Raw genomic sequence first — 54,683 nt, forward strand, 5'->3', positions numbered from 1 at the left:
TATAAAATATTTACAATGACAGGTAACTTGGTAGTCAATATTTAATGTCCTGTCATAATTAATGCTCTTAATGGAAGTTACTCCTCTGAGCTCATTGTCCCCAGGTTCTGCTGGTCTTTGGAAACTTCTGGTAATACTTGTATAACAAATTTGTTTAATTTGATATTGTCATTACTCAGGGCTTTTGCTTGCAAACAAGAAAAACTGATGTTGTCTAATTTACACAAAGGAGAGGGAATTAGTTGAAAGAATTGAAGGGAGGCCAGAGAATTAAGTTCAGGAATCAAGCAGGAACCACAGGAGGGCAGAAATGTCCCCCACTCAGCTACTCACGTGTCCCCGCCATACACAGGGCCAGGTGACGGCGTCCACGCTCTCCCTAAAACTCTGTGCCACTTGCTCAGGATTCAAAAGCTCAGACAAGAACACCCGAGCTGAGGTTGTGAATTGGTGCCCTGTGCCCCAGGGAGACTGCCCCCCCACCCCCCAGGCTCCACACTGGGGGTTCTGTCTCCCTCCTCTACTTGGACAATCTGGGTGCTGTGGTTCCATTGTGTCCTCCAAAAACAGATGGTTCAAGTCCTTCCCGCCCAGACCCGTGAATGGGACCTTCCTTGGAAATAGAGTCTTTGCATTTAACTGAATCAGGATGAGGTATGAGGTATACAAGGGAGAGAAAATTGTAACTGTGAGTGGTGATGGATGTTAATTATACTTACTGAGATGATCATTTCACAACATAGACACACACTCAATCATTGTGTTGCACTCCTCAAACTAATAAAATGTTATACACTGCTCACAAAAATTAGGGGATATTTTATAGCTTCATATTCATTTTGAATATCCCCTAATTTTTGTGAGCAATCTATATCATTATATCTTGATGAAGATGAAATTAAGATGAGATCATATTGCATTTGGGTGAGCCCTACATCCAAGATGGCTGGTGTCATTATAAGAAAATGGGAAATTGTGCACAAAGGCTCAGACACGAGGAGGACGTGGGGATGACCGTGGAGGCAGAGACTGGAATCATTCGTCTACAAACTGAGGGACACCTAGGGTTCCAGGCAACCACCAGAAACTAGGAGGAGAGGCAAGAGAGAGTCCCCCCCCAACCCGCCCCTAGAGCCTTCAGAGGGAGCATAGCCTTCCAACACTTTGGACTGGGGACTTACAGCCTCCAGGACTGTGGGAGAATACATTTCTGCTGCTTGACAGGTCTGTGAGGCTTGGTTACAGCAACCCCGGGAAACTACAACCCTGGAGATGCCCTAAACAAGAAACGGTGGTTTGGGAGCTGGCCCACCAAATACCCCAGACACAATCTACCTCTTTCTGTGCTGATACATTTGACAAGATTTCTTTCAAATGACCTTTTGCATACTCTTTCAATCTATCACATAAATACTTCAGAAATAACAAAGCATTAGAAACCATACAGTTTGACTACATTTGGTTTTTTGTTTTGTTTTGTTTTTCTTTCTTTTTATACATTTGGTTTTATTCACATAAATGTGTGAATTACTATGTGAATAAATTCTTACATAAAATCCATGAACCATAGAGATAAACAGGACCCCATCCCACCTGTCATATGTACACGGAGCAGATGGAGAGGTGGCAGATCACATTTCTCAATGGGCTGCTCCCTCCCAATAACATGGGTTCCAACTGTCAAACACAGTAACTCTCGAGATTGGTGGTAACTGGACTTAACGTGGCCACGTGGTCTCGCCAAGTTCTTGCATCCAGTAGGAGATGCACAGCAGAGATAAGCTTATGAACCGATTGGGAAGTAAGAACGGTCTGTGAAAGCTCTCCGCAGAGACTTCACGGAGCACGAGGTGGGCAGCACGCCGCCCCCGCCTCTCCTTCCACCAGCTCGGCTGCCCTTGCCCTTAGCGGCCAGCGCAGTGAACAGCAATGCCTTCTCCCACAGCATCTGCTGCACACTCATCTCACACGTGTCTACCAATCACCAGGAGCATCTACCGATCCTCTCGGCTCCTCTCTCCAAACAGGAATGGGTTGTCCACTCTCTGAGGTTGGGGATCGCACCTTATCCAGGCAGCGGCCAGCCAAACGGTCAAAGCACTTTTGGGCTTAAAGCCGCAAGAGCTATGAGAGGTGGCCTCGCTCGTCCCCACCCTAGACATGCAAACTCAAGACAAGAGCAGCTAGTGACCTTCCCAGGGTCAAAAAGCAAGGCAGCTAACTGCACAGCGAGTGTAGGACTGGGGTCTCCTGACTCAGTCACACAGTGTCCTATCGGAACCCCTCTCTGAACTCTCTGAGGGAGGCCAGCAGCCTGACACAGTGCAGCTCAATGCACACCTGTGAGCGCACAAAAGGAGTCCCAGGTCCCAGGGCAGTGGACGGGATAAACAGATGAATTCGAAGTTGATCCCAGAATCAAGCATGGAAGTGTACAATGTCAAGGGTTTCTAACTTGGCACTATCTGGTGGTCACTGTTGGTGCCAACCAAGAAGGGAAGGAAGTGGCCACAGGGGGCAGAACCCTGCATGCTGGTCTGCACTCTGCTGAGAGAAAGAGGAAGCGCCCAGCAGCCTCTAAGTGTGGCAGAAAATGCAGAAGCGTGGGACAGTGGGGACAGGCCGTGCCAGGGATGGTGGGGATAAGGGGGATCCCGCAAGGGACGGTCGAGGACAATGCCACACTGAGAAGATGCTTTCTTCAGTGTGTACTGCTGCCCCTCCAGTGGGCACAGGGTCTGCAGAGCTGGCCTGACTACCTGGGCAAGCCCATGGGCTCAGTGTCAGACTTAACTCTAAGATCGGAGAACAAGGCATTACAAAGGGAACAGCCAATACCTGTGTGAAGTAATGGACTCCCACTGGAGTCCATGAGTAAGTCTCCCTAAAATTTCAGACCTGATCACTATCTACCTGACAAAAGGTAGCATTACGCGGTGCCTGCCCTGGTGACGCCTTAGAAACTGTAGATTGTTATGAAGTCTCTCTTATTCTCCCAAAGGAATAATGCTACGCCTCGGCATCAGGTCGTCCACAGAGGGAAAAATAAAAAAGCACCACCGTTTATTGAATGCCCACTATGGGCCAGACATCAGTTCCCTATCTCTCATCTTTGGGGTCAGGTTGTAAAGTAGGAAATTATCCGTCCAGTTTTAAAGATAAAACTAAGTTTCAGAGCAGGTAAGTGCCTGTCCTTGTATCTCATTTCAACGTCTCTAATAAGTTCTGCTCTACAGTGGAGCCTCGACAACCTGGCAGGAAAACAGAAATGTAGCGGAAGTATCCACAGTCAATTTAAGTAATATAATTATGCTTTTCTGCAAGGCATTGGTTTGAAGCAGCAAGAGATGTCAGAGATGACCTAGCTCATTCCCTTCCCAACAGGCAACCTACAGACTAGAGCATCTAGTGACCTTCCTAGGGTTGAAAAGCAAGGCAGCTGCATAGCTTGAGTATAGAACGAGGGTCTCCTGATTACATCACTCAGCACTTTATCAAAATTCCTCCCTTAACTCTCAAAAGGAAGCCAGTGAGTGAGACAGTCAGGACTGGAACCTAGGACGTCAAGACGCCAAGCCCAAAGAGAGCCCTCTCTACCTCACTACAACATGCAGACACAGCACTGTTGGCACTTCTAAAATACATTTTGTTTGTAATACCCTTCAGTTAGACAATCAATGCACAATGCTGGCCTTTCTCATTCGGGAAATTTAGAAGGAGCTTGGAGGGTAGATGTCTTTCGCATAATAGTTAATTCAATTTAGATTTGTTAATTGACACATTGTCCACTTGGATCGCTTACATGATACTTTATAGTCTGGGATCTTTGAAGAGAGCCAACTTCTAAATAAGTTAATGTCTCTGTCTCTCTCCAAGGTATATATTTCCCTGACCTAAATCCACCCCTTAGGGGCTTTTATAATATCTTTTTCCTGGAATTTCTCCTTGGCACAATAAAACCACTTTCTTTGGGGGTATTCCTTCCCTTGATAGGGGTACTATACTTTCTCTTTTAAGAGGGAACCTGAATCTTTCGCATCTACCAAGTTCCACCATTTAAAAAAAAAAAAAACAGGCCTTAAAACATGAAGAAGGAAAGCTAAGCATTTCAGTCTGTGCACGTCTTTATTTATAATTTCCCCAAGCATGACATCTCTTATTATAGTGTTTTAACAACCAGTGAACCCCCTGATCATGATACATGGAAGGTTCTTGTCATTTATACCATAATTTGCTGCCTCCTCCAACATGATTTTTATAGACTCAAGTTGCCTCTTTATAAAATTTATTACAGACTTGCTTTTGAAACTGCTACTAGTTGTCATCCACAGGTTACTAAGTGCCTTACATGGTGAGTGTTTGGCCCGCTGCTTGGTTGCACTGAGTTAGGTAAAGCCAAGGAACTCTCCAAGAGTACCAGGGGTGGATGATGGAATTTTCCAATGAAAAACACAGCTATTTTGCAACTTCAAAAATATCATTGGCCAGGAGTTGCCCTTGGGAGTAGTCTGTCTGGCATAGAATGGCCTATTTTCTCAGCATGACCTTAGGATACAATTTGGTAATGAGATCATTTGGCAACTTTGAGCTTTAATACAGTGAAATTAAATAATTGAATTGGCTGTGGAGTTTAACCTATCCTTCATCTTCCAAGGTGGACTTTGGCCAAGATTATGAATACACACTTGAGCTTTCAGGACTTTCATTTTGTAATTATAATTCAAATAATATGAAAGGACGACTCTCCTCAGTAGCACAGAGTGTCCTTACACAAACATATGGGAGTTCCTTTGGTGTATGTAAAGTTTCCTCTCTAAGTACAATGCAGCCCCAACCTTTTCCATGATCACTGTAGCCAACATTTCTCACCACTTGCTTCTTATTTTTTTTTATTGAGTTTATTGGGGTGATACTGGCTAAAAAAATCATAGAGGTTCCAGGTGTAGCTTTCTGTTTGTACCTGCTTGATTTCTCCAACTGTGATAGTTCTTGGAGAAAGGGCCATGTCTGACTTCTCATATGGATACTTTTAAACATCAGAGTCAGGGGCTACATACCTAACCGGAGCTCAAGCAGCACCAGGAGGCTTCAGAGATATTGCGGGATCCATTCCAGACCACTGCAATACAGTGAGGGTCACAATAAAGCAAGTAGAATCTTTTGGCTGGTGGAGGATCTTGCCTTCAATATGTAAAATAAGTAAATAAATAAAATAAAAATAAAACAGTAAAGCAAGCCATGTCTGTATTGATTAATTCCAGCAGAAATGTGTCACCAATTCTATTGTCTCTGCTTAGAATCCCAGGGTTCGTATCTATTTACACATATAAATAGGAATTCCATCCCACTTGCTTTGATTCCAAAGTCCAACAAAGAGAGTAGGGATGAGAGTATTAAGTGCTTCATTTGGTTTGGCGATTTGTGTTTTTTCATTTCACCATGGAAATGTATTATTTTCTAATCTGTTTCTAAATACTAAATAGGGAAGCCGATAAGTGTACATGAGAAAGTTGCCAGCTGAAATTCAATCTGAAGGTGGTCCCCTCGCCCTTTAACTCAGGGCTCCCAGGTCCTGTCTCCACAACGCTCTCTTCCCAGACTCTGAGCCTCTTCTGTAACTTAGAAATTCAACATAGAGCCAATTCGCTAAATGTATAGCTAGTCATTAAATTATGTGTACTACATAAAACCACAACCAACTTTTTTTTTCTGACATGATAACTTTTTGAAAATGTTTGTAGACATAAGTCCATGCGGCTAAAAGGAAAAGACTTGGGTTGGGCAGGAGTTGAGAAAGACGTTTGAAATTGACTGGTATTAAGTGCCTTCTCCAGTTTCTGGTGTTCACAGTCTCAGGGGTGGATGCTGGAGTTAGACTGCGCACGTCTCAAGGGCAGGGACCTCACCTTTTCCTCCACACTAATGACATACATCATATTTGCTCAGAGGGCATCAACAGTGGGCGATGGCTGCTTCAGTCAGTATGCTGTTGTGGACCATAAATGGCAAAAAAGCCATTTTAGATTCGAGGCTTAGCAAAAGGCTAAGTTCTCCCCCCTCCACCTCCATATTGGTTATGATGCTGAGTATTTGCACCCACTCTACTTGCTTCCTTGGGTTGCTGGAAGCAATATACATGCCCTTCCTCTGACTCTTTGTTTGTTTCAGATGTTTGTGAATTTCACTAATGTATCCTGTTTTTGCCTTGGGAGAGTTCCTGTCTTAGCCTTGGATGTGCAACTTTGTATCAAGGTCCTTGATTTGCATATGGCTATATAATAAAGCAAACTGGGGCTATGAGGCACTCGGATACTGCCAGGCATTTTGAAGAGTCCTCCCAGTCCTGGCGTTTTTGTTTTGATAAGTGTGTTTCCTTAATTCCGCACCATTTTTAGGAGCTGTGCTGGTCCTCAGCAAGTGGTGCCTGAACAGACGACCTGAGTACGAAGAAACTAAAACTGAAGGAAGGTGACGGAACTCCCCAAAGTGAAGTGTGCACAGTGAGTAAAGAAAGTTTTTGGGGAAAGTGTAGTCGGGAGTAAAAGATTATGGGACAGATAGGGTCAGTGATAAGGGACCTTTATGTAGAAATGTTTCTGTATGAAGACAAATCGTTGTCTGAAGAGTATCAGGGTGAGCTGAAAACAGAAGGATGTGAATACAAGGATAACTTGGAGTCTGAGGATGACAGGGGGGATGAAAATTCTGTGGCTATGGCTGCCTTAGCCGCGGGGCCTCCACTGCCCTCAGCTCCTTCCTACATTCAACCCTCTGCTCCTCCGTTCCCTTCCTGGGCTGATTGCGGAGTCTATAGCTCAAAATCTGGGAAATCCCCTCTCCAACAATCTATAGACCAGGCTCGAAATGTAGGGGAAACAATAAATGATAGCTTTACTCATTTTCCTGTTGTAGAAAGACAGGATGATACAGGGAAACTGTAAGGACCAAGAGAAGATCAGAAAATAAGCAGGGCACTAATGGAACAGGGAACTTAAGGGTTACAGGCAGGTCCTGCTCCTGTTCTGTTAGGAGTAACATGCCCAAGGTCGTTCAAGAAGCAGAGACAGATAGGGACTCTGGGAAGCTGAGAGAGAGAAGAAAAAAAAAAAAGAAAAAGAGACAAACGTTTGCATTCTATTGGTTAAAAGACCCTTATCAGAAGTTTAGGTTTGGAATTCGCCTATGAGCTAGACCCCAGCCCCTGTTGCTATGCTATGTGCAGCCCCCTTAGCAAATAGGTTACCGCCACATCTGCTTCTGTATTAGGCTTGCTTGCTTAGCTTATAAAAAGATTTAGCTGTGAGCGCTAGGTGCGATTCCTATCTGTAGCTCCTTGTGAGCACGGTGTCTCTGGACACCTCGGGAATTTGCCCCTGCGCAGGTAAAACTGGCCAATAAAGTTACATCTATACTCCTGAAAGTCTCCGACGTTTGTTCTTGTACCCGGTGGATGCTACAGAAACTAGTGTGAGAACATGAACCTGAACCTTTTTGAACTCTGAAAGAGCTTAAACTTGCTTGTGTTCAGTATGGGCCTACTGCCCCTTTTTCACTTGGGTTATCAGATACTATTAGTGCAAAGGCTCTTCCCCCAAATGACTGGGAGGTAATTGCTTGTGCTTGTCTCTCCGGGGGTGATTATTTGCTGTGGAAGTTGGATTTTCATGATGGGGCTGTTAAGGTAGGAGAAAAATCTCAGCATAGTCAACCTGAGCCGCCGGTTACAGCAACTATAGAATTTGAGAATGGATAGGAGATTCAGGTATTAGGAAAGTTACAGCTTTTCCTGTCATGATCTGATTTTCTTTAATATTTTAACTACAATCTTCTGAACTATCATTTTGTTTCTTTCTTATTCTTTGCCTGGAAATTGAGGCAGGAGACCTGTGTTGGATCTGGCTATAGAAAATATCCCAGCAGCTGCTGAGAGCAAATTTTCTCAGGGAGATTTTTAGTCACATCCTTCAGTCCCTCTGTCAGAAAATGCCCTGACTAATATCAGGCAGGCATCTTTCTAACCTGGATGTGCTCTGAAATCCCGGGTTTCTCTCTGGTTTGTCTGGTTCATCTAATTCTTGTTTCTGTTTAGTCTTTGTTTAATGTTGTCAAAATGTGTCTGTTTTTAAGGCCTGAATTAAGGGGTTTTTTGCATGCAAAAATTGGAAATGCTGGCTCTAATATTTAGAAAAAATAAAATGTTTTTAGAACTTGTAAGGAGCGCTCATTTAAATTTAAATAGAATAGAATGTAGATCCTTAAGACTTACTGATTTGGTCAGTGCATTGTGAGGTGTGTTCAGAGTTAGGAGCCAAATAGCAATTCAAGTTTTAGGATTAATCAAAGTTATATGTTATACTTGTGTTTTTTGTGCATAAATTGTCTTGTTTATGTGTAAGGTTATACTCAGTCAGGCAAAACAAAGGAATTGAGCAAAATTAAGCAGGCCCTAATAAGTCATTTCAAGAATTTGTCTCACGGCTAATTCAGGCAGTTAGAAGAATAGTATAAGGGTCCTAATTCTGCTTCTCAGGCTACATCCTGCAAAAGGGGCCCCAAGGAAATTGGTGATTTGGCTCCTCTGATTTTGCCAATTGGATTCAAAAAATAGGTCAGGACCGCCCTGAAATGGAACTAACAATACAAGGGCATAAATTTAAAGGACTTTTAGATACTGGGGCTGATATATCTGTTATTGCTAATCTACGTTGGCCTCCTTCCTGGCCCACTCATGCAGCAGCCACAGAATTATAAATCCACTCAATCAAAAAGCTCTGGGTTTTTTTGGGTTTTTGTTTTTTTTTTCTGAAGCTGAAAACGGGGAGGCAGTCAGACAGACTCCCACATGCACCCGACCGGGATCCACCTGGCATGCCCACCAGGGGGCGATGCTCTCCCCATCCGGGGCATCGCTCTGTTGCGACCAGAGCTAGTCTAGTGCCTGAGGCAAAGGCCGTGGAGCCATCCCTAGCGCCCAGGCCATCTTTGCTCCAATGGAGCCTTGGCTGCGAGAGGGGAAGAGAGAGACAGAGAGGAAGGAGAGGGGGAGGGGTGGAGAAGCAGATGGGCGCCTCTCCTGTGTGCCCTGGCCAGGAATCAAACCCGGGACTTCCACACACCAGGCCGACGCTCTACCACTGAGCTAACCAGTCAGGGCCAAAAAGCTCTAGTTTTTATAATGGGAAGATAAAGAAGGTCATTCTGGATTCTTTTAAGCCTTAAGTGCTCCCTGGATTGCCAGTTAATTTGTGGGGAAGAGATGTTTTGAAAAATACGGGAGCATTACTTGTCAGTCCTAATAGTTTAGTCAGCACTCAAATGCTTGATCAGGGATTTTTTCCCACTAAGGGGTTAGGGAAAGAACAGCGGGGAATTCTCACCCCCATAGAAGTGGCACCCAATACCAGAAGGTGTGGATTAGGATATCAAAATTTGGCATGGAGGCCTTGGTGGCTCCTGCTACCCCAGTGGTGCATTGTGCAGACCCAATTGCTTGGAAATCAGATAATCCTGTATGGGTAGACCAATGGCCCCTTTCTCAGGAGAAACTTAGGGCAGCTGCTCAATTGGTACAAGAGCAGTTACAGCTTGGGCACATTGAACCATCTAATAGTCCATGGAATACACCTATATTTGTCATTAAAAAGAAATCAGGAAACTGGAGACTATTAAATAAGACTATGGAAATTATGGGTCCTCTTCTGCTAGAACTTCCTTCTACTGCCATTCCATGGAATTATCACCTTGTAATTATTGATTTGAAGGATTGCTTTTTTTTACTATTCTTTAAGCCCTCATGATTGCAAGCGTTTTCCATTCAGTGTTCCTTCACTTAATATCCAGGCTCCAATGGAGCGATACCAGTGGAGAGTTTTGCCTCAAGGTATGGCTAACAGTCCTACCTTGTGCCAAAAATATGTTGCTCAAGCCATCTCTCCAGTATGAAGGCAGCACCCTAAGGCGTACATAATTCATTATATGGATGATATTTTTATTGCTCATCCAGATAAAGACACTATGTTGACCATTTTACAACAACTAGAATATTCTTTGAAAGAATCAGGACTCTATATAGCTCCTGAAAAAGTACAGCAATCTTTACCTTTTTCTTATTTAGGACAAATTATTGAGGGACAACAAATTTGTCCACAGAAATTAGGAATACAGATCATTTGCAAACTTTAAACGATTTTCATAAATTATTAGGAGACACTAATTGGCTTAGACCTATTACATCCCAGGAGACAGACCACAGCAAACCCAAAGTGAATTTTATAAGTTTTATTGCAAACCTGCACAGGGACTGTAGGTAACCCATGCAAGAGAACACTGCAGCCCCGAGCTTCTAAAATGGCTCCTTTTTATAGGGTGGCTATCTAGGCTGAGCAAGCAAGTAGCGCTTACAAGGGCGGGAGGGATGCGGTTAGCTGACCTCATTCTTGGCTAAGTCTCTAGGGTAGGGGCTTCCTTGATCTGGGTACATAGAGTTCAGTGGAAAATATTGCTACATTTCTAACGGTTGTTTATCTTTTTTCCTCCAGCCATATACTGGATGTACTCAGTTTTCATGGCTGGTGGCCTGCACCGCTTGTCCTAAGATGTCACATTCCCCCGTTTTCTTCTTACTAGTTCAAATCATTGAACTTTGGTATTGCTCATCCGAACTTGGTATAATCTGGTAGGGCTGAGCTAAGACCATAAGTCTTACAGTATCCATTCTTTCTCGAACAAAGGCTGTGGTGCAACTGCAACAAACGAACTGGACCCTAAATTGATGCAATCAATTTGGGTTTTACACACTGGCTAGTGATCAGCCTACTATGCCTCTCACAATGGTCAGTGATGAGCTCAAGGGGAGAGGGGTATTTATAGGTGAAACCTACAAGGTTACAATGTTTTCAGCAGGTTTGTACAATATCTTTGCAAAAGCACACAAGTACACACTGTTCTAAGATAATAAACTACTTTCCTGCAATATCTGCAGGGCTGATACACAAGGAACGTATTCTGCCTTTGCTAGCAAGATTAGATTTGCTGAGGCTCATGAGAATTTTCTACTTTAGCTGTAGCTATAAGCTAATTGGGTCAAGGGTCCTCCCTAGTATGTGCTGACACACTGATAGTGTGCCCTTAGTACTACAAGCTTTACGGCTTGAATTCTCTTTTGTACATACTGCGTGAGGCAGTTGATAATACACGAACCAATGGTGACCCCCCTACTATAAGCAAAATGAGGGGTCCGGTAAGAGCAGTAAGTAACATAGTGAGCTAAGGGGATGAAGAGAATAAATTCTCATACTAATTTCTTTCTGCCTTGCATTTTTCTTCTCTGTACTAACTTCTTACAACTTGCACAAACTTTCTGCAACTTACATAAACCTTTAATTTTTATGAACTTTCTTACCTATTCAGAAATAACTGGCTTTATAATAACTTACTTTCTCCCTTTTTCATTCTAAAGTATTTCTATACCTTATACCTTTTATTACCGAAACTACAATTTCCTTTTAGTCGGAACTCTTAATTTTAAAAATCTTAACCTTTACCTTTAGTGACAACTAAGCTGGTAATAAGTAATTTTCTTTAAAGTATACTTCCTCTTGGAGGTGTCCTCCCTCTAAGTAGCTAGTATTTATAGGTTAAGTGTAAGTACACATATATTTTTTATTACCTTGTAGCTTCCCTTCTACCTAAGGGACTTATAGTAGTACATGTATTAACTTTTAAGACAACTTGTTCTGGCTTTCCTTTGACCTTAGTTCCCCTCCCTTCCCAAAGTCTAATTAAAAGGAGGTCCTTAGTGAGTTTCTCTAGGCATTAGCCATGCGTGGACCAGTCAACTTCTGGTTTGTGGCTGAAGCAGGGCATGCTGTCCTTCTCAGGGTCAGCTTACAAGGGTTGGCGGGGTCAGTCTCCACTGTCTACAAGGGTGTCTCTGCTGGGACTGCAAGCTTCAGCCGGCTGTGGTGGACCCAGGCGGATGTGCCTCCTACCTTGGCAGTAGTGGGAGTGGTCAGGATCATGGTGTGTGGACCCGTCCACGTGGGAGTCAGTCCTTGAGTGGTGTACTTCTTTACCTAGACTGAGTCTGCCGGCTGGAAGGGATGTATTAGGTCTTCTGGCAGTGCTGGAATCACCTCTCGGACAGTCTTTTGGACAGCCTGCTGAGTAATCTGTAGACCCTGTAAGACTCAGGGGTCCCTAAACTTTTTACACAGGGGGCCAGTTCACTGTCCCTCAGACCATTGGAGGGCCACTACATACAGTACTCTAGTACACTGACTACAAATGAAAGAGGTGCCCCTTCCGGAAGTGCAGCAGGGGCCAGATGAATGGCCTCAGGGGGCCATAGTTTGGGAACACCTGCTGTAAGTACTTAAGGAAGGAGTGGTTATTTAATTTAGTTGTTTTATTTCCTCTCTGAGCTTCGGTAGGAAGGGAGGGAGTCTCCTAAACATTATCTCAAAAGGAGTGAATTCTTCCCTGTAGGGGGTGAACCTCGCCCCAAGGAGGGCTAAGGGGAGTAAGGTGGGCTACTTTCTACCGGTTTAAAACAAGTCTAAAGTTTCCTTTAAGATTCGATTCATGTTTCCTACCTGTCAATTACTTTAGTAAAATCTATTTCTAAACATTTACCTGGGAAAGTTCTCTCTCTGTTTCTCTTTATAATTTCTTTACTTTGCTTAATATTTATTTGGGTACAGACTGAACACTTAGAAATTATGCTTTCTCTATTAGATTCTAAGTGTGACTTTTCTAATTGGTTGTAAAAAAAAAAAAAAAAAAACCTTTGGCAACCTGGGTTCTAGAAAAGTTACTAAAATTTCCTAAAACTCTACTGGTTTTAGGGCTACCTTATTGGTAGCATCATCAGCTGCTTGCTTGGTTTTTCTTGAGAGTTTCTATGGAGTCCTTCTCTCTAGATGGCCTGGACAGTGGATGATGACCACTACTTCAGGAGAGCAGTCTCCTGCATTCTCCGGGGTGAGGGTTTGAGCCTCACCTTTGCTGGTTTTTAAGCCTTCTCCTGATGGCCCCTCTTCGACTGTGCCTGTCTTAGGTTGTTCCTGCCTTTAGGAATCTTACCCGTCTTTGGCTAACCAGCCAGCTTAGGGGCCAGAGTTATTTATGGCCATGAGAGTGAGGGAGGAGCAACGTCCCTTCTAAAATGCTAGTTTTAGCAGCTGATGTTTCTACCAAATGAAAAACTTATATTTCTTTTCTAATTCCTAGAGCTGAATGCTATGTAAAGGCTAAGTTGACTGCCTTAGTATCTTCTGGCTCCTCTAAGTCTAGGAATGTATAGACTCTGTAAGCTTTCTAAGTCTAAGAAAGCTGTGGGGGTCTTCTGAGGATCCTGAATAACTTCTGACACCTTAGATAAACTTACGGTTGTTTTTCTGAGTATCTTCTCTGATCCAGGCTAACAGAAACTGGTGGAAAGTGTCTAAAAATTTCTTCACTTGCTTGGGTGGTGGGGTCCCGCTTAGGCTAGGCAATTAGAAACATTTTCTCAAGGCGGTCTCAGTTGTTGTAAGTGGGGCAGCCTATGTACAGTACAGATTTCTAACAGTCCTGTTCAGGCTTGAGTCTCCTCTGAGAAAAGGGGGTTCTGAGCTTTCTAATTCTGTAGGCTACTTGGAAAAAAGAATTTAAACTATTTCTTATTTTCTCTTTCCTTGACTATCAGCTGTAATTGAACTATTGTTCTTATGCTACCTTAAATCAGCACCCTGCCCTTTAACTCGTTTGGAACTATGAGGGCTCTAATCTATGACATTTCTATAGGAAATACTAAGTAAAACCCGAGCAGTTTCACCTCTGCACTTTTCCTAATGTACTTATTTACTTAGCTGATTAACAATTGCTATTTGATAGGGTGGTAAATCAGGTGGAGGTTCAGGATTATGTCTCTAGAGTTCTCTTTTCTACTTATTATGTTAAGAATTCTTCTATTAAGCTAATCAATAGTAATATTTGTCACTCTGGATTTTGTGACCTAACATTGAACAATTAACAATTACTGAATTATTACATATCCCCTAATATTTAAACTAAAAATTTAACATTACAGGCTATGAAATAGCAAATGAAAAGGAGAATTAACAAAAGACTGTTGAAATAACATACACATTTCTAACATAGAAAATGTTTGTTTGTTTTTACAACAATAGATCCTTGGTACAAAAAGGAAGTCTTTGTATTTGACAGACTATATAATTCTATATGCTTTATTAGTAGTACAAATTTAGTACGATTCACAATAAGAGATTATAAACTACTATCCCTAATGAACTACTGATTTTCAGAGAAAAATAAGGAATGGTCAAAATGTAGTTACTATTTTGTGGCTTCCCAGCTGGCAAATAGATGCTAACCCTCTTTTTGACCTATAGAGCTTTACAACATTAAGTCATTATAAGGGTCGGGGTAGCAAACTAAAAAAACACACAATTTTATAAACTTATTTTCTTAACAGTGGGGTATTCTAGTTTACTTAAGGTCCTCAATTTCCTCAGGGATATAGTAACCCTATAATTCCCTGAGGACCCTTTTCTTATAATTCTTGACTATTATGGCTAAAGTAGTGGGTTTAGAGGGGGCCGTATTCCCTAAATCTTCTCCTCGGGTCTGGCTCCAGGTAGGAGGTGGGGATTCCCCGGAGCCAAAGCAGAGGAGGGCAGGGGGCTGTAGCAAGGTGATGATAGCCTCTAGCTTACTGCGCTGTTATCTTTTGCCTGACCAAGCAGTGGCTCAGCCCTTGAGCTAAGAAAGAGGTTTTTTTGTTATATACACTATAACTGTGAGGGGAGCCTGCCGCTTCTTTTTTTCTCTGCCACTTCTCCTGCAGCCAGCTGCAGCCTGGCTGCCTTTTCTTTCTCTACCTCTGCTGCTGTACTGGGCTGCATACTGACCGTGCCACCTGCCTGCGGGTGGGTGCTGGTGATAGTATGCTAGACTCTCTATGTTTTTTATGGGTCTAGCAATCCTTGGTTTGACCAGTCTGCTCTTAAGTTGGCTATTTTAATTTACAGAGAGTTCTCAATATATCTTCTTTTTTTAATTTTTATTTATTTATTTATTTTTATTTTTTTCCCTGAAGTTGGAAACGGGGAGGCAGTCAGACAGATTCCCGCATGCGCCCGACCGGGATCCACCCGGCATACCCACCAGGGGGCGATGCTCTGCCCATCTGGGGCGTTGCTCTGTCACAACCAGAGCCACTCTAGCGCCCGAGGCAGAGGCCACAGAGCCATCCTCAGTGCCCGGGCCAACTCTGCTCCAATGGAGCCCCGGCTGCGGGAGGGGAAAAGAGAGACAGAAAGGAAGGAGAGGGGGAGGGGTGGAGAAGCAGATGGGCGCTTCCCCTGTGTGCCCTGGCCAGGAATCAAACCCGGGACTCCCACACTCCAGGCCAATGCTCCACCACTGAGCCAACCGGCCAGGGCCTCAATGTATCTTCTTAATATTAATTCTTACCCTTTATTTTCTAAATGGGTAAAATTTCTTTGAATCAGTAGGTGAATATCTGAATATCTGAAACTAGTTTCTACTCTATATTTCCTCTAGTACTCTCTTAGGTCTTTAGTTAGTTCCTGTAATTTGTGGGCTTCCTATCAATGGACAGTGTTACTATGGGTTCCTGGGGGTCTAACGGTATGGAACCCCGGCCCCTTCAGTCTTGATCCTCGAAGAGGACCTCTCCTTTCTTCTCCTTTAGCTTAGGACACTCATTTTTCCAATGCCCGGTCTCCTTGCAATAAACACATTGATTCTTGTCTAGAGCGGTCTACTATTCTGCCCTTTCCTTTGTGGCTTTCCTTTAGCAGGTTTCTTTTGTTGGGCTGTAATTAGTATTTTTGCCACCTTTTCCGCACCTTGTATTTCTGGATCCTCCCTGTTCATATAAACTTTCTGACTAACTTCTAAAAGCTTGCTTCTATTTTCTCCTTTAAATCCTTCTAACTTTTGTAACTTCTTTCTAATGTCTGGGGCCGCTTGGGAGACAAAGGCTACGTTTATGAGCCTCCTATTCTCTGGGGCATCCGGGTCTAATGGAGTATATGTTCTATAGGCTTCTAAAAGCCTTCCAAGGAAAGCCGAAGGAGATTCATCCTTTCCCTGGATGATTTTTCTGACTTTACTAAAATTAGTTGGCTTCCTTGCTGCTGCCCGGAGACCCCTGAGCAGGAAATCATAATACTTGTGTAAAGCCTCCTATCCCCTAGAAGTGTTGGGGTCCCATTCAGGGGGGGTCGAAGGGAGAACTTCCTCTAATTCTTGCCTTCGACTAAGGCTATGTAGATCTCTATCCCCTAATGCTGCTTTAGCAGCCTCTTGGTAGATTCTTTCCCTTTCCTCAGAAGTGAAGAGAGTATAAAGAACCTGTTGACAACCATCCCAAGTAGGACGATGAGTACGGAAAATGGTTTCAAGAAGAGAAATTAGACTCTGGGGTTTCTCTGAAAATGGGGGGTTCTGATGTTTCTAATTATATAAATCACTAATAGAGAAGGGGACATAAATTAATCTAGCCAGGTCCCTAGAATCCCCCACCTGCAGCTTCTCGGAAGGGAAGCAAAGGTGCCGGCTTTGGAGCTGGAGGCATACTAGAATGACTATAATTGGCCCCTGTACGGGTATGGGGTGGGCTTTCCCAGGAGGGAGCCAATCCAGGTTGTGGGTTTGCTGCGGGGGGGGGGGTAGCCCCACTGCTTTAGGCGGGTCCTCAGCTTGCTCTGGATATGGAGGAGGAATGGGATCTAGTAAGGACTCAGCGGCCCCTGGATCTTCTTGTATTACTGGATAAAGTCTGTGGGCAGGCTGTGGCTGTTCTCTCAAAGTTTCTCGTTTTGGGGAGGGAAGCCTCCCTTTGCCTTCATTTGGGGTTGCCAATAGGACAGCTTTTCCTCCTGCCCAGACTTTATCTCCCTTAATTTAGTTCTTTAAAAATTTCTTAATATAACCTGGTCTTCCCGTGGCTATGTCAATCTACACATCTATATATGGCATCTGATCAGGGTGCGGGACCCGATAGACATTTGCCCTGACAGCAAAGAGTGTGGGTAAATTGAAAGTGCCCTCCGAGGGCCACCCTACACCAAAGGTTGGCCATTCTAGTTCACAAAGAGTCCGCAACGTGGCAGAATCAACAGGAGTCCCATAGTCCCGTGCCCTGTGAGAGAAATCAGAAAAGTTATCAAGCAAGCACTGAAGAGGCATGAGGGCAGTAGATTGCTCCTGATACATGGCCCTTGACTCTCGAAAAAATCCTGTGAGGAAGCAATGGGCGAAGCAGACAAACAAACCAAATATGCACACAAAACAAACAAAACTTCTAAACTAAAACCAAAGGGAGAAGGCAGCGTCCTACATTCCCCCACTGACCGAATGGGGAGAAATCAGGTGGCGTCCTGCCTGCTCCACATCACCCTTTTCTAACCAGAGCTTTGTTTCCAAATATTCAAAAAGGAAGCTTCCTTACCAAACAGTCTCGAGACTCCAAATGTTTCGAATCAGCCAAATTCAGTTTCCAAATGGCAACTGCCGGAGACTGGCCAGCTACCAACATCTGCTGCAGTCCACTCCGTGAGGCGGGGTCTTACACGGCCAATCTCACTGGGGCCTCCATATGTTACATCCCAGGAGACAGACCACAGCAAACCCAAAGTGAATTTTATAAGTTTTATTGCAAACCTGCGCAGGGACTGCAGGTAACCCATGCAAGAGAACACTGCAGCCCTGAGCTTCTAAAATGGCTCTTTTTATAGGGTGGCTATCTAGGCTGAAGCAAGCAAGCAATGCTTACAAGGGCGGGAGGGGTGCGGTTTTCTGACCTCATTCTTGGCTAAGTCTCTAGGGTAGGGGCTTCCTTGATCTGGGTACATAGAGTTCAGTGGAAAATATTGCTACATTTCTAATGGTTGTTTATCTTTTTTCCTCCAACCATGTACTGGATGTACTCAGTTTTCATGGCTGGTGGCCTGCACCACTTGTCCTAAGATATCACAAGACCTTCCTTGAAATTAACTACTGGGGAACTGAAGCCACTTTTTGATAGTCTTAGAGGCTCGGCTAAACCAGCTTCTCCTTGGCTACTTACAGCTGCAGGACAGCAAGCTTTAAAGCTTGTAGAAAAAGCCTTGCAACAAGCACAACTAAAATGCATAAATCCTGAAGAATCAATTGCCTTACTAATTTGTCCCTCGAGTTACACTCCAACAGGACTATTGTGGCAAGCTTCAGGTCCTATTGAATGGATTCATCTAGCTGTTACTCCAAAGAAAGTTTTGTCTCCATATTTTGATCTTGTCGCCTCCTTGATTTCAAGGGATGTAGGCGACTCTTACAGTTTATAGGTTTTGAGCCTCAAATTATTGTTCCTTTTTTCAAAGGATTAACAACAATGGCTCTGGGAAACTTCCACTGAATGGCAAATTGCTTTTGCAAATTTTACAGGCCAAATTGATTCTCACTACCCAGCTGATAAAATAGTTCAATTTTCATTAATTACTACATTTGTTTTTCCTAAAACAATTGTTAATGAGCTCATTCCTGAAGCACCTACAGTCTTTATTAATGGGTCTAGCTCAGGAATAGCAGGCTTAATAATCGATGGACAAATTTATACTAAAATAATTCGCCTTGAAATCAGCTCAAAGACTAGAATTAAATGCTATTATCATAGCTTTTCAGCATTTGCCATGTTCCTTCTTTAATCTGTATACAGACAGCAAATATTTACTTATGGTTGTTTCCACTAGAGCAGTGTTTCCCAACCTTTTTTGTGCCATGCCCCACCTTAACCTTTCTAAAATTTTTATGTCCCCCCCTATGTAACATACATAATTTTTAACATTAAAAAATTGATTTGTTCACTTAATAAACATAAATGATAGGTTCTAGGAAGAAATCACTATGAAATTGTTAACAAAACACAGTAAGTAAAATTTCAAAACATATAATGAAAAACAAATTTAAATTCCAATAATTTTAATACAGATTTTTCTATATAAATTTATTATTTTAATTTAGTGTGATCCTTGCGCTTGATGCTTGCTGCACAGAGATTTTATATTAGGTTCCAATTTGGTTAGCTTTAGTCTCAAGTCTCCATCTTGTGTTATATCCAGCCGATTTTTTTTTTACCAGTAAATCATCTACAGCACTAAATCCACATTCAGCTAAAAATGAAGATGGAAACGGTAGCAATAGTTTTCTTGCACATTTGGTTGAATTTGGGTATTTGATTTCTGTTTCCTCACAAAGCCATGCCATCGCTCCTTTGATATTAAATAAAGCTTTAACTGACTCATCATTTTGCAATTCTGCAAGTTCTTCTTGATACTGCATATTTGATATATCAGACAAATCCACTAACATTGGCTGCATCATCCATGTCGGGAAATCAATTTGTTTTAAATCAGAAAATCTTTCTTTTAAATCAGCCGATAGAATATTCAAATGATTGACAATAACAAGTAAAGCGGTATCAGTTACTTCACATTTTTGGAGCCAATGAAACTGTTTAAAGTTTTTGTTGTTAATATGTTTCTGACATAACTCAATATTGGTAATGAAACCAAATATCTTTGCTTTTGCATCGACAAGAGTTTTATTTGTTCTTTGAAGTTGCTTATTTAATATATTTAGTTTTTCAAAGATATCGGCTAAATAACTCACAAATGCTTTACCATCTATTGTTAACAGATACTTCATTTCAGGTTTGTCGCTTAAAAAATCACTAAGAGTATCAAACAGTTCCATAAATCTTTTCAAAGAGTTTCCTTTAGATAGCCATCTTACTTCAGTATGAAGTAAAAGTCTCACATGGTCTTCATTTTGTTCTTCACAAAATAGCTTGAAAAGACGCTCACATTTGGCACTAGCTTTAATAGCATTAACACACTTTATTCCTGTATGTAATACTTCATTCAGAACAGGCGAGATGTTTTTAGCTACCAAGTTTTCCCTATGAATAACACAATGCAGAAGAATCATTTCTGGATTCGCATCTTTCATCAATTTTAAGCAGCCATTTTTCTTGCCCATCATATTGGGAGCACCATCTGCAGCACAAGATGTTATATTTTTCATTGGTATATCATTGACATCTAAGTAGTTTTTTAGCTTATTATATATATCTTTGGAGGTAGTGGTGCTTTCTAATCTTTTACAGAACAACATTTCTTCAGCAAAATGTCCTTTATCAATATATCTTACGTAAGTTATCAATACTGCCTCACTGTCTCTCAAAGTTGATTCATCCATTTGCAAGGAGAATTTTCTTGTTTTCAGCTTTTCAATAAGTTGTTTTTCAATATCCTCACTCATTTCATCTATTCTTCTGCTAACAACAGTATTGTCACTGAGCGGCATAGCTTTTACATCTTTGTCATCTTTTTCAAGAACCGTTTTAAGAAATGCTGATATTGACGGTTTTATTAAATTCTCTCCTATAGTGTGATTTTCTCCAGTTTTAGTGATGAATAAAGAAATTTGATAACTAGCCTCAAGAACACGATTATTAGTTGAAGTATGAGCAGTAAATAGAGACTTTAATGTTGTTCTTTTTTCAAAATTTTTCTTTAAAGTTTTAAAGTAACTCAAATCTGAATTAATATGAGCACTATGTTTCACCTTCAAATGCGCCTCAAGACGACTTCGTTTCATTGATTCGTTGGTCAAGCATTGCTGGCATAAAAGACAAAAAGGAATCCGCTCATTGTGAACAGCGGGTATGAACCCAAATTTTAAATATTCCTCCAAATATTGACGAGTTTTTTTCTTGCTTGCACCACTCATTTTACTACAGGCTATAAGAAATAAAAATAAGATCAATTAAAAACTAATATTAAAATATATTCAATGTGACATAGAGTAAACATATACTAAAAATTCACATTTATTTAAATGTATATAATACATTTACTACACTACCACCGCAAATCAAAAGGTATCTATATTTTTTCCACTTGACAAAATTTTCTGGAAAGTTATGCTTCTAAAATTAAAATTGTCATGCATGCACTATTATAGCCCCAATAACATTTATAAAATATTAGTGCTTTCTAGCCCCGATGCAAGAAGTACTTAATAAAGAGTTTAATATTGATAAAAATAAAATCAAATACTTACCAATTATATCTATACAATATATATATGTATATTTATTAAATCAACAAGTTTTTACAACAGTTTTGACTGACACTTATTTCAAATTAACACCAACTGAATGATGTGAAACACTACAGAAGTTGCGATGGGCCAATTAGGTGAGAATAACTGTGTTGTTTAGCGAGTTTTTAAAACGTCCGGGGTTCCCCGTGGAGCGAGTTTTTAAAACGTCCAGGGTTCCCCGCGGCAGACGGCACGCTCCGCGGTGAACCCAGGACGAAGTTTCCTTGACGATGCCAATCACCCAGTTGATATTTTGGTCTCGTCAAACGAAATTATACTTAATAATTATTTACCGCAATTATTTAAGAATTGCATTTTTTGTTAAATTTGGCACCTATATCTAGCATTGCATTTAAATGGCCCGGGGCGAAAGAGTTAAAGTCGTGTCGAGTTCATTTTCAAATTGCCCCCCTTAACTATCGAATTGCCCCCCTGTGGGGCGTGGGCTCCACCTTGGGAAACACCGCACTAGAGACTGCTGTCTTAGGGACAACTGCAGATGAACTGTTTCAGCAATTTCTCCTTCTTCAAAGACTTGTACATCAACATAGAGCTCCATGTTTTATAAGACATACTCAAGCTCACTCTATGTTCCCTGGAGCTTTAGCACAAGGGAATGCCCTTGTTGATCAAACTACCCAAAAGAAAATTATTGGAGCAACCATGACAGATCAAGCAATTCAGTCTCATACTATTCATCACCAGAACGCTGCAGCCCTGTGTAAACAGTTTCAACTTTCTCAGGAAGCAGCACGGCAGATTGTTAAATCTTGTCCAAGGTGTCCTATACTACAATCTGTCCCTTCATTTGGAGTTAACCCTCAAGGACTCCTACCAGGATAACTTTGGCAAATGGATGTTACCCATACACCTTCATTTGGCAAACAGTCCTTTGTCCACGTTACAGTGGATACTTATTCTGGATTTATAGTAGCCTCTGTCAGAACAGGAGAGGCTGCTAAGCATGTTATTGCTCATTGTCTGTATGCATTTTCTATTATTGGACTTCCTGATGTGATTAAAGCTGATAATGTTCCTGAATATGTAGCAAAAGCATTTACTGTATTTTGTCAAACCTTTCGAATTACGGGTATTTCTTAAAATCTTTAAAGTCAAGGTATTATTAAAGTATACCCAGCAAATATTTAAGGTCAATTTTAAAAAATATATAAAAGGGGGAGTAATATCCTGGAATTCTTGAAAATCTACCTTTTCTTTAAAAAAATTTTTTTTTGAATGCTGATGAACAGGAGATGCCAAATCTTTTTCTCCTGCAAACTTCTACCCTCTTTTATTTGATCCAGCTAATAACACTGTTTTGTCTTTTTCCAAATAGCTCCAGATATACGGAAAAGGTTTATATAGGCAGATGGGGATCCTCAAACCCCTCAGTGAGATCTTCTGAGCATGGCTTTTAAGGTACCAAGAGGCAGAAAAAGCCCAAAAGAGATCAGGTGAAATACTAGCTCTTGGTATACACCCTCAAAATGTTCCAATACCCCCATGGGGCCTCATAGGACTCCATCAGGGTCCTGCTTCAATAGTGGAAAGGATGGTCATTTAAGCCAAAGCCTGCCAGGCTTACATGCCTTTGCTGTGAGGAAACAGGGACACTGGAAGGTAGGCTTCCCCTTTGCTCCTCTAAGGGAGGGTTCAGTCTCTTCCAGCCCTGCTCCAGCTACTTGTGCCCTAACCTTGCCCAGAATACTGGTATTTGCCACTGAAGGCTGAAGGTGCCCAGGGCCGTTGGCCCCATCTACGACACTGTGGACGAGCCTAGGGTCTTTCTCCCAAGTAGCAGGTAAACTGATCTCATTTACACAAGGGCCACTTAACTATGTCTTGCCTGAATATTCCGGTTTTTAATTCTTCCCTCGAAGATCTCTGTTGTGGGTGTTGATAGTCCTATTTTCTGCTGCTTTGTTTAATATATAGTGTTTCCTTTATTCCTTCTGCCTCAATGCCCCACTCATATTTTAGGTTAGGACCTACTCCTAATTTAGAGCTCCTTTTTTCCTTTTTTTGCCAACTTACAAATTTACCTCTGCCACCCAGCTTAGTGTATCCCAAGGTTCTCCTTACCACCCCATGGCTGTAAAGCTCCAGTATAAGGCCCCCTGGGTTCATCTTTCTAGTTTAAAGAAAACGGAAGCTCCATCTTCATTTGTGCTGCAGATGGCTTTTCCAGTCTACCTGGGTCATCACCAGCTAGAAGCAGCGGTCTTTGGGACTTGGACGGGAGCTGCAAAGTATAGAAGTGTGACAGCAATTCCAGTGCCATGTGGACTTTTCCTGGATTTGTTTCCTGGACTCCTGCTCCTGTGACAGCTTTTGATGGACTGAACTGGGGTTGGGTTGCATTTGCAGAAATTTGGAATGGTGTTGTTGCCAACTTGGACTTGGTGAACATGCTAAGGACATTACTCTTTTATAGATTCTTGTTATATTGGCTAAGAATTTGCTTAAAGGCTTTAATCACTGTAATGTATTACAATGTTTGTTTGGGTATCTGTTAGCATTGGCTATACTAATTTTGTGTTTGTTCTGTATTTTTTCAGTCTGCCTCCAAATTAGAATCTGGGAAACTAGAAAATCAGATGAGTGCAAATCTCAGCACACAAATTAAAAATAAAAAAGAAAGGCCCTGGTCGGTTGGCTTAGTGGTAGAGCGTCAGCCTGGCGTGCGGGAGTCCTGGGCTCGATTCCTGGCCAGGGCACACAGGAGAGGTGCCCATCTGCTTCTCCACCCCTCCCCCTCTCCTTCCTCTTTGTCTCTCTCTTCCCCTCCCGCAGCCGAGGCTCCATTGGAGCAAAAATGGCCCGAGCGCTGAGGATGGCTCTGTGGCCTCTGCCTCAGGCGCTAGAATGGTTCTGGTCGTGGCGGAGCTACGCCCCAGATGGGCAGAACATCGTCCCCTGGTGGGCATGCCGGGTGGATCCCGGTCGGGCGCATGCGGGAGTCTGTCTGACTGCCTCCCCGTTTCCAACTTCAGAAAAATACAAAAATAAATAAATAAATAAAAAAGAAAAGGGGGATATGTTGTGGACCATAAATGGCAAAAAGCCATTTTAGATTCAAGGCTTAGCAAAAGCCTAAGTTCTCCTCCCTCCACCTCTATATTGGCTATGATGCTGAGTATTTGCACCCACTCCACTTGCTTCCTTGGGTTGCTGGAAGCAATACACATGCCCTTCCTCTGACTCTTTGTTTGTTTCAGATGTTGGTAGATTTCACTAATGTATCCTGTTTTTGCCTTGGGAGAGTTCCTGTCTTAGCCTTGGATGTGCAACTTTGTATCAAGGTCCTTGATTTGCATATGGCTATATAATAAAGCAAACTGGGGCTATGGGGCATTCGGATACTGCCAGGCATTTTGAAGAGTCCTCCCAGTCCCCGCGTTTTTGTTTTGATAAGTGTGTTTCCTTAATTCTGCACCGTTATTAGGAGCCGCGCAGTCCGGGGCAGTACGCTCTTCTCCACGTGGCTGATGGATGGTTGATGCATCAGTTCTCAACCTGCTCATCAGTCCAGAAGCTCTCCTTGGCTTCAAAGCAATAAAACAAACTGCAATAAGGGAGAAAGCGCTGGGCCTTCTGGGTTACTGCACATGTCCAGAAAGCTGTGCTGCCTCATATGAAGAACAGCTTTCTTGCCTGAGAACAACCTGAGTCACTTCCTTCACAGGATCAGCATGGTCAGAGTGTTGCCTTCCTCATGGTTCTGTTCCAGCTCAGAGCTGGTGACTCAACAGCAGACACCTGACTCCTGGGTGGGCACAGTGGCTGGCATACTGTGAGGGTTTTCATATTATGCATTTCCTTTAAAATGGTTTGAGTGAGATGGATTTGGTCCTGGACAAGCTGGACTTGAGACCCTGTTGCAAACTAAATCCACAGATGCCCCCTACCAGGCTGCTGACCCTTCTCATGGTGTATTGGGGGTACATGATACCAGTATGATTCATTATAGGTGATAGAAGAGGGATTTTTGATTGTTTGGTTCATATTTGGCATTTAAAACAGCCTGGCACATGGTGGCATTCAATATCTCAATGAACTCTATTTTCATGAGTGTGTGTGTGTGTGTGTGTGTGTGTGTGTGTCTTCCACAAAACAGTAAACTCGTAATTGGCAAAGGCCGCAACTTATTCATCTTTACAGTTTTCTAATGTCTAGTAGACTTGTGGTTCCATGGGTGTTCGGTGAATATTTAGGGATTGGACTAAAAGGTAAATCGGAGTCTGATTGTATCTCCAGGCAAAACCAAGTTTATTTGATAGGCAATAAGGAACCAGCAACTTATTTTAAACAGCTCAGTTAAATGGTTTAATATTTATTAAGTGCCTATTATACACTACCACTCTAAGGGCTGGAGTCAGTATTTCATCTGTAACTGGAAGGGAACTGAGGTTAACAAGAGAAAATCACCAAATTCTATATATACACATGTATGGAAATCCTGCATATGAGATAGTCTGAGAACCCCACTCCCCATCCCCTTGCACAGGGATTCAGAGCTGGAGAGGGAACATGAAGACATAAGACGTCCTGAGCTAGGAGTGAGATGAGGTGTCTAGAGGGACTCAAAGGGCCATGGGAGGATGATAAGAGCAGGCTCACCTGACCTGTGGTGACATAGTGAATAAAGACGCGTCGACCTGGAATGCTGAGATTATGGGTTTGAAACCCTGGGCTTGCCCGGTCAAGGCACATACGGGAGTTGATGCTTCCTGTTCCCCCCACCTCTTCTTTCTCTCTCTCCTCTCTAAAACGAATAAATAAAATATTTTTAAATGGGGGGGACACACTTAGTAAATAAGTTTGCTCTGCCTTATAGGTAGGTCAAAAGATGTTATCTGTGATAATTGTTCATTATAGGCCAGGTGCCTAATTCAAGTTCTTCCAGATAATTAAGGGAAGGGCAGAGGGTTTCTCAGAGGTTTCTCGTGAGCCTGTGACTTAGGTGGCCTTTAGCTCAAACAAGAAGGCTGTGACTGCAAACAACAGCAAGGCGAGGAAAGGTCTTATTTCAGCTCTGCCTAACCCCTCCCTTATGCGCTCTTCTGTGAAGCCCTTAGCCTCTCATGCCATTAACCCTGTTGTTCTCTAAGTAGCTCTCAGCTGCCAGTTTTACTAGACTTGTGTCCAGCAGACTGCAGCTCCCGTGGGCAGCGGCCACCCAGACACTAATGACCTCAAGGCCTGCAGAGCGGCAGCAACAACCCCCTGAATAACGCTCGGGGAAGAGTGAAGCGCGAGCAATGTTACTGAGCAGACCGGCAGCTGGCACACCCCTGAGGGGGGCCCTATAATCATCCCCCCCCAGTTGACCGAGGAGGAGACGGAATAAGTGAGGCAGATAAAGGGGCCCCAAGGTCACAACCGGCGGGTCTCGCAAACGGGATGACATTTTTCAACTCAACGCTTGCAGAGGTCCCCAAACTTTTTACAGAGGGCCAGTTCACTGTCCCTCAGATCGTTGGAGGGCCGCCACATACAGTGCTCCTCTCACTGACCACCAATGAAAAAGAATGAAAGAGGTGCCCCTTCCCGGAGTGGGGGGGGGGGGGCCCTCAGGGGGACGTAGTTTGGGGACGCCTGCCGGCATGCCCCGTGATATGGAGTGAAAGGAGCCAGAGCCAATAATTCATCTTCAAGTATAAAAACTGCTGGAAAAGCTACAGGTGGCCGCCGTACCACCGCAGGGCGCCCGCGCTCTGCGCGACTTCCGCCCACTCACGTCAGGTCTCAGGGATGCCGCCCCCAGCCTCGCGAGGCCCCAGCCTGCAGCGAGACCCGATGATTGAGAGCTCGGCCGTGCGCGCGCGCATGCTGATGACGAAAACGGAAGTGCCCTGCCGGAGGCGGGACGAGAGCCCGGTGGGGGCTCGGGATTGCGGAAGTGTTTTGAGGAGGGTCTGGCGGCTGTGGGTTGTTTAGGGGACAGGTTCCGCGAGGGAGGCCGCTGCCAGAGCCACCCGCCTGCGCACGCTTGGTGCTGGCCCGCGCGCGACTCGACGCCGCCGCTGTTGGTCTAGTCCTGTGCCCTCGGACCTCCCCAGGGACCCGCCTCGGACCTCCGCCATGGCGTCCTCGCCCAACCTCCAGGTATCGCCTCCCTCCCCCAGGAGCGCCGGGGCCGCGGGGCGGGGGGGGGGGGAGGGCGGGGGGGGGGGGGGAGGGCGGGGGGGGGGGGGGGGGGGGGGGGGGGGGAGGGCGGGGAGGAGGAGAAGGAGGGAGCCGCCCCGCCCCGCTCCGAGCCCCTCTTTGCTTGCGAGCTGTCAGGTCAGTAGAAACGTGAGGACGGCCTTGGGCTCGGAAGAATCCGTGGGGTCACTGAACCCATGTGTTTGTGTGCTCAGGGAACTCCTCTGTGGCTCCAGTGTGTAGTATGTAAGGTTAGGGAACGTTACTTCATTTGGGGCGCTATCTCCCCACCCCCCACCGCGGCGATCACGGTATTTTGTACACAAACCATGGAATCACACGAACGTATACTGAATCGCTAGACCGCTGTGGGTGGACATTGATTGAGACATTTCTGAAAAGTGCCTCCTATCTTCAGAAGAGACCTGGGCTTCAGTGGGGTTTATTTAGCATGTGATTTGGCCTCCAAGTCGCCCAGTTCGGGACAGAAGAGTAGAGTGAATCCATAGGTATAGTGAATACCTATAGTGAATCCTTGTCGTGGTCTTAGCAGTAATTGGTTGAAGGGGCACTTATTGAGCGCCTGGTTCAGGCACCAAGGGTAATGGAGGACTTAGTTAACTCAGGATCACTGATCCTGAAGAAAGACCTCTGAAAGTAAAGTCATTTAAATGGAGACCAACATTTCACAGAAAAGAGCGGAGGAGGAAGGAGCTTGCTTGGGACTTAATTTATCTTGACAGTGGATCCAAAAGATTATGAAAATGAATATATCTTTCATAAAATATTAAAATTGCAACTGTGACTTTTTTCTTAGAACAGAGAATAAATCACATATGTACTTATTCATGTATTTTTTCCAACAAGATTGCATGAAACTCACATGCAATGGTCTTCAATTAAGGATAGTTTTTGTAGCCCCATTCAGAAAGTGTCTTTTGGTAAATGTACTTGGAAAAAAATATCGGTCATTGGATAAAAGTATTGTTCCTTTGAGTATCAAAAGTGATTTTCATTCTGTCATCATCCCTTTTGGTTTGTCAGTTAACTAGTGTTATTCCACCAGCTTTTTTTTTTTTTTTTTTTTTACAGAGACAGAGAGAGAGTCAGAGAAGGATAGATAGGGACAGACAGACAAGAACGAAGAGAGATGAGAAGCATCAATCATCAGTTTTCCGTTGCGACACCTTAGTTGTTCATTGATTGCTTTCTCATATGTGCCTTGACCGTGGGCCTTCAGCAGACCAAGTAACCCCTTGCTCAAGCTGGTGACCTCGGGGTCTCGAACCTGGGTCCTCCACATCCCAGTTCGACTCTCTATCCACTGCACCACCACCTGGTCAGGCTCCACCAGCTCTTCAGTGGTCACACTGCATGTGATCTGGGTGTTCTACAACATGATTTTAACTCATTTATTGATGTTGTTTTTCTTTTGGAAGGTTTGCAGTTTAATTCTATAATCAGTTTATATTATGTTTGCGTTAGGTTGTTGGATGTCCTCAAGTGAGTCAGCTAGAAAGTGACCCACGTGAAAAGCATAGCTGCTGGTGTTAAACAGGAGAGATACTGAGTTAGAATTCTATTAGAGCAGGGGTCCCCAAACTACGGCCTGGGGGCCACATGTGGCCCCCTGAGGCCGTTTATCCGGCCCCCGCCGCACTTCTGGAAGGGTACCTCTTTCATTGGTGGTCAGTGAGAGTAGCATAGTTCCCATGGAAATACTGGTCAGTTTGTTGCTTTAAATTTACTTGTTCTTTATTTTAAATATTGTATTTGTTCCCGTTTTGTTTTTTTACTTTAAAATAAGATATGTGCAGTGTGCATAGGAATTTGTTCATAGTTTTTTTTATAGTCCGGCCCTCCAACGGTCTGAGGGACAGTGAACTGGCCCCCTGTGTAAAAAGTTTGGGGACCTCTGTATTAGAGGTTGGTTCACAGATCTACTTTCTCATTCAACCTTTTCAACTTTCTAACCTAGGATATATGGATGAAACTTACTCAAGTAACAAATAACTTTCCCACCAAACAAGGCAAAAATCCCTGTAGCCAGATGCTTATAATCTAAAGGAGGTATGCAGATAGCTATAAATGAAAATTATAAAATACTCCCGTAACTGCTACAGTAGAATTAGAGGTTAGTTTGGGAGGGCAGAAAGGAAAGGCACCTCTAACTCTTCCTGGACAGATGAGAAACATTTTAGAGGAGGTGATCGTGAGCTTAAAGTGAAAGGTACTGGCACTAGTTGTCTACCTGGTGTTTGATGTGACCTCATTTAATCCTACAAACAACTCTTCACCGTGAATATCATTCCAATTTTGCAGTATAAGAAACCAAAGTTGCCCTGGCCGGTTGGCTCAGCGGTAGAGCGTCAGCCTGGCGTGCAAGGAACCCGGGTTCGATTCCCGGCCAGGGCACGTAGGAGAAGCTCCCATTTGCTTTTCCACACCCCCCCCCCTCCTTCCTCTCTGTCTCTCTCTTCCCCTCCCGCAGCGAGGCTCCATTGGAGCAAAGATGGCCCAGGCGCTGGGGATGGCTCCTTGGCCTCTGCCCCAGGCGCTAGAGTGGCTCTGGTCGCAGCAGAGCATCGCCCCCTGGTGGGCAGAGCATCGCCCCCTGGTGGGCATACCGGGTGGATCCCAGTCGGGCGCATGCGGGAGTCTGTCTGACTGTCTCTCCCCGTTTCCAACTTCAGAAAAATAACAAAAAAGAAAAAAAAAGAAACCAAAGTTTATTAAAGCTGGATTTTCCCAAAGACGCAGTTAGTTAATGATGAAGATCGTTTTGAAACCAGGTCTCTCTGCTTACAAGTTTGTGCTTTTTCCACTACAAGATTATGCATTCTTGGACAAGAAAGTGGATTCAGTGAGGCAGAAAAAAATAGTATATCTTCAGTCTAGAAGTGTAATAAACCTTGAAGAGGGTTGGGAGAAGTTGCAAGTAATGTAGTCTGCATAGAATTAAACGTTGACTCAGACCTGAATGTTTTTTGGAGTGTACTTCTTGGGGAATCATAAATGCAAAACATCATTCTTGACTTCCAGGGACTTATGTGGAAAGATGTGGAAAGTGACTAATAGGGTGCTGTCTGATCGTGGGAAGCGTGTCCAGGAGGCAGTGGGAATGTAGGCCACCTGAGGGTGCTGAGAAGGGCTTTCCAGCAGGACAAATGTGACTGAACTGTGTTCTGGAGAAGCCAGAGCTTCAGGCAGACAGTAGGACCAGGTGTCCCCTGGGGAGAGTACACTGAGGCACGAAGTCTGAGTTGTCTGATTGTCCTCGTAGATTGGTATGACGGGAACTGAGTATGCGGGGTGGGAGGATAAGTCTGGGCAGGCCACATGGAGATGACTGATCCATCTTCATCCAGGTCTAGATGGGGAATCAAACCGTAAATGCTCAGGTTTTTGATTTAGAATGTACAGGGAACAACTTGGCTGGTAGCAGGCCTGGAGCAGGGAGACCAGTTAGGCAGGGTTCTGTGTGATGGGAGACGGTGAGGCCCAAAGGAGTCTAGTCCCTATTAGAATAAAGGAGACAGGATTGATGAGACACCAACTGAAGAGGAAGAATGGTCCAGCTTGTATCTGCATTCAGAAAGTGAGAGAGGGGAGGGAGTCTGGGTTTTCTACCAGGTTCCTGGATTGGATATCTGTGTGGGTAGGAATTGGTTCTGGGATTATAAGACGAGGGTCATTTGGGACCAGGGTGATCTGTCTTGAGTTCGGAATGCACGTGGGGACAATGGAGAAGAAATGTCCAGTGAGCAGTGGATGCATATGTGTAGAACCAGAGAGAGAGGCACAGCTGGGGAAATGAGGATTTGGGAGTGCCTAGCATACAGGTGGTAACAAGTTGTAGGCATCAGAGAGTTATAAAATGAGGAAATACAAAGATCATGTGGCTAACTGGTGCGTGGCGCATTGATTCAGAACAATACAGAAAGAAAATTATAGCCAGAATAAGAAAGCTTATTTCTGCTGTGTGGCTTAGCCACTGAGCCTTCCAGATGTGTTTTCTATTAACCCGGCACACTGACACACCAGGGGACCACGTACTATGACTCTAAACTTTCCATCCTGTCTAGTTTACCAACTTTTGAAAATTTAGTTTTAAGTTCAGGCTAGTTGACCTTTGAAACTTGTCTCTTCTACATTTTGTCAGTACTAAATCATGTGATACATGTTTCCCCTCCTGCTCCAAACCAGGATCTCGGATGCCCCAGGGAAGCCCTCCTGCCCATTCACAGCTCTCCTCCTCCATGCAGGCCGAGGGCAGCTGCTTCGCAGTACAGTGTTTCACATGTGATTGCTTTGTGGAGGGATGCATGAATAATTCTTTCTCATCTTAATTATATGCTTATTTTTAACATAGTACAGTGGTACCTTGACACACAAGCACTTTAAATCACGAGCAATTTGAGAGACTAGCAGTCACTCGCGGGGGGGTTTGCTTTAAGTCACAAGAGGATATTTGAATCACGAGCTTCTGCCACCCTCCACTGGATGGCCTGCAGAACGATCTGAAAGGGAAGAAGAAACAAACATCCATGGAAAGGTTTTTGTTGAAACGGCTTCTAACTAGAAAGCGAGGAAAGTGCGGTGAAAAAGCCAAAAGTCAGTGAAGAAAATGATGATTGTTGGGCAAATGAATTTGTAAAATTTGTGTTTTCTGAGTTTGCTCACTTTTATTGTTAAAAATGGCACTGAGCAGCTGTCTGTGAAATTTCTAATTACCTTCCTGCTTGGGAAGGGCCATTGTTATGCTAATGGATCCTCCCTCTGCCAGCATCTTCACCTGACCTGGAAGGTAAATACACTTCATAAACCAGTTTATTTCTTTACATTCTTATTATGTGTGTGTGTGTGTGTGTGTGTGTTATTTATAAAGTACATTTTCTTATTTAAAAGCATATAAAACAAAATATTCGTGTGGTTTTTGAGAGCCGGAACAGATTAATTGCATTCCCATTAATTTAATGGGGAAATTCGATTTGACATACAAGCAAATTGAGTCATAAGCTTGGCCATGAAACGAATTAAACTCATGTGTCAAAGTACCACTGTATAAGCATGATCATTTTTTCCCTACTAGCACTGGTTTCTGTTGAATAGTTTTATACCTAAATTAATCCAGTTGGGATGTTTTAATAAACTGTGTTGTTCTTTTCTTGTGTGCGTGTGTGTGAGAGAGATTTTAAAAATTAAAGATAGTTGTTTAATAACAATTTTACTTTGATGTAATTATAGATTCAAACTCAGTTGTGAGAAATCACAGAGCACCTATGTACTCTTTACCTTGTTGCCTCACGTGGTGGCATCTTGTAAAAGTGTAGTGCAGCATCACAGCCAGAATGATCACACCGATAATGCCAGCAGTGGCGTTCAGATTTCCTCAGCTTTACTTGTACTACTGTGTATTTGTGTGTGTGTGTGTAGAGTTCTGTCACATGTAGGTTCATGTATCCACCACTACAGTCATGATACAGAATACTTCTATCCATAAGGACTCCTCCTGACCTTTTATAACCACAATTACCTCTTTCTCCCCGCCCCCATAGCATCCCTGTGGCAAAAGTTCCTTTCTTTTTGGTACTAATACTCTATGGGATGGATGTACCAGAGTTTGTTTACCATGTCGTTGTTGATGGACATCTGGTACATTCATACAAGTTTCTGTGTGAGCATAAGTCTCCATTCCTCTGGAATTAATGCCCAAGAGTGCATATGCTGGTTCATGTGGTAGTTGCATGTTTAGATTTGGAAAAAGCAACCCAGTTTCTGAGTAGCTGTATCATTTTACACCCTACCTGTAATATATATATGTATGTGAGTGGTCAGTTGTTCTGTATGCTCACCACCATTTGGTATTGTCACTAATTTTTATTTTAGCTATTCTGATAACTATGTAGTGACATCTCCTTGTGGTCTGAATTTGCATTTCTCTAATGACTAGTGATGTTGAACATCTTTTCTTGTGCCTATATCTGTATATCCTCCGGTGAAATATCTGTTTGTGTCTTTAGCCCATTTTCTACTTGGATTCTTTTTTTAACTGTTGAGTTTTGAGTTCATTATATTGTATGTTCCAGATACTAGTCTTTTGCTGGGTATGTGGTTTGCAAGTATTTCACCCAGTCTGTAGAGTGTCTTCTCATCCTAACCGAAAGTTTTGAAGTTCGATGAAAAAAATGTATTACTTTTTTCCTTTTATACGTTGTGCTTTTGGTGTCAAGTCTAAGCACTGAAATTTTATATGCAGTTTCACATTTATATTTAAGTCTATAATCCATTTTGAGTTAATATTTGTACCAAGTGTGGGGTTAGGTTGAAGTTCTCGTTCTCTCTCTCTCCCTCTCAGCTGAAGGGTATGCAGTTGCTCCCACACCGTTTCTTGAAAAGCCTGTTCTGCCATTTACTTGCTTCTGCATTGTTGTCAATCAGTTGGCCATATGGAGTTTAAAAAGTAATACTTCAAAAGTAGTCCATGTGCATTGTGAACATTTTTAGAAAATGTAAAAGTAAAAATGAAAAAAGTTAAGTCTTATCAAAGATAAGTTACATTTCCTTCCCATTTCTTTCCCGTGCTTTGGTTGTTTCTTTTTAAAATTTATATATATATATAATTGAACTTGTGCTACATGTAAAAATTGTATATTTCCAAAAACTTTTTAATTATAAATATATTCCATGTTATTACAAGTGTTTCTTAATATTATTTTAACAATTCCATAATTTCCCAATATGTGGCATCTTTTTGCTATTTAAGTTACCAAGGTTTGTTTTTGCTTTTTGAAAGACCTTTATGGTTACTGTCTTTGCCCTTAGTACCTTTTAGTTAATTAGTGAGTTAAAATATGTGGATATTTTTTTGATTCTTGGTGCTTTGTTGCCCCATTGCCACTGAACGGACTTGACCTCAGTTATGTTTGACCGTTACATGCTTTAGATAAAGCAGCATTTGACTTTGAGAATTTCCCTAAATGCTTTTTAACTTGAATTTTCAGATTATTTGACTATCCAATACTAGCCCTAAGCTTGACTTTTATTGAGTGAAACTTAGGAAAATTTTAGTGATTGGTACTAGATCAACCTATATTCAGATAGCATTTACCCAGATAACAAATTTAATTTACATTTTATAATTGATCATAATTTATAATAAAATGTTATTATGATTTAGAAAAATGATGAATTTGTTTTGTTTTTATTTTAAAAAGCACACAACTACTTCCAAGTCAGTTATTTACTTCCACCTTCCACTTACGCTCTGATTTTGATGGTATGGTTTTGCTTCTCTTCCTGCAGAAAGCGATAGATCTTGCTGGCAAAGCTGCCCAGGAAGACAAAGCCGGGAACTATGAGGAAGCCCTTCAGCTCTACCAACATGCGGTGCAGTATTTTCTCCACGTGGTTAAATGTAAGGCCGGGTTGGTTGGTTTGCTTGCTTGTTTGTTTTTAAACACAAAAAAGAAAAATTCATTCTATTTCATTTATGAAAACTGCCATACAATGGGAGAAAACTCTAACCATCAACTTGTAAAACAGGGTTCCCCCAGCATTGTCATGCACATCTGGGTGCGTTAGGTACTGAGCTCTCAAATGGACACAGCTAGTGAGCGGATGAAAATGTCACCGAGTCAGTGGAAATAAGTTCTTATTTTACCCAGACTTTGTACTGTGAATCTACTCATTTTCTAAGTATCTTTTTGAAAATCCCATTGTCAAAATGGGTTGGGAAACTTTTTAATGTATGTCCTGAATTGGGTGTTTACCGTGTGCTGGGCACTGTGTGCCAGGCACCAGGATACAGCCATGAGGGAAGTGGGTAAAAACTGCTACCTCCGTGCAGCTTCAGCCTAATGCTGAACACGGGTGAAATAAGATGTTAGAAAAGACGTCTTTCTGATCAACTTAAGTTATTTTTAAATATATTTTAGCAATTGGATAATTCAGCATTTTCAAAGTAAGAACAAATCCTAACATATAAGACGTGGGGCTAATCCCATGCATTGTGTATATTGCTAAAACCCACTTTTCAGACAGCTCTCACAGAGGCCTGCCTATATGTGGTGAAATTCGTTTATTCAGTGTACACATAGGTGGGATTTCTATCGCTGTTTATAATCTGAAAATGGTGAATATTGTTTTACTTCTGTTTGTCTTATAATTGGTTTTATGTGAGAAGCAGCTTTCAACTCTGCACAAAATGAAGAATATGAAACCCACAGATTATTAAATAATTTCTTATGAGCCAACATTAACTTAAAATATCCTAGTGCCTTGCTCATACCTCTTCCTACCTCATACCTCGTCCAACCCTGCAGAGAAGGAATAGAAAGGAATTGAAAATCCTTGGTTACCATGAGTTGGAGATGACCTTCCTCCCCCCAAATAGATCTTTCTTGTTTGAAAGTGTTTCTGAGAGCTTGGTTTGGAAGTGTCTAGATGAAACACTAATGGAAAAAATCTCTCTTGTTTCGCTTTAACAGATGAAGCGCAGGGTGAGAAGGCCAAGCAAAGTATCAGGGCCAAGTGTACAGAGTATCTCGACAGAGCAGAGAAGCTAAAGGAATACCTGAAGAAGAAGGAGAAGCAACCACAGAAGCCAGTGAAGGAGGGCCAGCCGGGTCTGGCTGAGGAGAAGGGGTATGTATTTCAGAGTGTAGATTCTATTGTATCTAATGAAAAGATTAAGTGTGAAAAGATTTATTTATGAAGTAAATCTCTGTTGTTTAAACTAGGTGTGGGCTGACCTGCAGCCTGTTTTGTAAATGAAGTATTACTGGAACAGAGTCTCACCACTCCTGTACCTGCTTTCTGTGGCTGCTCTCTGGCTATTCCAGCAAGGTTGAGAAGTTGCAGCAGACTGTGTGACCCACAAAACCTAAAACGTTTACTCTCTGGTTATTACAGAGGAAGTGGCCCAGCCCCTGTTTTATCAAGCCTAAGGGGAGACACACTCAGATGACCCTCTGTGCCCACTTGGGAGTAATAGGAGAAAACAGTGGTGGGACTGGTCCTCAGTCCACGTCCCTCCAGCCATGATGTAACACTGGATTTAAAATTGTAGGAGTGATCTGTGAATTAAATCTTTGGTTAGTAGTATTGACTCAGTCCGCACTAACCACATAGACAAAATGGAAAAGGACTCCAATAAAGAACAATTTTGGATCTCTTATGTAAAGTTTTTTAACGTGGATTTGCTTTAGATATGCTTTTATTTTGTCATTGTAAAGCAACACAGCATAATTTATAAACATGAAAACCCAGGTTTGGAATATCTCCCCGGGTAGGAGGGGTGTGACTTCGAGATGCAGAGTGCGTTGTTCAGTATCGTAGGTTCGTGCCGAACTGTGCCCAGCAGTGGGAACGTACTCTGCAGTGGGAACGTACTCTGTGCAGGCCCACTGACCAGCCTGCTAATTGGGGCCGGGAGTGGTTCCAGATGACAACGCACTGTAAGAAAATGAGCTTCTGGGATGGGCTTTGGCCAGTTGGGTGTGAAGTCAGGACGCTCCTGTTAGCTTTGGAGGATGTGATACTCGTAGTTCATGGCATGCAGGGACACAGGCCACTTAGCCAATCCCCTGTGATCACCAGGAATGGAACACCTTGAAGGCAGTGCTTTGGGGACTTGGTGGCTACTACCATAGAACAGTTTGAGGGACATGAGTAATGTAAGAGCTAGAGTTAACTGGCTGCTTCCGGCTACGGGGGGGGGGCAAAGAAAATTATGAGCTGAAGGCTTTATATTCTCTGTTCAGTGAGCTGGGGATTTTCTGTGCCATAGAAGACATGTTACCTTCTGTAACTGCAGCGCTGTCATAGCAAATGTGGGGCATTTGAAGACTGGGGCTCCAAACTTGGGGTGAAACTGTTGGGGTGAAACCTAGGCCCTCGACCCCCCCCCCCCAGGCTCCCTGCCAGCAGAAGTGTTCTCCGAGAGTTGAGGCTCTCAGTCTGGCGTGAAGACACTGTGCTGCTCTTCGCTGAGGGGCTGCCTAGCAAGGGGATGCCTGTTCTGAATTGACCAGCAGTGCCACTTTGGCCAGTGTAAGCTAAAAGGGATTCATGATGGTGGATCACCTTCCAGAGTCTGGAAGCCAGGGAATCCGGCTGGGATTCCGTATCGCTAGGAGGAGTGCCCAGCTCCGATGGGGTCATTGAGGCAGGGGCCCACTGCTGCCAGCTCCCCTGCCAGTCACTTCAGTGCTAGGGAGGGGGCTGTCGGAGCTCTGCCACAGCCCCCTCAGCAGAGCGGGGCTTTTCGCTGTGGGGTGATCCTGCATGCAGGCCCTGCCTCAGTTACTTGCTTCTTTCTTGCAGAAACTTTAGTCTCATTGAGCCCTAGCTGCAAGGGAGCCTAGGAAGGGCAGAGTTGGTTGGTGTGGCCTTTACTGTACAGAAAAGCGTGGTAGAAGGAGGTAGAAGGAAGTTGGTGTGAGTGTCAAGGGAACCAGTTTACAATCTCTACCTCGCCCATTGCCCCCACCATCCTGTGACAACCAAGGCAATCTCATTTTGGGTTAAAACGTGTCAGACTTTTTTTTTTACCAGACTTTATGTCTTATATTCAAAAAATGATGCAGTGCTCTTTTTTTTTTTTTTTTTTTTTTTTTTTTGCTACTTGCAACATGTATCATGATCATCTTCAATAAACTATTTTTACAACATCATTTTTATTAAGATTGCAGTGTGTTCTATCATACAATTACATATGTATGTAATTGAACATACATCATTCTGCTTTCCCTATTGTGAATGAACAGTGTGGGCATGTTATCCCTGTGGCCAAATCCTTGGACTCAGTTTAAATGATTTTCCTCAGAGTAAATTCTCAGTATGAGATGTCTTGTTCGTTGGGCTCGTTCATTTTCATCAGAAGCTTCATTTATTCCTTGGAAACCCCAGACTTAGGGTTACAGATCTTTATACCTTAAATAAAGAATGTTGGGTTTTCCCTCCTAGTTATGGCTTCTTGTTCTAATATATTGTTTGCCTGCTTCTGGTGTCTTTGTTGTTGTTTACAACTCTCCTGTGATTCATCTTCCATCTTCCGTGGGGTGAGGTGTGGGGCATGCATCTGTGCATTGACACATACATAGTAATACAGAGTATGTCGTGGGAATTTGTTCCTGACCTCATTCTGGTCTTTTTGCCCCTTGTTCATGATTCCATACTGATGGGTAATATGCCTGCTTAGTAGTTTACTGAATGCATTCTTAAAAGTAGTTTTAAAAAGCGTATCTTTTAATGTGAATATCTTATTTTACCACTTAAACAAATATTTCAAGTTATTTTGTCCTGCATTTTTGCCTTATTTTGATAGCACTGAGTGGCCGTTTGAATATATTGAATTCTTTTCATTAGGAATGACAGTGATGGGGAAGGAGAATCTGATGACCCTGAAACAAGGAAACTACAGAGTCAACTGCAAGGTTGCTTTAGATTTCCTTTTTCAATTTACTATCTTATTTTTTTAAAAACTCATAGTGAATTGTCTATTTGAATTGCTCCCCACTCCCACCCCTTCCTTTATTTAAATGAGGTTTAAGAGCTAGCTTTAATTCCTTGTGGTCACATGCTGGTTTTCATAGGATTTTCTCTGTAGGATCTCTGATGAGTTTGGGGTTCTCCCATGCAGTAAAAATAGTGCTTAGTTTTTTATCTGCCTTAAAAAGCCTGTGAGTTGACTGATTCTCTTTCATTTTGTCTTATTTGCCCCTTTTTAGAGACGGTAACACTGAGAATAATAACACACTACCAAATCTGAGGTAGTTTAAAATTTCCGGTTAGAGGAACAGAATGACTTAGGATTTACTGTTGGTTTTTATTGCTATTGCTGTAGCTTCTTTATTGATGAGTTTTTTCATGTTGCCTGCCTGCTCTTCCTCATCTGCTTTCTTACTCTGTCTCAGCCCTGCCCTCTGTGTTCATCTCTTTCCACTCTGTTGTTACCTTCCCCACAGAAGGGACCCTTTCATTCTCCTTGACTAGAGCCTAGTGGCGTAGTGGAGGGGCCGCAGGGTTAGGCTCCATTCAGATCTGGATTCTCCCCCAGGTCGGCTACTTCAGTCTTGGACAGGTTCCCTAACATCTCAGAGTCTGACACCCTAGCTCTAAAATGCAGATTAATAATAATTTCTGTCCAGGGCTAGTAAAAGATTTCTGACAATGTAAAAGTTGCCTAGTATTATATTTAACAAATCCTAGGAACTCAATAAATGGTGGTTCTGTGTATCTAAAAAGTAATCTTAATTGCTGGCTGCTTTAGTGATTGAGATTGGATTGCTTTTTAGTATGTTAGCTAAATTATTTTCAAGTTGAAGTTTATGTATTTTGTTCATTTGAGTCTTGCCAGATAGAATGCACAGCGGGACAGCTGTCCATTATGTAGGCTCAGCTTGGTTAGTGAAGGGCGAATAGACCTAGTTTGGCAGATGTTTAGCCTTGCTGCACTCGTCTCTTCATCTTGGTGATATTATTATATTTGTCTCTCCAGTGCCACAGAGACGTGTAGGAGAATACTATAAGGATAGTATCTTAAAAACACTACAGTTAATGAAGGTATTTTTGTATACCTAGAACTTCAGTGGTGGATGTAGTCCAAGGACAGAACTGAGTTCTCACTGCCACACACGCCTAGGGCAGTGGGGACACGCACTTGGTCCTCAGGGGGTTTGGGTGAGCAGCCCAGTGGTTCATGTCAAGCGGCCTTATTTCAGGTAGAAGGCAGAACGCTGGCCCTGGCCGGTTGGCTCAGTGGTAGAGCGTCGACCTGGCGTGCGGAGGTCCTGTGTTCGATTCCCGGCCAGGGCACACAGGAGAAGCGCCCATCTGCTTCTCCACCCCTCCCCCTCTCCTTCCTCTCTGTCTCTCTCTTCCCCTCCCGCAGCCGAGGCTCCATTGGAGCAAAGTTGGCCCGGGCACCAGGGATGTCTCTGTGGCCTCTGCCTCAGGCGCTAGAGTGGCTCTGGTCGCCACAGAGTGGAGCGTCGCTCCCTGGTGGGCGTGCCAGTCGGGCGCATGCGGGAGTCTGTCTGACTGCCTCCCCGTTTCCAGCTTCAGAAAAATGCAAAAAAAAAAAAAAAAAAAAAAAAGGCAGACCGCTTCTCTCTCTGTTCTTTCTGAGTTGGTTTGTTTCCTTTCTCTCCAGACTAGCCCACCCACTCCAGGTGGAAATTGGATTGTATCTTTAATTTTGAAAATGATACAGCTCAGTTTTTAATTAGAAAGATTTTTTTAAAAACTAGCAGTATATAAAAAATAGAAATGCTTAAGACATTTAAATGAGGAAATCTATTTGGAATTTTAGGAGGAAGTAGAATATGAAACGAGTCCCAGTCTTTCATATCTGAGAACCCTTTTTACCATCTTAATTATTTAATGGTTTGCTGATGGATTTGTATAATATGATGTATAATAAAATATTGTATAATATATTTTTACTCTTTTGTTATTTTCCTGAAATTTAAGTTTTTTACTTCTGTTTTAGGTTACGACATCAACTGTAGTATTTGATTGTTAAAACTAAAGAGTTTGTGACCCTGGCCAGGCAGCTCAGTTGGGTGGTGGTGTCCTGATAGAGCAGGGCTGGAGATGCGGTCTCAGGTCAGGGCACATACGAGCATTACCAGTGACTACAGAAGTAAGTGGAACAGCAGATCAGTGTTTTTCTCTCTCTCTCTCAAATCAATAAATAAAATTTTTAAAAATGTTAGAGTTCATGATAGGAGTTTTCTGTTAGCTAAATGAAATTAAACAAAATTATTATACTAAGTACTATAATCAAAGACAGGGTAAATTTATGTAATTGAAAACGGTTGAATTATTTGGCCTTTATTTTCCGATAATATCCTTCCCACTTTTAATTTTACAAACCATTAAGCAATGTCTAGTAATTAATATTACTTTTATTTACATAATTTTTTATCACTAAACATTCCAAAATCACCTTTAAATTTGAAGGAAAAAAATTATTAGTTAACATGAAGATTATTTATGGCATATTTAGAAAATTTATAGTTAAAAACTTTAGTTGACCAGATGATACTTATATATGAAGTAAATTTACTTATTTTTACTAACACAAATCCTGTCTATGACAAATTACTTTCTCATGTAAGGTTACTGATCTGAAGGGGACATAGGAGAGAGTGAGTGGGCTTTTAGTCTGAACTTTCAGCATGTGTAAGGGGCAATGGTTTTCCTTCATTGCAGTCATAGCTAAAGGTTTTCATAATTTAGGGAAGTTGCAGAGTATAACGACTTTAGAATAATAGATGGTATTTCCTTATGAGAAGAAATACCCATAACACTGATTTCGTAGGTAACTGGTAGATGGTGTAAGTGGTGGTATTTTATACTTAATCACATGCCACCTTGGAACAGACTGCTTAGTAGTTTGTAGCAGAGCAATTTCTATATACTGGAAAATTGGAAAAGCTTTTGATGAAAGATAAGCTAAAGAGTTTTGCCAGTAGTTATATTAAAAGAAATCTTACTCCAATAATTGCTATGGCCTTTAAGTATATAGTGTTCAAAAACTAAATTATTTAAATAATTTTGTTAATGTACAAAACTTGTAAATAGGTCTGTATAGAACCCAAACAGAAAATCTGGCAAATCTCAGTGTTACAAATCTACAGGAGTATGTTTTCTCTCTCTCTTCTATCATCCTCTTCCCTTACACCCTTCCCCTACCGTCCCTCATTTTTATCTATCTATCCCTCTATCTGTCTTCAGTTAAATGTGTTAAGTATCTTTTCTTTTGGTGGTGAAAGGAAAGAATTCGGTCACCAGTTTTGTTGTTGTTTGGTTAAAAGGAGAAATAGTAGAGCAACCCCCATTGAATGAGCACATTCGATTTCCCAGAATTAGTGCTGTAAGGTAATGTTTGGTGCTTTTCCAACCACTCTAATATTTATGATGTCATTTGACCTTTACACTAACCTGTGTGAGTAGTTCGGGCTGATAGTGTTTCCATCCCACAGTGAGGAAGCAGTCATAGGACAGTGACTAACCCTGGGTCATCTAGCCATCCACCCCGGGTTCCTGACTCCTACGGACTACTCCCTATTCCCAACTATTTTCTCATCACACTTCTTCAGAAACGTTTTTAGTACATAACATTCTTCCAGACGTTTTATATTTCTTTAACATCCTTACTTCCTGTTGTCTTCTAACTTTGATGAAGTAGTTCTCCTAAACTTAAAGCTGACATCATTTTTTGCAGGAGCCATTATAATGGAGCGACCCAACGTGAAATGGAGCGATGTCGCGGGCCTGGAAGGAGCCAAAGAAGCACTTAAGGAGGCTGTGATACTGCCGATTAAATTTCCTCATCTTTTTACGGGTGAGACGGCTTTTAAATTACTTTTTTTTTGATGATTTTCCAAAACCACATAGATGACTGAGGTTGAGCATTGTGAATTCTTATCACCATGTCATGAGTTATTACCTTGAATAAATTCTAAGACTGTGTCATGTCTTTACACAAAGATAATTATTTCATGTGCACATACATATTTTCACTATACATACTGCAAAACAGTCTAATTGTCAACCAGTTGGATGTGGGGCAAATCACCACGCAGTGGAAGGCTGTGCACTCGTTAAACAGAGTGCACATCTACATTCAGAAGCATAGAACTGCGTTGTAATCAACATGGGAGAATGGCCACGGATATGAATAAGACGAAAGAGCTGCCCTGGCTGGGTAGTCCGGTGGGTAGAGCGTCACCCCAGTGCTCCAGAGGTCACAGGTTCTGTCCCCAGTCACGGTATGTACGACAAGCAATCAATGAGCACACAACTAAATGGAGCAGCTAAGTGGAAGAATGAGTTGATGCTTCTCTCTCTTTCCCTTTTCTTCTCCCTCTCACCCCCCCCCCCAAGAAATCAATGGAAAAATTAAAGATCCAAAAGCAAGTTCTAAAATGTGTATGGTATGATTCCATGTTTGTTAAGTCAATGCATGTGCTAAGAAGTATGTGTAAACAGATTGACATAAATAAGATGGGTGATTTTTTACTTTTTTTTTTTTGTATTTTTCTGAAGTTGGAAACAGGGAGGCAGTCAGACTCCTGCATGCGCCCGACCGGGATCCACCCAGCGTGCTCACCAGGGGGCGATGCTCTGCCCATCTGGGGGCGCCACTCCATTGCAACCAGAGCCATTCTAGCACCTGAGGCAGAAGCCATAGAGCCATCCTCAGCGCCCGGGCCAACTTTGCTCCAATGGAGCCTTGGCTGCGGGAGGGGAAGAGAGAGACAGAGAGGAAGGAGAGGGGGAGGGGTGGAGAAGCAGATGGGCGCCTCTCCTGTGTGCCCTGGCCGGGAATCGAACCCGGGACTCCTGCACACCAGGCCGACGCTCTACCCTTGAGCCAACCGGCCAGGGCCGATTTTTTACTTTTTTTGACTGCACGCCTGCACAGTCATCAACCAGGCCACAAAACGCCCCTAGTAACCTAGAGTCCTTCTGCCTCCTTCCTCCCCAGGTGACCATGAACTTTTCCATCTCACTTCACTTAGTAACGTTTAAGACTGTTTGTGTTTACTATAAATGAAAAAATTAGTATTTTTCTAATACACATGAAAAAGATAGTTATTTAAATAAGAAGTATATATATACTCCCTAAAAGCACTTTATATACAACCAGTGGTATATTTAACATCCTTAAGGAACACCGATTTATAATTGCAGACATCTGAAATAGGAAAATAGAATTCAAGTAAGAGTTGAAGCTTTTGAAACAAAACTATAAGAATATTTAGTTTTGCTGTTAGTTATCTGCCTGTCATTCTTCTGCAGACACTGTGTACCCATGTGCAGTGGGCACTCAGCAGTTTTTTCAGTGTAGACTTAGTATTTTATTGCCAGGTGTAACCCAGCCTGATTTATTTAGGCAGCATGGTAAGTTCTCGTTAGCAAAATTGAGATGCAGAGACAGTTGGTTTGTATACATGTTAAGTTGGGAGAACTTGGGTTTAAGGTAGAGTCCCCTTATCATTACCCAGTGGTTTGAATGAGAGTGTGCTACTAGTAATAATAACCCATGCTTCCTTAAGGAATCAAGAATTGAGCAGAACTTCACAAGGGGTCAACCAAACTGTGTTAGTTTTGCCTGACCAGGTGGTGGCGCAGTGGATAGAGCATCAGACTGGGATGTGGAAGACCCAGGTTCGAGACCCCGAGGTTGCCAGCTTGAGCATGGGCTCATCTGGTTTGAGCAAAGCTCACCAGCTTGGACCCAAGGTCGCTGGCTCAAGCAAGGGGTTACTCAGTCTGTTGAAGGCCCGCGGTCAAGGCACATATGAGAAAGCAATCAATGAACAACTAAGGTGTTGCAACGCACAACGAAAAACTAATGATTGGTGCTTCTCATCTCTCCGTTCCTGTCTGTCTGTCCCTGTCTATCCCTCTCTCTGTCTCTGTAAAAATAACAACAACAACAAACTGTGTTAGTTTCATTCCTCTAAAAGTCATACATTTTTAAAAGAAAACATGTTCAGCTGCTTTCCCCCCTGGGGATATCTGTAGTTTCTCCGACTATTCTGTTAACAAGCAGTGCACACAGTACATGGTCAGAGTGCCTTTTAACTGAACAGTTTTTCCCCACCAGAGTGTGAGCCGGTGGAGGGCAGAGTTCCTTTTGTATTCATAGCTCTCTGTCTGCACATTGTCTTAGTGGTTGAATGAATGAGCAAGCAAGCAAATGAACTTCTGTTAGAAGGCTTATGTTCATGTAAACACACTTTTGACAAAGTGGCCTTTAAAAAGAGCAAATAAAATACATTTAAGGCTTACCTTTGATTTATTAAAAAATGTTTTTATTTTGCCTGACCTGTGGTGGCGCAGTGGATAAAGCGTCGACCTGGAAATGCTGAGGTCGCCGGTTCGAAACCCTGGGCTTGCCTGGTCAAGGCACATATGGGAGTTGATGCTTCCAGCTCCTCCCCCGTCTCTGTCTCTCTCTCTCCCTCTCTCTCTCCTCTCTAAAATGAATAAATAAAATAATTTAAAAAAAATGTTTTTATTTTATTGATTGCTTTAGACTGAAAACCTCTTTGCAGTATTCTTCAGGATGGATGATGTCTGTGGTAACTGAAATCAACAGTCTTGAAATTCTCATGTTGTTTTTCTCATGCACATTTTAGGCAAGAGAACACCTTGGAGGGGAATCCTGTTATTTGGGCCACCTGGAACAGGAAAGTCCTATTTAGCCAAAGCTGTAGCGACAGAAGCAAACAACTCAACATTTTTTTCTATACACTCCTCCCACCTTGTTTCTAAGTGGCTAGGTGAGAGTGAAAAGTGAGTAATAAATTGATTTTTAAAATTTTTTTCTTTGCCTGGTAGTCACTAAGTATCACTCTATAAAGTAATTGGTTTCCTATATCATTAGTAGACATTCAGAGAGGTGACGTAATGTAGGTGTTCATTTCTCTCAAATTAATCCCTATTTTGTAAGGAAAAGATAACATGTACAGTTCAGTAAATCGTGAAATAAATTATCCAATTGTAGCATTCTTATTTTCTGGACTAAAACATGGTGAGGCTTTTTAATCTGCAGAATTCATGTGGTGTTGTATATTGCTTTGTTCTCATCTTTTCCTTGTTGTGTATTGTCTGCTGTTTTTCAGGAACTGAAAGCTTTTCTTTATTTTTAGGCTAGTTAAGAACTTATTCCAACTTGCCAGAGAGAATAAACCTTCCATTATCTTCATCGATGAAATCGATTCTCTGTGTGGTTCACGCAGTGAAAACGAAAGTGAAGCGGCGAGGAGGATTAAGACAGAGTTCCTAGTTCAGATGCAAGGTGGAGTCACTGGTTCTGAAGCACTTTCTGTTTATTGCACGCCATTGTTGAAACAGATGTGGACCAGCTCACGCAGAAGTTGTTGGTGCCCACAGACTGCTCGCTCTGATTGGCTGCCATCCGCCGTAATCACCTTGCAGGACTTGCTGGTCCAAGCAGTGTCGGCAAAAGGAATACAGAGACTTAAAATGGAGTCTCTCGAAATATTTTGAAAAAAATATTAATAATTGTTCACAGTCCAGGAGGTTCAATTCTTGGGAATATTTTTGCGTCATATTTTAGTAATTTAATATTTGATTCAGTGTAGTTTTTTTTCAGAGAGAGACTCTCGAGTTGATGTACTTTGACATTGAAGCATCACATTGTTAACAGAGTGTAGAGATGAGGTTTAACGACCACTAAAACAAATTATTAAAACAATGTCTATTGTCATTCAGGGGTTGGTGTGGACAATGACGGAATTTTGGTTCTGGGAGCTACAAATATACCCTGGGTTCTGGATTCTGCCATCAGGCGAAGGTATGAGCTACAGTGAATATCTTATTTCTAACTACAGAGGTACCAAGTGAGTGAGAGTTCCCGTTGTCTGGTGAGGAGTCAGAATCTTTTTTAATGTGCCCCACCCCTGTTGTCCCTCTGCCTTGGGGGAAGAGAGGCAAGCATCTCTCTGTCTGTCTGTCTGTTATATTGAAGATACAAGATTTTCACACACTGAAATCTTTCATGTTGGAAAAGATAATATTTAACACTGACCTTTCGTTTTGCTCAAGCTTAGTAAGCTTAGTAGATGCTTCAGAAATTTACAAATATAGTTAGATATTTCAATGAAGAACCTTTATGTAAAACTTCAGCAAAATGACAGTCATACAAGTTGAAGGATAATGAGATATATTTTCAATTAAAAATGTATGCCTGTAATTTCTAAACTGCATGTGAAACTTGAGCTATAGGAGATACCCACTCTGATGAATTTTTACTGCTGCATAGTTCTCTATTCCCGGTATTTCATTTGCAGGGTGAACATGAACGCTTCCGTTTTTGCCACTCTTATCCCACCACTTGGTGGTTTTCCAGGATGCTGGTTTACCACCCGGTACCAAGAAAGGAAATGGGCTATTTTTGAAGCTGGCCCATCTTTAGAGATAATGGAAAATTTATAGAGAATTACCTGGAGAGAAAAAAACAAAACACATCTTCACAAACCACTTAAGTTTTTCCTCATTGCTTTCTCCTTATCTCCAAATATTGAAATTCTAACAAGGCGAGCAAAGTTATTGCTACTAAAATACGGTGTTTGTTTATGATACCCATTATAATAAAGTTGGCATTTTGTGTAATACATATATGTTCTAAAAGATTTTAAGTACATTTACTATTTTGAATTTAGAGAATTATTTTGTCATCTCTTCATATTGTTGATCGTATTAGTCTTCTGATCAGGAGTTCAGAGTGTCATTCTGTAACCCTGGGGGACATGGTGGGCCATGAACTCCAGCTATGGCCAAGATCACCCACAAATCATGTGAGAAAGACCACCACTCCCGACTGGCCCCAGCTATTTTGGTTTATTTGTTTGTGTTCTGGATATTTTCCCTGTATTAACCCATATATGTGTTCAGCTCTGACACATATGGGCCCACTTAACTTACCAACTATCTAGAAATAAGGCTATCTAAATATCTTGTGTCTTCTGGAAAAGACACTAATTTTCAATTGAAATGAAGTATATATAGTAATACTCCTGACGTAATTTGTTTTCACTTGAAGATTTGAGAAACGAATTTATATTCCTCTGCCGGAGGCCCACGCCCGAGCCGCAATGTTTAAGCTGCACTTGGGGACCACGCAGAACAGCCTGACGGAGACTGACTTCCGGGACCTGGGGAAGAAGACCGAGGGTTACTCTGGTGCGGACATCAGCATCATTGTGCGCGACGCCCTGATGCAGCCGGTCAGGAAAGTGCAGTCGGCCACGCACTTCAGAAAGGTGACAGGCGCTCGTCCAGCCTCTCCTCTGCTTTTAAACTTGGATTTCAAGACCATCATTGGTTTGTGTTCAGTTTTAGGAAGGTGTTAGTTTAGCATAATAAATATATGGATTTCCATCATAAACACACCTCCGTTTCATTGAAGGGAAGTACTCAGGAGACCTGAGTGGGTGCTGAGCACACAGGGCCTCACGCAGACAGGCAGACAGTGCTGCAGACCTGCACAGGGACATGTACATAATCGGGTTACCTGTGTCACCTCTATAATGACATTTCTACAAATATACAGCAAAAAGAGTTTTTCTGTAGAGTTTATATATTAGTGAGCCATTATTAATAGACCTAAAAGTGGCTTTAAATTTTATATGCAGTGAATTTTGAAGTACTTCCTATTTTGATGAAAGTGTAGAAACTGAAATGTATAGTTACATCTATGTAACTAGAGTATCCTAGAGCAGAATCGGGTATATTTGTACCACATTAACAATGTAAAAATAGTAATAGCTAACGTTTGAATATTGACGTGCCTGGCACTGTGTTCTTTTCCTGTGTCCTTGGGTCCCACACACAAGGCAAGAGGAGCATGGGCCTCCTTTAGACAGTTCAGCTCAGGCGTGAGTGTGAGCTTCAGCTGGGACTTGAGGGTTACAGAGTATGTCGGCACGGCTGGAGCCGACAGCTGCAGTTCCCCAGGGAGGTGCGCCGAGGGTGGAGTCCTAGCCGGGCTGCCCTCCTGCCCAGGGAGGTGCGCCGAGGGTGGAGTCCTAGCCGGGCTGCCCTGCCCCTCCCGTGCCCTGTCTGTCTGCCTAGACTAGCTCAGCGTAGACGGCTGATTAGATTGGGCAGAACGACCCCAGTCTTGGGATCCCCATTGAAGGCACAGTGGAGTAGGTACTGCTTACCACCCTCCTGCTGCGGACAGCAGTGTCCCGTGTTACTCACCAACGCAGATGGGAGAATCCGGAAAAGCTGTGGGCACACATTACCCAGTGTTGCATGACAGGCCTCATACAGCATGACTGATGCACGTGTGTCTTCTATACCACAGTGGAAGTGTTTGTAATGATCTTGAGTTAAAACCTGAATTAGAAGACTGACTCCACAATTAATTGTATCTTCTTGAGCAGATTGCTACATTATCTGTTGAAGGTGCACTTTTATCATCTCTAATCGGGATGGTCACGCTACTTGAGGGCTGCCATGAGCGTGAAATGAAGTCACATTCATAGAACACCTCTCGTGGTGCCCAAGAGCCCGGGATGTTACTCACCCCTGCTCCCAGCCGTGTCTGTGCCGCAGGAAATGGCGTGGGCCGAGGCTCAGGCGGTGCCGGGCTGTTTTATTAATGCTTCCTCTGCATCGGCGCGTCTGTGCCGCGGGAAATGGCGTGGGCCGAGGCTCAGGCAGTGCTGGGCCGTTTTATTAATGCTTCCTCTGCATCGGCGCGTCTGTGCCACGGGAAATGGCGTGGGCCGAGGCTCAGGCAGTGCCGGGCCGTTTTATTAATGCTTCCTCTGCCCGGCGCTGCCGTCCCTTCCCCCCAGAGCTGTCCACCCCGCTCTCTGCAGTGCCTACTCTTGGGGACAGCTTCAGTGAACCCGACGCCAGCCCTTGTCAGGAACAAAGGACAAGCTGCCCGGTCACTTCGCACACTAGACCTGTCGTACCCTCAGCAGTGGTACCTCTCCATGGCTCTGTTCTTTTCCCCGGCCCTCAGTTGCCAAGAACAGGTTTGCCTGTGTGTCTGTCAGATATCTAAAGTACTGGGCTGGCCCAGAGGGAAGTCATCAGGCACAACAGAAACAAAAAGCCTGCAGCTGAATTATTTGTGGGGAAAGAGACAGTAAAGTGAGAATACTTGATTCTGTTTTTGGTCTTGGGATTATTACCCCTTCATAAACATTAGAGGGAAAAAGAGAAATCTTAGTGGCAGGTAACTGCTTCTTTTTTTTCAATCTTAACTCATTTTTTTCCTGTGATCATTGCAGGAAATTTCAAAATATAGAAAAGCATTAATCAAGCAAAATCTATTCCATCACCCAGATATAACCACTTTTTGTTGTATATTCTATTTATTTTCAGAAGTAAACATTTTAATGAAACATGAAATAGTAGTGTATTTTCAAATATCCTAAAGATGGCCTGAATCTTAACATTTATTTAATTTGTTTGAATAAATACTGTAGATTATTCTCTACTCCAGGTTCAAGGACCTTCCCGGGCTGACCCTAACAACACGGTGGATGACCTGTTAACGCCCTGTTCTCCAGGGGACGCTGGTGCCATCGAAATGACCTGGGTGGATGTCCCTGGAGACAAACTTTTGGAGCCAATTGTTTCCATGGTGTGACATTCTGTTTTATTTTAAGGGAAATTTTAAAGCATTGTGCTGTATAATTTGTCAAAGATAAGAATTTTCAGTTATATAAGACTAGCTAGAAAATACTAGCATTATTAGGCATGCTTATTTAATACTATCTGGACATTTAGAAAGTTATAAAAATTAATTGAACTTGAAAGAAAATCAGTTAAAATCTCTTCTTAGGCTTTGAGGAAAATTTAATGTTAAGCGACTAAGCTATTTTTAAAAAACACAGGTTCCTGGCCTTATAGGTCTTAATGTTAGGAATTATTACCAACATGTTCATATATATTGCATAAGTTATTGTCAAGACTTATGAAAAAAGTAGGATTAGTGAAAAATATGCAGAATCTCGTAACGCATGGATTCATAATGGTGTCTATTTTACTTCTCAACGCTTGGGAGAAAGTTTAAATAATGCAGTCCTAAAATTCTGAAATAATTTTGTTATAAAAATATTATATTTCTATTATATTGAAGGAGTTAAAATAATTCATAAGGCTTTATTTTTTTTATTTTTTATTTATTTATTTATTTTTTTCATTTTTCTGAAGCTGGAAACAGGGAGAGACAGTCAGACAGACTCCTGCATGCGCCCGACCGGGATCCACCCGGCACGCCCACCATGGGGCGGCGCTCTGCCCACCAGGGGGCGATGCTCTGCCCATCCTGGGCGTCGCCATATTGCGACCAGAGCCACTCTAGCGCCTGGGGCAGAGGCCGAGGAGCCATCCCCAGCGCCCGGGCCATGTTTTTGCTCCAATGGAGCCTTGGCTGCGGGAGGGGAAGAGAGAGACAGAGAGGAAAGTGCGGCGGAGGGGTGGAGAAGCAAATGGGCGCTTCTCCTGTGTGCCCTGGCCGGGAATCGAACCCGGGTCCTCCGCACGCTAGGCCGACGCTCTACCGCTGAGCCAACCGGCCAGGGCCTGTATTTTTCTTAAGTTGGAAACCAGGAGGCAGTCAGACAGACTCCCGCATGCGCCCAACCGGGATCCACCCAGTACGCCCACCAGGGGGCGATGCTCTGCCCACCAGGGGGCGTCGCTCTGTCGCAATCAGAGCCACTCTAGCGCTTGAGGCAGAGATCACAGAGCCATCCTCAGTGCCCAGGCAAACTTTGCTCCAGTGGAGCCTTGGCTGCGGGAGGGGAAGAGAGAGACAGAGAGGAAGGAGAGGGAGAGGGGTGGAGAAGCAGATGGGTGCTTCTCCTGTGTGCCCTGGCCGGGAATCAAACCCAGGACTCCTGCACGCCAGGCCGACGCTCTACCACTGAGCCAACCAGCCAGGGCCCATAAGGCTTTATTTTGTAAGACCTAATTTTTTTAGGGAACTTAACTGTGACTGAAAAGGCACATTTGTTCTGTTTATGTTCGCTTATTGATAAGCGCTCATTTTTTAAGTCTTCTGCTTCAGATACAGATTTTCAAAGAGCTTTATGTCAAGATGAGCAGCACCTTCCAGGGGACCAGCTTTGACATGATATGTAGACCTAGATGTAAAGGTGTGTGTAAACATACATGTGTCTACAAACATGTGTGAGTGTGGACATACACACATGCAGGTATATGTGTTGTAACTAACCATAATGCTTACCTGAGAAGTTTATTCAGAAACCCTGTTTTTCTTGCAGCCCTTAATTTATTTATTAGTTTTGGTTCTTTTGACTATTTCTGTACTATTTTACAGGAAATACAGCCATAGTCTAAAACTTAATTTGTTAATGAAACCCTAGTATTAGCCTATTTTCTTACCATTTTTCTCTTTTATCTAATAGTTAAAAATTCTAATTAATTTAGATCACATAAGTATAAACGAATTATTATATTCCTGTTGAGTTGCCCTTGGAAAACCACTCTCGTTTAAGAAAAGAACATGTGAGACCAGAGAAGAGGTCGTGGTTATGTTTTGGAGAGTCCTGATCCTCAGGCTGAGGGGACTGCCTGCCTCTGATGGGAAGGGAGGAGCTACTGAAGGCTAAGATCAAGACAAGCAATGGAGAGTTTCTGGGCACAGGAAAAACATGGTCATTTAGAGGAACAGGAGTTGATTATCAGAAGCTTATGGTATACTGCAAATATTCAGATCTAACCCTAGTTAAAAGTCGGTAACAGGGACACTAATGCAGCATCTACCCTATTACTAACACTCTTCCCTCTTTCCCGACAGTCGGATATGTTACGATCACTAGCTAACACAAAACCCACGGTCAACGAACATGACTTGTTGAAATTAAAGAAGTTTTCAGAAGATTTTGGGCAAGAAGGCTAAACCAAAGACAACAAGGAAGACGTTGACCACGTGTGTTCTTTCTTTCATCGGTATTTTTGCCTCTTGGATGGCATTCAGATTATTTCCAGTGAAGCACTTACCACTGGGAGCTATAGATCTCACTTTAGCATTCCTCTAAGTTTTATATGTATTTTTGCTCTGTTACCAATTAAATGTTCTTATTAACAAAAATTATATTGGGCTCGGAAGGGATGAGTGATACATGAATGGCAAGAACCAGAAATTACCCAGCAAAAAGAGGACTAAAATTGATTGAGATAAAAATATTTTAAATTGTTATGAATAATGGTCTTTGTAAAGAATGTTTATCTTTTCTCTTTTTTACTAAAATGAAATAGGGCTTATTTCATATTTTGTAAAATTTATTAAGCATCATTTTCATCGGCATAAATTTATTTACTTTATTAAAAATTAAAAATGATAGAATCTTTACTCTCAGGGATGGGTGATGAAACAGCAAAGACCACTGTGATTGGGCTTAAAAGATTGTGAATTGGGTTCTAGCCAGGGCTCTGGTTTTTTGATAGGTTGACATTTTTCTCCATGTAGACATAAATAATTTCTTTAAAAGCTGCAAGTTTTTGTATTTAAATAATACCTTTCACTGTGCAATCTCAAGAGAAAGACTTTGTAAATTAGGCATTGTCTTTATCTTCAAGGAGAAAATTATCTATTTCAATTGTGTCTTTTATAGCAAAATTGACCCAAACCGATAGTAAATAAATTGTCTTTTTTAAATAACTCTGCCATGAAATAATGGGAACCTTTGTTAAAAAGAATGGCCTCCCTTTGGGTTGTGGGAAGTGTCTTGTGTATGATGTGGGTGTGTCTGTGTACATACTTATATATAATTTTTTTAGTATAGGGTAGCAAGGGTCTTTTACCTTTTAAGTTCAGGGAACATGGTGTCCTGTCCCCACAAACTGTTATCAGTGTGATGCTTCGTGAAGCTTTAGAAACGAGCTGATGTCCCATTCAATAATAAGGTACAAATGTGACACTGTTATTTTAATATTTTCAAATAAAAAATTGGACGGTGTATATTGTACACTGGCCCCAACACTAAGTTGTGCCTTGTACTTTTGCGTTGGCTAGACATGCCAAGGAGTACTAAGTTAGCTCAACTGAGGTAGGTCCCTTAGTCTCTATAGGGCTCTACCTTGCAGATCCTATGGAATGACTCGTGTTTTAAAGTATATTTGCACGTTTACATGATATGCTACATGGTTGCCTTAGGGTTTCTGTATAGATTGTTTTTGTTGATATGAAATGGAAATCCTAGGCCTGAAACATGTTCTTACATGAAGTAAAGTGATAGAACCTACTGTTGTCTCTATTCTGTGTATGCTTCTTTATCTGGGGGGTCTTAAGGAAATATGTGGTTGATGACACGTGGAGAACGTATCAGTTTTTACATGTGCTGAGAGCTGTTTCTCAGTACCCCTGTCACTTGTAGCCAGAGCTCCTCCTGGCTCTGAGAACCAGCTGTGCACATCTCCCTGTGAGTTCAGTGACTTCATAGTGGTCGCTGGAACTCTGCGGGGGGGGGGGGGGGGTTTACACCCTAGAAGTTCACAAGTTTCAGTTAACATGGTGCCAGGCGAAGCAAGGACTGTCTATAGTTTAAAATAGAAAAAGTAATATTATTTCCTGCATTTACAGAAGTGAGAACAGTTACATTATCTTTAAAGAGTCAGAAAGCAGAGCATCTACAAAACAACGAAGCAGCCGTACCAAACATCATGCTTAGTTGTTAGTTACAAATATTCGACTTATGACCATTCAACTTTACAACCACAATCGCTAGCCACAACTGCTTCATGTCTGGCAGCACAAGCGTTGCCCAGCTGGGTGTACGACAGTGCGGACCAGCTTCCGGCAGCACTACCATCTCCAT

At 42.6% G+C, this 54,683-nt stretch overlaps 1 protein-coding gene across 1 annotated transcript; it reads left to right on the forward strand.

The window, feature by feature from the left end:
- The first annotated feature begins 27,028 nt into the window (after positions 1 to 27,028).
- On the forward strand, positions 27,029 to 54,110 carry VPS4B (vacuolar protein sorting 4 homolog B). Its single transcript, XM_066352868.1, has 11 exons — positions 27,029 to 27,285; positions 34,630 to 34,741; positions 35,814 to 35,970; positions 38,695 to 38,762; positions 42,560 to 42,679; positions 45,486 to 45,642; positions 45,999 to 46,147; positions 46,585 to 46,666; positions 47,915 to 48,134; positions 50,339 to 50,479; positions 52,664 to 54,110. The coding sequence occupies exons 1-11, from the start codon at positions 27,262 to 27,264 to the stop codon at positions 52,763 to 52,765; spliced, it is 1,332 nt and encodes a 443-aa protein (XP_066208965.1). The 5' UTR covers positions 27,029 to 27,261; the 3' UTR covers positions 52,766 to 54,110.
- Positions 54,111 to 54,683: the final 573 nt, after the last annotated feature.

The sequence above is a fragment of the Saccopteryx leptura genome, chromosome 11 (genome assembly GCF_036850995.1).
Source record: "Saccopteryx leptura isolate mSacLep1 chromosome 11, mSacLep1_pri_phased_curated, whole genome shotgun sequence".
Classification (NCBI taxonomy): domain Eukaryota; kingdom Metazoa; phylum Chordata; class Mammalia; order Chiroptera; family Emballonuridae; genus Saccopteryx; species Saccopteryx leptura.

Excerpts from the sequence above, each read along its gene's own strand:
- VPS4B (XM_066352868.1), top strand. The coding sequence starts at position 27,262 with ATGGCGTCCTCGCCCAACCTCCAG. Across the intron at positions 38,763-42,559 it reads ACTACAGAGTCAACTGCAAG|GAGCCATTATAATGGAGCGA; the intron begins GTTGCTTTAGAT and ends CATTTTTTGCAG. Across the intron at positions 50,480-52,663 it reads TGGAGCCAATTGTTTCCATG|TCGGATATGTTACGATCACT; the intron begins GTGTGACATTCT and ends CTTTCCCGACAG.